The sequence below is a fragment of the Brassica napus genome, chromosome C1 (assembly GCF_020379485.1).
Source record: "Brassica napus cultivar Da-Ae chromosome C1, Da-Ae, whole genome shotgun sequence".
NCBI classification, from domain to species: domain Eukaryota; kingdom Viridiplantae; phylum Streptophyta; class Magnoliopsida; order Brassicales; family Brassicaceae; genus Brassica; species Brassica napus.
The window spans coordinates 35,687,444-35,759,532 of record NC_063444.1 but is presented as its reverse complement, the minus strand read 5'-3'; the positions used below and the strand labels follow the sequence as shown (position 1 = coordinate 35,759,532).

General features: G+C 38.4%; 2 protein-coding genes and 2 non-coding genes across 4 annotated transcripts; 3 read left to right on the top strand and 1 right to left on the bottom strand.

Moving 5' to 3' along the window:
- The first annotated feature begins 15,983 nt into the window (after nt 1–15,983).
- LOC125581130 lies at nt 15,984–16,090 on the top strand. Its single transcript, XR_007318841.1, has one exon. It is a non-coding gene; the product is annotated as a small nucleolar RNA R71 (small nucleolar RNA).
- A 14,101-nt stretch (nt 16,091–30,191) lies between these two features.
- LOC125579965 lies at nt 30,192–32,795 on the top strand. The gene is made up of 3 exons (XM_048743887.1): nt 30,192–31,160; nt 31,278–31,709; nt 31,794–32,795. Exons 1-3 carry the CDS (start codon nt 30,192–30,194, stop codon nt 32,793–32,795), a joined length of 2,403 nt encoding a protein of 800 aa, XP_048599844.1.
- LOC125581115 lies at nt 30,723–30,829 on the bottom strand. The gene has a single exon (XR_007318826.1). It is a non-coding gene; the product is annotated as a small nucleolar RNA R71 (small nucleolar RNA).
- Nucleotides 32,796–63,021: 30,226 nt separating the features above from the next.
- LOC106374850 (adenylate isopentenyltransferase 7, mitochondrial-like) lies at nt 63,022–64,020 on the top strand. The gene is given in 1 exon segment (NM_001316154.1): nt 63,022–64,020. A coding segment is annotated over 1 exon segment (999 nt).
- The last annotated feature ends 8,069 nt before the right edge of the window (nt 64,021–72,089 follow it).

Genomic DNA, 72,089 nt, shown 5'->3' with positions numbered 1-72,089 from the left:
CTTATCGTTGTTATTCTCGTGTTCTGATTGCTTGACGTGTGGTAATTAGCAGATATCCGGGTCCTCTGGGAAATTAGGGTTTTTCTAGTTTCCTTATTTAAACGGAAATCGACAGTCCGAATTTCGTTTCCCACAAAACTCATTCAACATATGTCAATTTATCTCCTAAGCGGTTAGCTAGGTGATTAAACTAGAGATCGAACATTAAGTGATCAATTCAATGCAAGCAGTAAGAACAATATGAATGAAGAACAGTTAAAATCACTTATTTGCGTTTAGCTCATGCGATTGACACCCTAAAACCCTAAGCAAGCTTAGCCGACTACTCAATCATAAAGCAAGATGACACATACATGATTTTTGAATAATACTGCATATGAAATAAAGTAGAAAGACAAGGGTTCAGGATGATCTTCTCGTGAAATTAAGAGATGTCGCCTTCTCCCTTACAAGTTGCTAAATCCAAAATAGTTCTCGGTCACTTCTAAAAACTAGCGTATCCTTCGAAATGATAGCATAGGCTTTTTATATGGAGGCGCCAGTGGTAAAGAGAAAGGAGAGAAAATCTAGGGAAAACCCCTGAAATCTTGGAGGTTTCCTTAATAGTCGGGAACAGTCAGTCGCTTGTTCTCTTTGGGAACAACCTTCGGATTGATCCGACTAGCTGTTCTGCGTTAAATATTCCAAAATGACTTCTTCCTTCATGGCACTCTCTTCTTTACTCTTTCACCTGCTCCAAACCTGGAATGATATCAAATAAGCACGAATTAGGACTGAGAATTAACTAAAAGAACACATGTAATGGTATTAAAAACACCATATATCAATTCCCCCAGACTTAGATCCTTGTTTGTCCTCGAACAAGGCCAAGCCTCAAGAACAAGGAGAAAGGTTTGAAAGAGTGGAAACTCGCTTGACATCAATAACCATACTCTTACCACACATCTCTGAACCATACAAGCTGTAGACTCAGACCACACACCCTTACCAGAACACCCACGATCGCTGTTCAAAATTCAGCTCCATACTCTGTATCTCATACCTGAAAAAAGGTACACTATCGAGACAGAACTCCTTAAATTCAATGAAGAACAGTGTGAGCTTCTCATCACAGGCACTATTCATGGTAGACAGGCTAGGTAAGGAACATGCTATTTCATGGTGGAGCTAAAAGTGTTTAGGGGCCACCAAATTTAAGTGGATGCAGGATATCGCGTGTGGGAACCGAAATTCGCACTGTCGATTTCCGTTTAAATAAGCAAACTAGGAAAACCCTAACTTCCCAGAGGTCCCGGATATCTGCTAATACCACACGCCAAGCAATCAGAACAAAATAATGACAACGATAAAGTATAAGAAATCGAAAAGAGAGCAAAGTAGATCTTATTCCGAATTCGCGTTTGAGCGTTACAACAAAGTAAGAGCCTGGGCTACGAGAGCTGTCGGCGAGATTCCTAGTTCTAAAACCCTAAGACGACAATAACCTAGTTGAGTCGCAGCTCGGATAACAAAAATGGAAATATGCCTAATTGCTCTAAGTGCTAAGTTTGCTCTGAAAAATTTCCCCCCATTCCTCTCGCCTAGGACCCCTTATATACTGGCTCCAAGGTCGGTTTACGCCTTTCCTCTTCTGCCCTTAAGACGCCATAGCATAAAAATGGGGATATTCCATTTTTTCCGATCTTCGTAATTATCTTCAAAGTTTCGTATTTATCCGCGAAAACTTGACATTTATCTTCCCTTGCGGACCAAGCGTAAACCGACATGCGGTTTACAGGCTGTTGGTTAAGAAATCGTAAGTTGGGCCTCGAGTCGTGTCTTAGGTCCCTTTGGGCCGTCTTTTGACTCGAAGCGTTTATTACGGCTTCTTTCGATAAAGAATGAACTTTCCGCGGTTTTTACGGTAAAGTTTGATTGATAACTTAGAAATGGCGGGGAACGTGAGATGGGTTCGCTACGGTATTCAGGAGATAGCATCGAAGGGTAGACGAGAATGCATGGACTGGTGTCGTACCGAGCTCCGGCTCGAGCTCGGTCGCTACGTAGCGACCGAGCTTCTGCTCGAGCTCGGTCGCTACGTAGCGTCCGAGCGGAATGGGCGTTTGGTCGCTATGTAGCGACTGAGCTTTGGCTCGAACTCGGTCGCTACGTAGCGACCGAGCGGAGCACGCGTTTGGTCGCTGCGTAACGTTCCTTCTCGAGCTCTTGTCCGATGATTCGCGTTTCTTCCGCAAAGGTTTTTTGTAAAGAATCTATTTCGAAAATTTATTTGTCGAAGAATTTTTCTACGTTTTTTCTTCTTCGGGGATTTGGACGTTAACTTCGCCGTAACCGTTTTTGACCCCAACAGTTAGCCCCCCAGCACATTGGGAACGTGGATTTCTAGCGAGGTCCCAATGTGTGGTATGGCGAGTTTGGACGAGATTGGTGTATTTGGGCGAAGTTCGTGTCCAAAAATCCGCAAGTAAATAGTAATTTCTCATGCCTATAATAAGGGAGGTAACTTCTTCATAACCTTCACACTTACTCATTCTCATACTCATTCTCATAGAGAGGTAACTTTTTCTCAGTCATATCCTCCTTGATTTAAAAAAAAAAAGAAAAACACGAGATGTCGAGTAAGAAGAGAAGTTCGAAGAAAGGGTCTTTGCCCGCGAACGTTTCTGAAGAGCTTCGAGTGCCGAAGATGGAATTCGTTCCTCATTCGGTAGACCCCGCCGAGAACGAGGCATGGTGGGTGGCGTGTTACGGTTCGATCACGCCTCCCATAGAAAAATCGTTCCCTGTCATGAACCATCGTCCGGTGGAGGCAGGTGCGCCGAGTAGGAGCACTAGCGGATTTCTCGAGGTCATGTGGTCGTTCTACCATATTTCGGACGCGGTGGAATTCAGGATTCCTTGTCAAGGAGAGTGCGCTAGTAGTCCCCCGGAGGACTTTTTTACTTGTTACGAGGCATTTGTAGTGCGTTGCCGTTTATGGTTTCCGATCTCCGAGATCATCGTCCGTGTGCTGGGTCGCTTCGGGGTGGCGATAAGCCAACTGAATCCTCTTGGCATCCAGCACCTCATACAGATCCTGGTCCTGAGGTACGAGCATGGTCTTTCTCTCACCGTTGATCACTTCGAAGAGCTTCTTCGATTACAGATCATTAGGGAAACGAACACGTACAGGCTGGTTCCTCGGAACTTCATGTCTGTGGTAAAGGGGTTCACTTCTAACTTCAACTCGTGGAGGAAGTTTTTCTTCTTCGTTCGTGTAGACGCAGCGTCCGTTGAGGAGAGTTGTATCCCACTGTTTCGGAGGTTGCCGAACGATCGTCCCTCTATCAACCCTCTTGCTCCGTTTCCTGAGGACATTATTGCGATGAGGGATCTGCTCAGGAATGGTCCTTTTTTTCTGGACTTCTTTTACGCCGAAGGGAGTTCGTAAGGCGTTGAGGTTTGTGCATCCTGGTCCTGCTTCGGGCGGAGAAACAAGGAGTGATTCTGAACCTGAAGACCAAAGTCCCAACGCCGGTCCCAACGCTGCTCCCACTATTGTGACGGGGCCGAATTCTTTGAGGGGGAAAGATATTGATCTCGGCGACCTGGAGTTTTCGGTGGACGATTGCATGCTTCCAGGATGGGATCCGAACCTTGCTTTCGGCGATGGAAGTGGTACGAGCGAGGTCCCTATTCCGGACTTCGACGATTTCTTTGCTGGTCTTCCATCGGGGTTTGACGCTCCTCAGGCCACGAGCGAGTCAGGGAGGCCGAGAGTCGTTGCGGAAGGATCTCGCATCATTAACGGGGTATAATTTTTAAGAATTCCGACGATCGTTATTATTATTTTTTGCTTATAACGTGTCAGTCGGTTTTACAGGGTTTGAATTTGCTTGGATCGGCCATTGAGGCGAGCCATAGAGAGGCCATGATCTATCGCTTTAAAGCAGAGAAGGCGGAAAAGGATCTTGCTCGCATGCGAGACGAGATATTGGCGCGAGACGAGATGTTGGCACGAGACGCTCAACTCGCTCGTGATCATGCCAGGGCTGTTCGCAGGGCGGAACGGAAGGGCAAGAGGGAAATTGTCGAGGTGATGAAGACTCACCCTTCCCAATTTCAGGTTGAGTACGAGAATCTTAAGGGTGCTTTCAACTCGCTGGGCGACTTCCGTGAGTCGCGGCTCCGTCGGGAGCCTTTGGAAGACGCAGGAAGATGACTACATTTTTGAGAGGGAGATGGAGTTAATGAAGGGTGGCATGAAGGATCATGCTCACACTGAGGCGACCATTCCTCCGATCGACGGGAAGATCCAGGGATTCTGGGATCCCATCCTGGTTTCCCCTGATACCGTAGAGACTACGGCTGATTTTGCTGGTGATGATGAGGAAGTGAACTTTCCCGCGGATGCATTCGGGGCTTCCTTGTCCGGGAGTTTTAACTTTGACCTGTGAGTGTTTTGGCGGGAAAGAGTTTTTCCCTTTATCTAGTATTTAGCGGCCGAGTGTGGCCTTTGTTCATATATGTCTGGCCGAGTGTGGCCTTGAACCCCTACCGCTATGCGGTTTATATAATGGATATCTATTTGGGTTTACTTTGTTTAGAGTGGGTTTGAAGTGAACATGAGTTGTCGTCTCATATTTATCTTCGTTGAGGCGTTCAATCTGTTAGTTCGTTCGAGAGGTGAGTTTTCGTAGAAATCATTTACGATTTTTCGGGAACGTTGAGTTATGAACGAAGAGACATGTTTTAGGAATCTTGTATCGTTTAGATATCATGTCTTTGAGATGTTTGAGACCAATGCGATGGGTTTTGGGCAAGACCTAGGTTTACTCTCGGTTTTAAGGTTTGTGTGGTGACTAGCCGGCTATCGGTTTTCCTGTTACAATTTTTACCTGATTCGTACCGATTTAAAGTCCGCAATAGGTTCTCGGCTTATACGACTTGTATGGTACGAATCGAGCATCTTTCCAGAGACAATTTTTAAGCCAACTGAAAGTGCTAGACCAAAATTTCGGATTTTTTTGTAGCGCGCTTTTGTCCTTGTGTTGGACGTTTGAAGATCAAAAGAGTGATCAGGTTGCGTTTGTTTAAGACGGCTGATGTGTTCGTCGGGGCCAATCGACGAACGGAGTGTAAGATTTGTAGTGGTCGCGTTCGGACAATTTGTTCGTATCATCTCGATTTTTAACTTGGAGACGTCTTAAAAAGAGCGACGAATACTTCGTAAAATTTTTTGAAATCTTGATAGAATTCGATTACAATAACGCATCTTTTCCTATGTGGGAGTATACGAGTATACGCACCCACTCCCCCCCCCCTTTTTGGAGAGGGGGATAGCTGAACTCGTCCTTCGACGAGCTGCCTACGTACCCCTTTCGAGGATCAAGCCATCTCGTAGTTCTGTTTTATGCCGTGAGCGTTTTTACTCGGCGGTTGTCGCCGTGCTGACCGCCTTGATCGAGATGATCGTGGCAGTGTCAGTGTTCTCTTCCGGATGTTCCGGTTGAATTGTAGTGTCAGCTCCGGCCTCATGTTGAGTTTCGACGCCCGAAGCGTCTGCGTCGGCAGACGATGTGAAATCGTCTTTTCTTGAAACGTTGTTGGTTGAAGATTTATCAATATTCGTGCGTTTGCGATTTGCCGTTGTAGAGGTTGTCATCTGTCTTAACTTGTGTTCTGCGAGGAAGCACAGTCGCGACTGTTTCTGACATCCCCAGATAGCTGCGACTCCGTTTGGGGTCGGGAATTTGACGCCCAGTTGGTATGTCGACGGAACGGCTTGCATAGCGTTGAGCCACGGGGTTCCCATGATCACATTGTAGATGGTAGGATGATCGACTACCGCGAACTCTACGATTTTTGTGACCTCCTAGGCTATGACAGGTAGTTGAATTGATCTGAGGGTCATCGATACTTCGCCAGAAAAGCCTGTGAGCGGTTTCGGAGTTGGAGTTCGGAGTTGGAGTTACTTCTCCGAGTTCAATGCTCATCCGATTGGGAGTGTCACGGAAGATTACATTTACCGTGCTCCCCGTGTCAATGAGTACTCTTCCGACTTCCAGATCTCATATGACGAGGTCTATGACGAGCGGATCGCAGTGAGGCTGATCAATCCCGCTGGCTTCCTCCTTTGTGAAGGTGATTGAGCAGTTCTGATCATCTTTGGTAGGAGACCATGTAAGCCAGTTTGCGCTCGACTCCGCCTTCCGCTGGTAAGCCTTGATGGCGGAGACCGTATCGTTGCAGAACTGCGATCCTCCGATGATCATGTTGACTCTACGACGATTGTTATTGTTCCCCTTGTCGTCTGGCCTCATGCCACGTTTATCCCCGGATTGGTTTCTATGGGGAGATCTCTCCGCGGGGGGGATTTATGTCCAGCTTCGGGGGACGATCGGTCTTGAGGATGAGATCTTTCACGCTGGTTACTTCCGAGAGTTCTCCGGCTAGTAGCTTCGCGGCCAGCCCCGCTCCCAAGACCTTGCAGTTAGTCGTGGAGTGTCCTCGGGATTGGTGGAACTCGCAGAAGGTGTTTTTGTCATATCCTTGGTTGCGAGTCCACGTATTACCCGTGGTTCGGCCCTGGTGTGAGCCGATCGCGTAATTATGTGCTCCTTGGAGTTCTTCCCCCTCGTGATGGACATACTTGTCGTTACGAGGGTTCTTCTTCCTTGTTTTCGGGTCTACATCTTTCGAGGACGATCTTGCCGACATATGCTTCTGCGATAAGATTTTCGTTTCTTCCTCGATCATGATGTAGTCTGTCGCCTTGTGGAGGGCGTCTTGGATCGTCCGCGATTTTTCGAGGGATATCCATTTTTTGAATTTCGACTTGTACCAGAGCGCCTTCCTGAGCGCGTCGATGGCCACCTTGCTAAGGTCACTGGATAAGAAAGTTAGAGCACGAGGTGGTTAAAAGATTATCACAACAAAAGGTCCTAATTCCCACAAGAGTTTTAGCTGACTCGATCCTAAACTGACTCAATAAAACATCCAAATGACATAGGGACTGACTTAGAAATAAAGACATAGAGTATCAGCACACAACAAGTGCTTCCCACAGACTTAATTTACACCATCCCTGGTGTGAAACCAAATCGAGGTCAGCCAAATAATAACATAAAGCATAAAAATAAAGAATTCAGATGGATAGAACAATGGATAGAGAATAGTCCTTTCGGACTCAGTCGGACTCGCCGCTCTCGGCCGGATCAAACGAACGTCTGTTGTGCGAGCGATGAACCTCCTCAGTTGAAGTGCCTGTTCCCATAGGCGCCTTTCCTGGACGGTGCAATCGTGGAGTCTGCTCTGCTGGTGACTATCGCTGGTTACTTCCGCCAATGCAGCCGCCGGTAACGAGATGGAGGATCCGCCGCATGAGACTGTTGTTCTTCCGCTGCGAGTCAACCATCCACCGTCGGTAAGCCTGATCATCTGTCACATCCGCCAGCTCTCCGAGGTCGTATGATGGGTCTGCTTCTAGGGTAATGTCCTCGAGATCCTCCATATCCGCGTCAGGTGCAGCAGCATGAGGATCAGTGCATAAGAGCTCAGGTGGTGGGAGGAAGCTTATGTTGTCGAACATGCTGAGCCTGGTGATCTCGGGGTGAGGCAGCTTGGTGAAGAGCTGGGTACCCTCCTTGTCGAAGAAGCTGTAGGTATCCTCATCTCACATGATGTGGTACATCATAAGATACTTGATGTCGAGGTACTGGATCTCTCTGTTCACCTTGTATTTGCTGAGATCAATGCCGAAATGCTTGAAGAGAGGCGTGAGCAAGCTACCGCTTATGTCCTTCTTGTTCGTGCCGTGCATCAGACAGAGCCTCCTCTCGCAAAGCATGGTGATGAAATGAAAGCTTGGGTTCGTCTTGAGCTTATGAATTGGAATGCCAGACCCTGAAGCGCGAATCTCATCCTCAATACCTGCATACAGGGTTTGCAGCTCCCCGTTTGTCACTTTGGAAGTCTGATCCTTGGCGAACAGGAGGTTTGAAATGATCTTTGCAATGACTCTAAATGCCGGGTTCCTGATCTGCGACTGGTAGGCTTTGCCAGGTGTGAAGTTCTCATTCGCGATGAAGTCCCAAAAGGTGTTTGATGGGGCGAAATTTTTCGCCACTGCTACCCCTCTCGGCTCATTCGCAATTTCATAGATTTCGTTGAGTTTGTCGAGAGACAGTGAGCAATACTCTCCATCAGCCATGAATGAGAAGGAGCGGTTGGCGTAGGAAGGAGCAGAGAAGTCCTCATAGCTGATGGTGGCAGTGGCGAGCACTTGGCGGACAAGGTCAGGGTAGAGCTCGTGCGTAGCGTAACAAAGGGGAGCGATCCCCATCGCTTGCAGCGTCTGGAACACATCCTCGTCGATACCGAGCTCAACGAGAGTCTCGGCGTGGCAAAAACGGGTAGGTAGTATCTCGGCCTTGAGGAGAGTGTTGTACCGACTAGCTGTCTCCTTGTCCCATCCTTCGCAATTGAAATCAAAAAGCATAGGGTCATCGAGATTGATTGGCTCGTCCTCCTGTTCTCGCGGCCATGGGTAAGAGGCGGAGTTTGGTTGTTGTGCTCGCTGTGGGGGCGTGTTGTTCGTCTTCCTTGTTTTATTGGCCGATTGCTTGGTGTGTGGAGTCATCTCCAAGGCAAACAAAAGTTTTTCATTAGGTCCATCCTCGGTTGCATAGAAGAAAAGGAATCAAACTAATCCTCTTTTAGGAACTATTCCTTTTTTCCTTCTAAGCAACCCGCCTTCAACAAACCTGAACATCAACTCGCCAAATCAGACCATTTCAAGTTTTCACAATCACAATTCATATGAGCAATGTATATCAAGATGCAACATTTTGTCTAAATCGAAACTTGCTCAAACAAAGGGGAAATGAAACCGAGATTCTCTAGGGCTAAGAGACAAAAGTTCAACTTCTAAAATCAACCCTAACAGCAAAAGGAAATTTCGGATCAGGCTATTTCTAACAAGAATCGAACTATCAAAGCGGTTTAGAAGGGTGAGCTTTTCAAACCGAAATCGCGATTGTGTTTTGATTGCCGAGCCTCTTACTATGATAATCGGAGCAAATGGACTGCAAAAACAGAGAGAACTCAAAAATCCAATTGGATTAGAAGCAAGATCACCTAAAAAGAGTGAGAATTTAAGTTTTGGTGATGGCTTCAAAATCGCAAGAGAGGGAGGAGGGTACAGATGAGTTAAAAGGGAAAGTGGAAGGGTGGGGCCTTAAATAGGCGAAACCCTAACCACTCTCCATTATCTCTCTCTCTTTTTTTTTGTGTCCGGAATACTTACCTGGAACAGGCGATGGGTTGTTCCACCATAAGAACAGTCATTCGGTTGTTATGACTGAAGTGTTCGGTTTTTTTTTTCTTGTTTTTGACCTGCAAACTAAATCTGAAAAGAGAAAAAAAAATAGACTATAGAAAACAATATATACACTCACCAGTGGGTTGCCTCCCCCCCATGCGCTTAGTTAAAGTCATTAGCTTGACTTGGCTCAGCCGATCAGGCTGATGGGGGATCGCTTAGGGGAATTTCTCCACCCTCTGCGATTGTGAAGTCAGCATGGTAATGCTTGATGCACTGACCATTGACGACGAACTCGTCTCCCTTTTCTGTCCAGCAACACAACAGCTCCGTAAGGGCGGACTTCCTTAACGGTGAAGGGTCCGGACCATCTAGATTTCAGCTTGCCTGGGAACAACCTAAGTCTGGAGTTGAAGAGCAAGACCTTATTGTTTGGTTCGAAACGTCTGGCAATGATTCGCTTGTCATGGTAGGCTTTGGTCTTCTCCTTATAAATTTTGGAACTCTTATAGGCGAGGTGCCTTATGTCTTCCAGCTCATGGACTTGGATCATGCGCCTCTCAGTTGCTGGCTTGATGTCAAAATTTAGTAACTTGACCGCCCATGAAGATGACAAGCCTTAACATAGACAAGGTGATAGGGGGTGGTTCCTAGCGGTGTTTTGTAGGCTGTTCTGTAGGCCCCGAGAGCATCGACCAGCTTAAGCGACCAGTCCTTGCACGAGGTATTGACAGTTTTCTGTAGAATGTTCTTGACTTCCCTGTTGGAAACTTCAACATGTCCACTCGTCTGGGGGTGATAAGCGGTAGCCACTTTGTGTTTCACCCCATTCTTCTTCAACTGGCCCTGAAATGTCTTGTTGATGAAGTGTGTTCCTCCATCGCTAATGACCACTCTAGGCACCCCAAATCTCGGAAAGATGATGGAGCTGAACATCTTAGTCACCACTTTTGCATCATTAGTGGGACTCGCCACTGCTTCTACCCACTTGGAGACATAGTCAACGGCGACCAGGATGTACTCGTTCTTGAAGGACGGAGGGAATGGTCCCATGAAGTCGACTCCCCAACAGTCGAACACCTCAACTTCTAAAATGTAATTTTGAAGCATTTCATTCCTTTTGCCGATGTTCCCAAGTCGCTGGCATGCATCGCATTGAGCTATGTAGGCGTGAGCATCTCTGAACATAGTTGGCCACTAGAAACCTGCTTGGAGGATTTTGGAAACCGTTTTGAATGTGGCGAAGTGCCCTGCATAAGAGGAACCATGGCAATGATGTAGAATCCCTGGAATTTCTGCCTCTGGAACACACCTTCTGAATATGCCATCCTTGAAATGTTTGTACAAGTACGGTTCATCCCAAACATACTGCCTCGCCTCTCTTAAGAATTTCCTCTTCTCGTTTCCAGTGAACTTAAGTGGTTCCTTTTCAGCAGCTAGGAAGTTCGCAATCTCAACAAACCAGGGGAGGTGAGAGTACTGCTTTTGGATCGCTGCTACTGGTTGTTCCGGTACGCGAGAACAATCGGATGTTATGCTCAGGGGTTGTTCCGCGAAGCGTAGACCAATCGTGTTAACGTGTTCCACTATGTGTTCTTCATCAAGAGCTGTGTCGTCCTCAATCTTCATTCTGGACAAGTGGTCTGCAACCCCATTCTCGACTCCCTTTTTTTCTTTTATCTCGGGATCAAATTCTTGGAGAAGAAGAATCCACCTCAACAACCTCGATTTTGCATCCTTCTTTGTGAGCAAGTACTTAGGAGCAGCATGGTCTGTGTGCACAATCACCTTTTATCCCACCAGGTAGGATCTGAACTTCTTGAATGCAAAAAGAATAGCCAGGAGTTCCTTCTCAGTCGTAGCGTATCTGCATTGAGCTTCATCCATGGTTTTGCTTGCGTAATAGATCACATGAAGTTTCTTGTCCTTGCGCTGCCCAAGGACTGCTCCAACTGCAAAATCGCTAGCATCAGTCATGATCTCAAAAGGGAGATCCCAGTCTAGCGGTTGTACATAAGGTGCGCTGACTAGAGCTCCTTTGATCGTATGGAACGCAGCTAAGCACTCACTGTCGAAATCAAACTTGATCTCCTTGCAGAGCAGTCTGGTGAGTGGTCTCGCTATTTTTGAGAAGTCCTGGATGAACCTCCTGTAAAACCCTGCGTGACCAAGGAAGCTTCTGATAGCTTTCATAGTTGTTGGTGGCTGCAAGCTCATCATCACCTCGACCTTTGCCTTATCTACCTCAATGCCTTTCTCGGAGATCTTATGCCCTAGAACAATCTCATCTCTGACCATGAAGTGACACTTCTCCCAATTTAGCACCAGATGTTTCTCCTCACATCTTTTGAGTACCCTGCACAAGTTTGATAAACATACAATAAAGGAGCTTCCATAGACACTGAAATCGTCCATGAAAACCTCCATAATGTCTTTAATCAGGTCAGTAAAGATCGACATCATGCAGCGGTGAAATGTTGCTGGCGCATTGCACAGGCCGAATGGCATTCTCCTGTATGCGTATGTTCCGTATGGGCATGTGAACGTCGTCTTCTCCTAATCGTCCGGATGGATAGGGATCTGAAAGAAACCTGAATAACCATCTAAAAACAAGTAATATGGGTGGTTAGCCAATCTCTCAAGCATTTGATCAATGAAGGGAAGTGGAAAGTGATCCTTTCTAGTGGTTGCATTTAATTTTCTGAAATCAATGCACATGCGATGTCCTGTCACTGTTCTAGTAGGGATCAATTCATTCTTTTCATTTGTGATAATAGTGATCCCACCTTTCTTAGGTACTACATAAACAGGGCTAACCCACTTACTATCAGATATGGCATAGATCACACCCTTCAGAAGTTTCATTATCTCTTTCTTAACAACATCTTTTAGATTCGGGTTAACCTCCTCTGATCAATGAAGTCATTGATTCATCTTCTAGGTGTTTCTATGCATGCATAAATCAGGTGAGATGCCAGGTATGTCAGCTAGTGAATATCCTAATGCCTTACGATACTTCATAAGCTCACACAAAGCAGTGCAGTTCCACATTTTTTTAGTTCAGTGTTCACAATGACAGGTAAGTGGAATTCAGACCTAAGAAAGCGTACCTGAGCCCCTGGGAAGGGTTTTAGCTCAATGGGAGCCTTCAATGCTCCAGGACATCAGGTAGGTTGGCGAGTTCGGTTAAAGGGGTCTCCAGTGGAGTGTTTCGTCCTTGTTGCTTTCTCCCCATCTTGATTGCCACCATTCTTCCCATACTCCTTGTGGAGTACAAGATCTTAGATACCCTTCTGCGCCATGTGTCTGACAGTCGTTTCAAGTTTTTTGCTAATGATACGTCCTTGCGGTTCGCTTTGTTTCCGAATGCATGGCTTGGCGATGATCTATCACCTCAGAATCATCACCACTGGAGTGGGAGAACTATTAGTTCTTGATTTTGGATTGGGATATTTGATATTCGTTGCTTCTTTTCAGTGCGGTATCACCAGTATGAGCCAGGACCTGAATATGTCGACGGAATTTGCATGGACATTGTTACATAATAGGCTGACCTGGATCCCAGCACCATGGAATGGATGTCCCATAGTGGATCAATATACCTCTTGCCGTTTCGATCACATCATGTTCTGAGATGTGGCAGGCAGCAGTCCTGCATTTGTAGTCCACTCAGGACTCATTAGGCACATAATGTTCAAGGCGTGTCCAACTAAGGGAGGTCTCTTGTGACCTTCTGAGTCCATGATGTATAAGAACTACAAGTTCCTTGGAACGGAGTTCCCGCTTTTTACTTGGGTCAGAATTCCAACGAGGACTCTCTTCTAACCTCAGTAACGCACAGAAGTCATCAGCACCTATCGGTCCACACTGCCAGCGACATCTCACGGTCAGTTGGCTGTGGATTCCCCACCTTGATAGCTTCTACTGGGTTACATGGCCATCGTCGTTTGACTCTCAGCCACATTCGCAGTGTGGCGCGAAATCTCGACTGTATTATCTGTGGTCTTGTCCGGCATGGATTCAGAAGCAGCCAAGATCAAGAGCCAGAGCTCCTTGTCGAGAGAATGCAGAAAATCTTGTCTCTCAGGATGCTACAGGTAGATCTCGCTGCAACTGAGGGGGATCCCGCAATCAGCTTTCGCCTTACGGGTTTGCTCCTTTAGCAACATTCGGACTCCTTGGCTCCGATTTCAGGACTGGTGAATGCGAAGCCTGAGCACCAGAGCCCAACTTTTGATGGAGTGCAGCTGCAGACCACGATTGGCGCAACTCTCGAACAGCTTCTAGGTCCTCAATCCTCGGTCCACGGCTCGGATGAAGTCGAAGTCAAGCGGACCATTTCTCCGTTCATGACCTTCTTCCCTCCCCTTCAAGACTCTTGCTTTTCAAAAGTCCTCATCTTTGCACCTCCACTGTTTGCTATCGGTCGCCATTTATCTTAGCATACCCACATGCTGCATTCCAATGCTACCCCGACTCGTAGGATTACGCTCATTGGTCCGAACGGTATCCGAGAAGGGCAAGAAGCAAGGCCTATCTTCCTGTGAACCAGCCCTTTCAGGGGAATGGCCAGGTTCCTCGCGGATGTTCCCTCTAAACCAGTCGAACACAGAGAGTCTGATTTCCCAGCTGGTCTTCTCGATCCGTTTACAGGGAACTTGGTTAGTTTCATCCTGAGTTCTGATACGTAAAACTCGCAGGTGATCTCAGACTCCTGGGTTCACTAGGAGATGATAGTTTCAAAGAGCTTTGGACAGGTAATGCGTGTCTGACTAACTATGAGACTGCGAGCATGACTTCACCAAGTATGGTCAAAGCACGTCCTGGCGTCCTTAGAGGATGATTTTGGCCAACTAGGGCCAGTACCTGAGCGGGAAGGGTTGGGATACCTTCAACGGGGAGTCAGCTTCTGTTCGCATATCTCAGAATGTGGTCAGACGATTTGTGACCACCATGAGTCGTCCCTCGCTGCAAGACGGTTGTGGGTCGCAACTTGACTTGAGTAGTTCACGTTCTGCACTCTCCGAGATCTCATTCGCTACGTTTCTTCTAATCATCGTTCTCCTTTCCCGAAAGTGCCTGTAGAGAGATATCACAAGTATCAAAGAGTCATATGCGCATGAGCTCAGGGATGAACTGCAAGAATCTCCCGATGAATCCCGACTTTTACTTGGAGATCCTCTAGAATACCAACCGAGGACTTAACTTATCTATCCGCGAACACCAAGGACATCCTAGTTGGCTTGAAATGCGTGTATCTCAGACATCGTGCTACAAAGTAGGGCATGAGGTTTACGCTGGATCCCAGATCAACCAGGGAGAATGAGAAATCTGTCTTCCCAATCTGGATAGAGAGGACGAACTTGCCAGGGTCTTCTTGCTTCTTTATCTGCCTGTTCTGAAGCACTGCGCTGCACTCCTTAGAGACAGTCTTGAATTCACTCTCCTCTGATATTTTTCCTGAGATCAATCCCTTCATAAAGCTGTGCATGGAGGGCATCATTTGGATCACATCATCAAGGGGAGTCGGATGGTTAGGTCCTCCAGCATCATTCTGCACTTCATCTCCTCTCGGTCCTTACGAGTAGCCTTTGCTGGAACAGGGTAAGGGACTTTAGGAGTGTATTCGCGAGCAGGAACAAGTTCTGGGATCGGGCGGACAGCCTCAGCTGGTTGTTCTGGTCCTGGCAAATTGGTTCCAACAGTTGGTTCCCTCTCCTTCTCAGCTGCCGGGGTATTGGCTGGTGGTAGTTCCGACTCTTTCTGCTTCCCCTTCTCAGCCGCAGTGAATCTCTTCTTTACCGGTTCCGACAGTTGCCTTCCACTTCTCAACTTAACCGCATTGCACTACTTAGGGTTTTTGTCGGTTTTTCCAGGTAGAGTACCTTGTTGCCTCTTGACGCTCTCAGCAATCTGAGCAATCTGAATGTCCAACTGTCTCATATGGCTCGCGACATTGTCGTACATGGTGCTCTAATCGCTGAACATATGGTTCATTCTGGTATTGATCTCGGTAGTAACCTGGTTTAGAGCCTTCCCTTGGAGTTGTTGTCCTTGGAGCAGTTCTTGCAACATAGCTTTTGTCTCATCTTGCGGAACAGCGACAGGAGCGGAGGTAGCTGGCTGAGTGTTCTGGTGTTTCTGCATCTGAGGTGGATTGTTCTGCGGTTGGCTTAGAACATAGGTCCGAGGTTGGTAGTTCTTTTGATACCCGGCATACTGACCTTGGTTACTTTGTGCAGGATCATCTAGTTTTTCTTGCTTAGGCCAGAAAAGCTGTGGGTTGTTCCTCACGTTAGGGTTTGGATGGTAGTTTTTGAGCTGCCACCCTTGCCCATCCACGTAGCTCACCTCTTGCTTATCGTCGCCTGATATTTCAGCATCAAACGCCAGGTCACCGGCACTCTTCTCAAGAGCTTCTTCTTTCATTATGAACACTTGGCTTTGGTTTCCCTTAAGCAGTTGGTCCACCTTTGTAGCAAGATCATCTATGCTGTTTACACTCTTCGAGCGGTCATGCTCCTTGTTCTTGTTTAGTGAACTTGAAGCCATGTTCTCAATCAGCTCGAACGCACCAGGTGTGGTTTGAGTCATGAAATCTCCATTACTCGAAGAATCAAGGGTGTTTCGAAACTCATAGCTCACTCCATCATAGAACACTTCCAATATATAGTCATCGTCAAACCCATGGTGCGGGCACTCTCTCTGGTACTCCTTGTACCTCTCCCAAGCTACATGAAAAGGTTCATCAGACTTCTGCTTGAAATTGGAGATCATGTGCCGTAGAGCCGCGGTTTTAGACTTCGTGTAGAAGTGGCTCAGGAACGCTGATCGAACCTTGTCCCATGAGGTAAGAGAGCTGGTTGGCAGAGATTGGAGCCAGCGAGAAGCTTTCCCTTCAAGAGATAATGGGAACATCGTGCACTTGCCATAGTCTGGTGGCACTCCGTTAGAGCGAGAGAAATTGCAGATTCTCTCAAAGGCTTCGATGTGGTCCATCAGGATGTCAGTAGTGAGACTGCTGAACGTGCTCTTCTGTACCAGACTTATCAGTGCAGGTTTGATCTCATAGTCTTGCCGAGTGCAAGGAGGATGGTTGATAGGGGAGCGGTTAGTAGCGAAGTTCTGAGGAAGGTTCCGCTCCCCAATAGGAGCACCACGCTCTTCTCGCGAGGCGTTCTCAGCTGCTTCTTGAGCAGCTTGTTGCTGATTTTGGATATTGGTCTGCTGCATCTGCAACATCTGTTGTTGCTGAGTCTGCATTTGTTGTTGAATGATTGCAATTGCAGCAGTGAGGTCATCCTGATTGTCGTGATCACCCATGTTGGTGTCAGTTGTTCTCGACTGTTGACGGTTCTGTTTTTCTAATCTTGCGAGTTCGTCGTTGGTCAGTTGATGTAGTGGTCCTTGTGCGTTGCTCCGAGTATGTCAACTGGTCATGCACTTGGATCATCTGTTCCAACAAAGAATTAAAAGCAAGTTAGATATCTCAGACTAAATATTAAACCGAAAAATAATGGTAAACGCATGTTCCCCGTCGCCACGGCGCCAAAATTTGATACACTAAAAATGAATCCTTGCTACTGTCAAGTTAACAGTGGTAATTGTAATATTCAGATTCAATCCAGAGGACCAGTTTACTCTTTACTCTTATGAGTTCAATATTTAGCTGGTAAACAAGTGGGGTTTTAAATTCAATGGTGATGAAAGTAACTAAAATACCTAGAGATTCAAATTCGATTTAAATGAAAGCCGGCTTAGGGTTGTTCACCGGGTGTCAATGCGGAACCAAACAACTTTTCAAGTGCAATGAGGTGCAGTCTAGAACTCGGATCACTCGGCTAGAACAATTCACTATCGTGGACTTATTCCCTTTGCTAATCGGTCTTGAGTCCTAAGCTTTCACTTGGAACAAGACGCAATAGCAAGCCTTAGAGATCAGGTCCGATTAGTTCACTTAATACCCTAATATCTACTCTCGCTGATTAGGGATATGAAGCTCATTCAACATATGTCAATTTATCTCCTAAGCGGTTAGATAGGTGATTAAACTAGAGATCGAACATTAAGTGATCAATTCAATGCAAGCAGTAAGAAAAATATGAATGAAGAACAGTTAAAATCACTTATTTGCGTTTAGCTCATGCGATTGACACCCTAAAACCCTAAGCAAGCTTAGCCGACTACTCAATCATAAAGTAAGATGACACAGACATGATTTCTGAATAATACTGCATATAAAATAAAGTAGAAAGACAAGGGTTCAGGATGATCTTCTCGTGAAATTGAATGATAATATATTTTACCATAGTATTTCATTTAATGATGTAGTTAAATTATTATTATTCACTAATTTAAATTTGTAATTAAAAATAAATATATAAATTAGTTACAAAATAACAAATATATAAATTAGTTAAAAATAAATATTTATATAAAAAACTAAATACACATTAAAGCATAAATTTTAAATATTTTAAAATAAACATAAAATTTCAACTTAATAAAATAATAATTAAAACATAATAAAATAATATGACCAAAACATAATAAAATAATAATTAGCCATTAAAAATAATTAAAGTACTAGAATTATAAAATTTTAAAAGATAATATATAATAATCCTTATGTTCAAAAATGTAGATATTTTAGACATATGCACAACTATTAAGAAAATTAGTTTTGTCTAAAAGTATCATTAAAATATAAACTAAAAACTATTCAATCAATTACAAATATAAAACAAAATATTATTGGTTACACAGTTTTAATAAAGTCAAAAATTACCAGAAAAATAAAAACATCTTAGGTATTAAAACATCAAACTTCCTAAAATATAGTACATTGCAAAAGAAGAGGGAATATTGTTTTTGGTATTGTGGCTTGTGATGAAAGCTAAAGTAGAACAAAAAAAAAGAGATTTCCAAACACCAAATTTGGGGCGATTTCATTTCTGTTGGGATTCCAAAAATTAGATTATTTCATCACATTTGTTGTTTTGTAAATAGTGTTACTCATCGTAAGAAGGTCACATTTAACAAATCGAGAGATCTAGAGAGTGAAAAATTCATAGTCCCCCCCCCCCCCCCCCCCCCCCCCCCCCCCCCCACACATACACACACACCCCCACATATATATTAAATATCGATACTATCACCATCACTAAATCCTGATCTCTTAAGTTTTTTCCACAATTTAACAAATTGGAACTTTAGACTCGACAATGATAACATAACAGCACGCTCAGAGCAACAATGATCAAAGACTTATTGTGCAATCATTAGTTTTTTATTATCATGTGATCACCAACAATTCACACCACATTTGTTTTTGGCTTTCAAGCTATATTTATTTCGAAATTCAGGTTCTTCTGTGAGCGTGCAATGCCATGATTTTTTGAGAAACTACTGTAAGATATGCTATTTTATAGTATAATGGATCTTCATCGTTCCAGCAGTTGTCATTAACATTGGCTAACACTACATTGTAGCACTATTATTTCCACTAAGTTTCTTTTCATAACGAGATAAAAAAAATAGTTCAAAATATATTAATATAAACTATTTACGAAGAGGGGTGATACAAAGCTTAAACATCAGGTGTAATGCTGAGATTAAGCCTTATTATTAGATCATACCTCAAGTAAGCTTAAAACTTAATTTAAAAAAAACGAGATGTAAAAGCCAATACACTGGATCTTTTGTATAGATAATAAATGATGGTGAAAAAGTATAGTGTATAGATAATATTTATAATTGTGGACAAATAATTTTTTGGCCAAATATGTGGACAAGTTGTTTGTATAGATAATATTGATGATGTTGAAAAAATAATTATGCTCATAATTATTCTGCCATTATAAATGTAAGACGAATACTTTGGGCACATAAACAAATACTTATATATTGCTTAGATTGTGTGGTTCCACGTATGATGTGATCATTTGTGCTCTTTTCCAGCGCTTCTTTTTTTTTTTGTGCATTCAATTAATTAATATAATTATTATAACAAATTTCTTTGTCAAAAAGTATTATAACCAAATTTGGTACCTTAGTCGTATAACTAATACATTTCTTCTCGATCCTTTTAGGTACACTATTAGCAATATAACTAACGGTGGCTGGAGAAAAATATGACGCAAAAAGATTTGTATGTTTATTAACACTGATTTATACAAATTACGAAAAATATTAAAAGTTAAATCTACAACCGACAATTCCACATAAGATGATTCATATCTTAGGGTTCTCTTTGCACTGCACTGAGACGTACTTATATCATACTGAGCCATTTTATGAAAATCCACATTTGATGGTTTTGCTTGTACTAACATGAAGATTCATGTAAGTTTTTTCTTTTAATCTTCACAATTGATGATAAATTATATTCTATGTGATTCGAAAACCAGATTTCATGGTTTATATATAAGACTAAAAATATTTCTACAAATATTGTTCATTATGTGATGGAAAATTAAGGATTTAGGTCCCAAATTCTTTTAAAAAGTAAGAAAAAAAGTAATACAAAGAAAATGTGTATTTTTAACTAAAAGAATTATATATTGTTGGATCTCTTAATTAGGAAAATTTTAATTTTAATTGGTAGTTAGTTTAGAGGAATCCCTTAACATTATTTATATAATTTACTGAGTATTGCGGTATGCAAAGCTCAAATCTATAAAATTTGAGTAAAGCTAAGAGAAAACAAAAGGATTTTGAGTTTTTGATGCAGAAAAGTAAACAAAAGAGTAAAAATTGGTTTCAAAGCAATAAACCAATGAAGTTAAGCCATTTTGGAAAATTTGCAAATATACATAAGAATGCAAACTCAGCAAATAGGGTTCACTGAATGAGTTTTTAAACTTAAAACACTAAGGTATATTCATCGAATAAGTTATAAATCTAAAAACCTGATAGACTCAACTTTTGTTAGTTATTTTAAGTTTAAGATTAGCATTAAACCGAGAAATTTAAGATTAATCAATGTACTCTGCAAATTATTTTTTCCTTTACTCACCAAGTAGTAGTTGATGAAAAGGATTCATCACTTCGTCGGTTCACAATTCACTATAGATCAGATAACTAGTTAACTACTCGAAGAATTATGCACTGAACATAAATAAATTAAAGGTTAAGAACTTAGAAATGAAACCATATTAAAATCGATATCAACATACTATATACTAACTAAAATACTCAGTTTAACAATTGGTCTACTCAAACATAACGAAAGTAAGAGAATCATAAAAAAAAATTATAAATTTATCCAAAAGAGAAAGGTTAAACTAGATATACTTTCATCACTTGGCTTGCCGTCAAGGACATATTCTCTACCGGCGTCAGAATGCGAGCATGGGGGGTGGTTCAAGGTTGTCCGTTCTGTGGAGAAAGAGAGGAAACAAGAGACCATCTGTTTTTTGATTGCCCTTACACATACACTCTTTGGTACAAGTGATAGGAACTCTACTGCAGCCTCATCCCTCTCTGGATTGGGCAAAAATGTGGTTCGGGTTGCTGCAACTTCTCATGACAGGCTGAGATCGATTCTGTTAAGGTTATCTTTTCAGGTGGCGATCTATCATATTTGGAGTGAAAGGAATGAGCGTCGGCATACTCAGGTAGCTCGCCTAGTGAAGCATCTTTCGAGACTTATTGACAAAAAAAATCAGGCAAAGGATATTGTCTACAAGATATTATGAGAAGCTGAAACTAGCATGCAGGTCTACTTCAGCTTTGGTTTAGTGCTCACATGGGGTAGTGTCAAGAGTTCAATCTGTCTTTCTTCTATTCTTTTAGATGTACATAAATATTATTTTTTTATGATCAATAAATTAAAAATTTTATTAAAAAAACCATACCTAGCTATATTCTTGAACAAAACATGAGAAATTTTTCTTGAATTTCCCAAATGGTATCAAGAAATTTACCAAAAATTTAAGTGTATATAACGTTATTTTTGCGTTAACTGAAAGATAAAAATCATCCTTAATAATAATAGTTTATACATTATTATGAATACTACCAAAAAGTTACAGTTGAGTTAGTTTAGTGGGGTTTACTAGTGATTTATTAAAAATAAATAATAAACTCAGCTAGAAAATTTGTCACATATTATACTAGTTAAGAGTATTATTGGTTAATATTAAACTGAACAAATAAAAGTTGAAATTTGTGATGAAATAGGTATTGGCTAAAAGAATGGAGTTTCGATGTTTTTATATGTTTGAAATGGACAATCAGATTTTTGTTGCCATTCAAATTTGAACCATAACTTGAGTTCATCATTAACGAATCCTGATTTGTGTTTCCATTTCCTTTATTGTATAAAGAATAATAACCAAAACAAATTTACAACAATTTATTTTCGAATTATAAAGAAAATTGGGATTCAAAGAAGCGGCTAATCGAACGAGAGGGAATAATAATCACTCTCGAGGTGGAATACAAACCATGAGTTATAAGATAAGCTTAATTAAAGCAAGTAACCTAAGTAACTAGTACCACTCCTTTGACGGTTCATAAGATAATTATTATGCTCCTTTATGTGTTTTATACGATACTAGGATAAGATCCGCGCCTTGCGCGGAATTAAGTTATTATTTTTATTATATTTTGGAGAATGAAACAATAGTTTGGCTTCATTTGGATTAGGGGTGTTCAATTCATATATCGGGTTGGTTTCGATTCGGTTCGGTTTTTTTCGGTATTTTGGTTAGTAAAATATAACTAATATTCTAAATCCATATTTACTTTGACTTTAGTCTTTCACATACTTTTGAAAGATTTCAACTGGACAACTAAATTGATTAGTCAATCTTGTTGCTTTAAATCATTAGTATATATATATATATATATATATATATATATATATATATATATATATATATATATATATATATTATTTAGTTTGAATATTTATTAAATAAAAATTCATATGCGTTATATTTTATGATCATTTGTAACTTATTATAACAAAAATAATAATCTATTGATCACAAAATTTTCAGAGTGAGAATCTTCAAATTTCTAATAATATATAGACGTTTTGAAAAATTCAAAATATAACATATAAGAAAAAATAGAAATGTTTTTATTATATATTTAATGTGATTTTTTTTAATATCTTTTAATAATATAAAATTAAAAAAAGAACTAAGATACCAAAATTGTTATCAAATATTTATTATTCATAATAATTAATTTTCATATATACGTTAATCATATTAGGTAATTTCGTAGCTTCTAATTAAGGAAAGTGCAAAAACAATATTTGGTAGATTATTTATCAATTTGAATATTCGATAGTTAGTTTAATAAAAAATATAATGTAAGTTAAGATGGACCAACCTATTTTTTTAAGAATAGTATATTTTATATAGTCATTTATTAAATGAGAATTTATAATCATACACTTCTATGATCATTCATATCGTTTTATAACTGAATATTTAAATCATCGATAACAAAATTTTCAATGTGAAATCTTTAATAAGTTTATAATTTATAAATGTTTTTGAAAATTCATTGAAAGTTTTAATATTAAAATATTTATGTAATCTTATGGTATATAGTTTAATCTATATATATATATATGTTTTATTATTAAATGATATTTTTTACTCATATGGTTTTAAAATCATGTGTATCTTCTTATAATATTAAATAAAAGTTCATATTAATACAATTTTATGATCATTTGTAACTTATTATGACAAAAAAAATAATCTATTGATCACAAAATTTTAAGAGTGGTGATCTTCAAATTTCTAATAATTTATAGACGTTTTGAAAAATTCAAAATATAACATATAAAAAAATATAAATGTTTTTTATTATATATTTAATGTGATTTTTAATATCTTTTAATAATATAAAATTTTTAAAAAGAACTAAGATACAAAAATTGTTATCAAATATTTATTATTCATAATAATTAATTTTCACATATATGTTAATCATATTAGGTAATTTCGTAGCTTTTATTTAAGGAAAGTGCAAAACATTTTTTGGTACGTTATTTATCAATTCGATAGTTAGTTTAATAAAAAGTGTAATATAAGTTAAGATGGACCAACCTATTTTTCTAAGAATAGTATATTTTATATAGTTATTTATTAAATAAGAATTTATAATCATACGGTTCTATGATCATTCATATCATTTTATAACAAAATATTTAAATCATCGATAACAAAATTTTCAATCTGAAATCTTTAATAAGTTTATAATTTATAAATGTTCTTGAAAATTGATTGAAACTTTTAATATTAAAATATTTATGTAATCCTATGGTATATAGTGTTTAATCTATATATATATATATATATTTATTTTATTATTAAATGATATTTTTTACTCATATGGTTTTAAAATCATGTGTATCTTCTTATAATAAAAATGTTAAACCATTGATCATTAATTTTTAACATAATAATTTTAATAGTTTTAGTCATTTATTGTCGTTTTTAAAAATTCAAAATATAACATATACGAAAAAATCTAAATTTTAATTTTATAACTAATTTGATTGTTTAATTTATTTTAATAATATAAAATTAAACAAAAAATGATGGAGGAGATATAAATTGTTATCAAATCTTTATTATTAAAATCATTAATTGTCATATATATATTAGTCATTTATGGTAATTCCGTAGGTTTGATTTAAGGAAAGAAAATAACATATCATATCATTATATCATATAGTTTTACCAACTTATGTATCTAACAACATATAAAAATCGAATGTGGACCTACTTATTTTTCAATTGAATGTAATTGACTACCTAATTGAGTGCCACCTATGCATTGAGGCCTATTTTAATTAATACAAAATTGAGGTTACATCTTTTCAAATGTTCCTCAATTAATATATAGGGGATTTGTTGAATATGTTAGAATATAAATATCAAAATTGAATGAATATCGAGCTTGGACACTTGTTTTTCCCCCTTGGTAAGTTTTTTCTTTTAATCTTCACAATTGATGATAAATTATATTCTATGTGATTCGAAAACCAGATTTCATGGTTTATATATAAGACTAAAAATATTTCTACAAATATTGTTCATTATGTGATGGAAAATTAAGGATTTAGGTCCCAAATTCTTTTAAAAAGTAAGAAAAAAAGTAATACAAAGAAAATGTGTATTTTTAACTAAAAGAATTATATATTGTTGGATCTCTTAATTAGGAAAATTTTAATTTTAATTGGTAGTTAGTTTAGAGGAATCCCTTAACATTATTTATATAATATACTGAGTATTGCGGTATGCAAAGCTCAAATCTATAAAATTTGAGTAAAGCTAAGAGAAAACAAAAGGATTTTGAGTTTTTGATGCAGAAAAGTAAACAAAAGAGTAAAAATTGGTTTCAAAGCAATAAACCAATGAAGTTAAGCCATTTTGGAAAATTTGCAAATATACATAAGAATGCAAACTCAGCAAATAGGGTTCACTGAATGAGTTTTTAAACTTAAAACACTAAGGTATATTCATCGAATAAGTTATAAATCTAAAAACCTGATAGACTCAACTTTTGTTAGTTATTTTAAGTTTAAGATTAGCATTAAACCGAGAAATTTGAGAAATTTAAGATTAATCACTGTACTCTGCAAATTATTTTTTCCTTTACTCACCAAGTAGTAGTTGATGAAAAGGATTCATCACTTCGTCGGTTCACAATTCACTATAGATCAGATAACTAGTTAACTACTCGAAGAATTATGCACTGAACATAAATAAAGGTTAAGAACTTAGAAATGAAACCATATTAAAATCGATATCAACATACTATATACTAACTAAAATACCCAGTTTAACAATTGGTCTACTTAAACATAACGAAAGTAAGAGAATCATAAAAAAAATTATAAATTTATCCAAAAGAGAAAGGTTAAACTAGATATACTTTCATCACTTGGCTTGCCGTCAAGGACAGATTCTCTACCGGCGTCAGAATGCGAGCATGGGGGGTGGTTCAAGGTTGTCTGTTCTGTGGAGAAAGAGAGGAAACAAGAGACCATCTGTTTTTTGATTGCCCTTACACATACACTCTTTGGTACAAGTGATAGGAACTCTACTGCAGCCTCATCCCTCTCTGGATTGGGCAAAAATGTGGTTCGGGTTGCTGCAACTTCTCATGACAGGCTGAGATCGATTCTGTTAAGGTTATCTTTTCAGGTGGCGATCTATTATATTTGGAGGGAAAGGAATGAGCGTCGGCATACTCAGGTAGCTCGCCTAGTGAAGCATCTTTCGAGACTTATTGACAAAAAAATCAGGCAAAGGATATTGTCTACAAGATATTATGAGAAGCTGAAACTAGCATGCAGGTCTACTTCAGCTTTGGTTTAGTGCTCACATGGGGTAGTGTGAAGAGTTTAATCTGTCTTTCTTCTATTCTTTTAGATGTACATAAATATTATTTTTTTATGATCAATAAATTAAAAATTTTATTAAAAAAACCATACCTAGCTATATTCTTGAACAAAACATGAGAAATTTTTCTTGAATTTCCCAAATGGTATCAAGAAATTTACCAAAAATTAAGTGTATATAACGTTATTTTTGCGTTAACTGAAAGATAAAAATCATCCTTAATAATAATAGTTTATACATTATTATGAATACTACCAAAAAGTTACAGTTGAGTTAGTTTAGTGGGGTTTACTAGTGATTTATTAAAAATAAATAATAAACTCAGCTAGAAAATTTGTCACATATTATACTAGTTAAGAGTATTATTGGTTAATATTAAACTGAACAAATAAAAGTTGAAATTTGTGATGAAATAGGTATTGGCTAAAAGAATGGAGTTTCGATGTTTTTATATGTTTGAAATGGACAATCAGATTTTTGTTGCCATTCAAATTTGAACCATAACTTGAGTTCATCATTAACGAATCCTGATTTGTGTTTCCATTTCCTTTATTGTATAAAGAATAATAACCAAAACAAATTTACAACAATTTATTTTCGAATTATAAAGAAAATTGGGATTCAAAGAAGCGGCTAATCGAACGAGAGGGAATAATAATCACGGCTAATCGAACGAGAGGGAATAATAATCACTCTCGAGGTGGAATACAAACCATGAGTTATAAGATAAGCTTAATTAAAGCAAGTAACCTAAGTAACTAGTACCACTCCTTTGACGGTTCATAAGATAATTATTATGCTCCTTTATGTGTTTTATACGATATTTGTTGAATATGTTAGAATATAAATATCAAAATTGAATGAATATCGAGCTTGGACACTTGTTTTTCCCCCTTGGTCAGCTTTGCATGATCACCACATTAACTGTTAGTCCAATGGTTTTGTCTTTTTTATGTGTTTAACCGACTTCTCCCATCTATATAAAGGGTTTCATGTTCACTTGGAATTATATATATGAACAACTTTGCGTATCTCTCTCTCATAATAAGAAACAAAAACATCACTTTCATCTCTCTCTCTCTCCCACTATCGTTCTCTTTCTTCTTCGTAATATACCAAACACATAAAAGAATAATATAATTAAATTCAGATATATAAATACTTCACATTTATTATACAACACTTTATTAGCACGAGCTCTCATATACCGGTGAAGTCTATCAATCTGGAAGTTCTAACAGCTTATCAATCCGAAAGTTCTTAAACCAGCCGAGATAATGTTTAAATTTATGTATTCCAATATACTTAATTATTTAAATTTTATTATTTTTCCGGAGTGAGAGGTTAGGCCTTTTCCGTTTATTTTTCGGGATGATAAACGCTGCCGTCCCCGACTGATCGTTATGGTAGGCTATGCCGTTACGATCAGAGAAACACGTGGTAGGTTTTGCTTCCGTGAATAAAAAGAAAAGGTCAAAAGTGGTAGACTAAGTCTCCTCGGACCTTGAAATAAGTAAAAGTCAAAATGGTAAACCATGTCTTCTCGGACTTTGAAAAATAATGATCAATATGGTAGTCTATGACTCCTCGGATCATGTGGTAGGCTAAGCCTCTCGATTTTATTTATGCTATTTAAATTTATACAATTTAAATTTATGCAATTTAAGTTTATGCTTTTATTTTATGCCTTTAATTTCTCCATTTAAATTATGCATTTAAATTCCCGTCTTTACTATATTTATATATTATTTTATGAATACAGTTATCAAGTCGAATTTGACAAAGCTCAAAATTAATGCCCTGGATATTACGGGAAATAATTATATGACCTAGGCAGTGGGTGCAAAGAAGCACCTGAGAGGAAACGGACTTTTGGAAACCATCGATAGTTCAAAAACGGTGTCGGATGAGAAAAAGGCAAAAGCCGTGATATTTCTACGATACCACATCCATGATGGTTTAAAGGATGAATATATTACGAAAGAGGATCTTTGTGACCTCTGGAAATCTTTAAAAGAGAGGTTCGATCACCAGAAATATGTGATCTTACAGAAAGCTAAACACGAGTGGATCCATCTCCGGTTCCAGGACTACAAAAGTGTTAGTGAGTTTAATTCCGCGATGTTAGGAATTACTTTAAGGATGATGTTATGTGGAGAGAAAATAAGTGATTATGATATGATCGAGAAAACTCTCTCCACGTTCCATCCTGAAAATGTAGTCATGCAGCAACAGTACCGGGTGAATGGATATACCCGTTACTCGGAGTTGATGCAAGTCCTCCTTGTAGCAGAGCAGAATTATCAACTCGTGACTTTAAACCATCAAGCTCGTCCCACTGGATCTGCTCCATTCCCAGAAGCGAATGTTGCATCATCCAGTTATGATAATAGGAGAGGACGAGGCCGTGGACGTGGTGGAAACCGTTATCATGGTCGTGGAAGAGGACGATGAAGAAGATTCCGTCCCTATGATGAAAGAAATAATAAAGACTTCCACGAAAATGAAAAGAATGAAAAGGGCCAGGATGATAAAAGGCAAACGGGAAAGGTTTGCTACAGATGCGGCATGAAAGGTCATTGGATACGTAACTGTTGTACGCCAAAACATTTAGCCGATCTGTATAGAGAATTCCAAAAGGGAAAAGAGAAAGGAAGAGGTGAAACTAACTTCATCTCTGATGAACATGGGCAATCCTTTCATGGTTAAAACGATGATACTCATCTCGACGTATCAGACTTTCTGGCTGAGCCAGAGAGTATCAATGAGTGATATAGAATCGATGTGATATAAATAGACTGTATTATAGTATCTATATCTTTTGTTGTAAGATATATGTTATGTTTGTTATGTTTCGTGTTTAATAATATTGTTTTATATTCAGAAAAATGTCAAACTTTGAGACTGGATGGAGATTTGTGTTTGGCAAATAGTGCGTCAACGCACACGATAATTAAAGATAAGAAATATTTCTCCTGTCTTAAAATAAGAGATTACGCTGGAAGCGTAAGTACAATATCTGGTAATGTAAAGATTATTATGGGCTCTGGAGAGCGAAATTTTCAATGCCAGGGGGAACGATATTTGAAATAAGTGATGCATTGTATTCCCCTGAGTCTCATAGAAACTTTTTAAGTTTTAAGGATATCTGATATATGGTGTTTTTAATACCATTCCATGTGTTCTTTGAGTTAATTCTCAGTTCTAATTCGTGCTTATTTGATATCATTCTAGGTTTGGAGCAGGTGAAAGAGTAAAGAAGAGAGTGCCATGAAGGAAGAAGTCATTTTGGAATATCTAACGCAGAACAGCCAGTCGGATCAATCCAAAGGTTGTTCCCAAAGAGAACAAGCGACTGACTGTTCCCGATTATTAAGGAAACCTTCAAGATTTCAAGGGTTTGCCCTAGATTTTCTCTCTTTTCTCTTTACCACTGGCGTCTCCATATAAAAAGGATATGCTATCATTTCTAAGAGGACGCTAGTTTTTAGAAGGGACAGAGAACTAATTTTGTATTTAGCAACTTGTAAGGGAGAAGGCTACATCTCTCAATTTCACGAGAAGATCATCCTGAACCCTTGTCTTTCTACTTTATTTTATATGCAGTATTATTCAGAAATCATGTCTGTGTCATCTTGCTTTATGATTGAGTAGTCGGCTAAGCTTGCTTAGGGTTTTAGGGTGTCAATCGCATGAGCTAAACGCAAATAAGTGATTTTAACTGTTCTTCATTCATATTGTTCTTACGGCTTGCATTGAATTGATTACTTAATGTTCGATCTCTAGTTTAATCACCTAGCTAACCGCTTAGGAGATAAATTGACATATATTGAATGAGCTTCATATCCCTAATCAGCGAGAGTAGATATTAGGGTATTAAGTGAACTAATCGGACCTGATCTCTAAGGCTTGCTATCGCGTCTTGTTCCAAGTGAGAGGTTAGGATTCAAGACATATCAGCAAAGGGAACAAGTCCACGATAGTGGATTGTTCTAGCCGAGTGATCCGAGTTCTAGACTGCACCTCATTGCACTTGAATAGTTGTTTGGTTCCGCATTGACACCCGATGAACAACCCTAAGCCGGCTTTCATTTAAATCGAATTTGAATCTCTAGGTATTTTAGTTACTTGCGTCACCATTGATTTTAATACCCCACTTGTTTCCCAGCTAAATATTGAACTCATAAGAGTAAAGAGTAAACTGGTCCTCTGGATTGAATCTCAATATTATAATTACCACTGTTAACTTGACAGTAGGAAGGATTCATTTTTAGTGTATCAAGTTTTGGCGCTGTTGCGACGGGGACCAGGCTTTTACCTTTATTTTTCGGTTTAATATTTAGTCTGAGATATCTAACTTGCTTTTAATTCTTTGTTGGAACAGATGATCCAAGTGCATGACCAGTAGACATACTCGGAGCAACGCACAAGGACCACTACATCAACTGACCAACGACGAACTCGCAAGATTAGAAAGACAGAACCGTCAGTCGAGAACAACTGACACCAACATGGGTGATCACGGCAATCAGGATGACCTCACTGCTGCAATTGCAATCATTCAACAACAAATGCAGACTCAGCAACAACAGATGTTGCAGATGCAGCAGACCATCCAAAATCAGCAACAAGCTGCTCAAGAAGCAGCTAAGAACGCCTCGCGAGAAGAGCGTGGTGCTCCTACTGGGGAGCGGAACCTTCCGCGGAACTTCGCTACTAACCGCTCCCCTATCAACCCTCCTCCTTGCACTCGGCAAGACTATGAGATCAAACCTTCACTGATAAGTCTGGTACAGAAGAGCACATTCATCAGTCTCACTACTGACATCCCGATGGACCACATCGAAGCCTTTGAGAGAATCTGCAATTTCTCTCGCTCTAACGGAGTGCCACCAGACTATGTCAAGTGCACGCTGTTCCCATTATCTCTTGAAGGGAAAGCTTCTCGCTGGCTCCAATCTCTGCCAACCGGCTCTCTTACCTCATGGGACCAGGTTCGATCAGCGTTCCTGAGCCACTTCTACACGAAGTCTAAAACCGCGGCTCTACGGCACAGGATCTCCAATTTCAAGCAGAAGTCTGATGAACCTTTTCATGAAGCTTGGGAGAGGTACAAGGAGTACCAGAGAGAGTGCCCGCACCATGGGTTTGACAATGACTATATATTGGAAGTGTTCTATGATGGAGTGAGCTATGAGTTTCAAAACACCCTTGATTCTTTGAGTAATGGAGATTTCATGACTCAAACCACACCTGGTGCGTTCGATCTCATTGAGAACATGGCTTCAAGTTCACTAAACAAGAACAAGGAGCATGACCGCTCAAAGAGTGTGAACAGCATAGATGATCTCGCTACAAAGGTGGACCAACTGCTTAAGGGAAACCAAAGCCAAGTGTTCATAATAAAAGAAGCAGCTCCTGAGAAGAGTGCCGGCGACCTGGCGTTTGATGCTGAAATATCAGGAGACGATAAGCAAGAGGTGAGCTACGTGAATGGGCAAGGATGACAGCTCAAAAACTACCATCCAAACCCTAATGCGAGGAACAACCCACAGCTTTTATGGCCTAAGCAAGACAAACTAGCTGATCCTGCACAGAGTAACCAAGGTCAGTATGCCGGGTATCAAAAGAACTACCAACCCCGGACTTATGTTCTAAGCCAACCGTATAGCAATCCACCTCAGATGCAGAAACACCATAACACTCAGCCAGCTACCTCCGCTCCTGTCGTTGTTCCGCAAGATGAGACAAAAGCTATGTTGCAGGAGCTGCTCCAAGGAAAACAACTCCAAGGGAAGGCTCTAAACCAGGTTACTACCGAGATCAATACCAGAATGAACCATATGTTCAGCGATTTGAGCACCAAGTACGACAATGTCGTGAGCCATATGAGACAGATGGACATTCAGATTGCTCAGACTGCTGAGAGCGTCAAGAGGCAACAAGGTACTCTACCTGGAAAAACTGACAAAAACCCTAAGGAGTGCATTACGGTTGAGTTGAGAAGTGGAAAGCAACTGTCGGAACCGGTAAAGAAGAGGTTCACTGGGGCTGAGAAGGGGAAGCATAAAGAGTCGAAACTACCACTAGCCAATACCCCGACAACTGAGTAGGAGAGGGAACCAACAGTTGGAACCAATTCGCCAGAACCAGAACAACCAGCTGAGGCTGTCCGCCCGATCCCAGAGCATGTTTCTGCTCGCGAATACACTCCTAAAGTCCCTTACCCTGTTCCAGCAAAGGCTACTCGTAAGGACCGAGAGGAGATGAAATGCAGAAAGATGCTGGAGGACCTAACCGTCCGACTCCCCTTGATGGATGCGATCCAAATGATACCCTCCATGCGCAGCTTTATGAAGGGATTAATCTCAGGAAAAATATCAGAGGAGAGCGAATTCATGACTATCTCTAAGGAGTGCAGCGAAGTGCTTCAGAACAGACAGATAAAGAAGCAAGGAGACCCTGGCAAGTTCGTCCTATCTATCCATATTGGGAAGACAGTTTTCTCATCTTCCCTGGTTGATCTGGGATCCAGCGTAAACCTCATGCCCTACTCTGTAGCACGACGTCTGGGATACACGCATTTCAAACCAACTTGGATGTCCTTGGTGTTCGCGTATAGATCAGTTAAGTCCCCGGTTGGTATTCTAGAGGATCTCCAAGTAAAATTCGGGAACACCTCTGTTCCAGCAGACTTCGTAGTTCTAGAGCTGGAAGAGGAATCCAAAGATCCTCTCATTTTAGGAAGACCATTCCTATGTACTGTTGGAGCCATCATTGATGTGCGGCAAGGGAAGATTGATCTCAATCTGGGAGACATAGTCATGCAGTTCAAGATGGATGAGCTGCTGAAGAAGCCGATGCTGGATGGACAGGCCTTCAAGGTGGATGAAGGGATTGATCTGCTGCAACCTCGCGACGGGATGATCGAGGAAATTCTTACAAAAGATCCACTTGAGCTTGCACTAGTAAGAGCTGAGGCCGAGCAGAGTGTCGAGAACATTGACGCAGACGGGTATGCTAAGATGCTTGACTCCGCAAGGAGTATGGGAAGAATGGTGGCGAGTCTAAGTCTGGGGGAAGAAAGCAACAAGGACGAGAACACTCCAACTTGAGCGTCCCCTTTACCGAACTCGCCAAACCAACCTGATGATCCCTGGAGCGAGTTGAAGGCTCCCAAGGTTGAGCTAAAACCCCTTCCCAAGGGGCTCAGGTACGCTTTCTTCGGTCCGAATTCCACTTACCCTGTCATTGTGAACGCTGAACTCAAAAATGTGGAAACTGTACTGCTTTTGTGTGAGCTTAGGAAGTATCGTAAGGCATAAGGATATTCACTAGCTAACATACCTGGCATCTCACCTGATTTATGCATGCATAGAATACACCTAGAAGATGAATCAATGACTTCTGTTGAACATCAGAGGAGGTTAAACCTGAATCTAAAAGATGTTAAGAAAGAGATAATGAAACTTCTTGAAGCGGGTGTGATCTATGCCATATATGATAGTAAGTGGGTTAGCCTTGTTCATGTAGTACCTAAGAAAGGTGGGATCACTGTTATCACAAATGAAAAGAATGAATTGATCCCTACTAGAACAGTGACAGGACATCGCATGTGCATTGATTTCAGAAAATTAAATGCAGCCACTAGAAAGGATCACTTTCCACTTTCCTTCATTGATCAAATGCTTGAGAGATTGGCTAACCACCCATATTACTGTTTTTTAGATGGTTATTCAGGTTTCTTTCAGATCCCTATCCATCCGGACGATCAGGAGAAGACGACGTTCACATGCCCATACGGAACATACGCATACAGGAGAATGCCATTCGACATGTGCAATGCGCCAGCAACATTTCAGCGCTGCATGATGTCTATCTTTACTGACCTGATTGAAGACATTATGGAGGTTTTCATGGACGATTTCAGTGTCTATGGAAGCTCCTTTAGTGCATGTTTGTCAAACTTGTGCAGGGTACTCAAAAGGTGTGAGGAGAAACATCTGGTGCTAAATTGGGAGAAGTGCGACTTCATGGTCAGAGATGGGATTGTTCTAGGGCATAGGATCTCCGAGAAATTCATTGAGGTAGATAAGGCAAAGGTCGAGGTGATGATGAGCTTGCAGCCACCAACAACTGTGAAAGCTATCAGAAGCTTCTTGGGTTTTACAGGAGGTTCATCCAGGACTTCTCAAAAATAGCGAGACCACTCACCAGACTGCTCTGCAAGGAGATCAAGTTTGATTTTAACAGCGAGTGCTTAGCTGCGTTCCATACGATCAAAGGAGCTCTAGTCAGCGCACCTATTGTACAACCGCCAGACTGGGATCTCCCTTTTGAGATCATGACTGATGCTAGCGATTTTGCAGTTGGAGCAGTCCTTGGGCAGCGCAAGGACAAGAAACTTCATGTGATCTATTACGCAAGCAAAACCATGGATGAAGCTCAATGCAGATACACTACGACTGAGAAGGAACTCCTAGCTATTGTTTTTGCATTTGAGAAGTTCAGATCCTACCGGGTGGGATCAAAGGTGGTTGTGCACACAGACCATGCTGCTCTTAAGTACTTGCTCACAAAGAAGGATGTAAAACCGAGGTTGTTGAGGTGGATTCTTCTTCTCCAAGAATTTGATCTCGAGATAAAAGACAAAAAGGGAGTCGAGAATGGGGTTGCAGGCCACTTGTCCAGAATGAAGATTGAGGACAACACAGCTCTTGATGAAGAATACACAGTGGAACACGTCAACACGATTGGTCTGCGCTTCGCGGAACAACCCCTGAGCATAACATCCGATTGTCCTCGCGTACCGGAACAACCAGTAGCCGCGATCCAAAAGAAGTACTCTCACCTCCCCTGGTTTGCTGAGATTGCGAACTTCCTAGCTGCTGAAAAAGAACCACTTAAGTTCACTGGAAACGAGAAGAGGAAATTCTTAAGAGAGGCGAGGCAGTATGTTTGGGATGAACCGTACTTGTACAAACATTGCAAGGATGGCATATTCAGAAAGTGTGTTCCAGAGGCAGAAATTCCAGGGATTCTACATCATTGCCATGGTTCATCTTACGCAGGGCACTTCGCCACATTCAAAACGGTTTCCAAAATCCTCCAAGCAGGTTTCTGGTGGCCAACTATGTTCAGAGATGCTCACGCCTACATAGCTCGATGAGATACATGCCAGCGACTTGGGAACATCAGCAAAAGGAATGAAATGCCTTAGAATTACATTTTAGAAGTTGAGGTATTCGACTGTTGGGGAGTCGACTTCATGGGACCATTCCCTTCGTCCTTCAAGAACGAGTACATCCTGGTCGCCGTTGACTATGTCTCCAAGTGGGTAGAAGCAGTGGCGAGTCCCACTAATGATGCAAAAGTGGTGACTAAGATGTTCAGCTCCATCATCTTTCCGAGATTTGGGGTGCCTAGAGTGGTCATTAGCGATGGCGGAACACACTTCATCAACAAGGCATTTCAGGGCCTGTTGAAGAAGAATGGGGTGAAACACAAGGTGGCTACCGCTTATCACCCCCAGACGAGTGGACAGGTTGAAGTTTCCAACAGGGAAGTCAAGAACTTTCTACAGAAAACTGTCAACACCTCGCGCAAGGACTGGTCGCTTAAGCTGGTCGATGCTCTCGGGGCCTACAGAACAGCCTACAAAACACCGCGAGGAACCACCCCCTATCACCTTGTCTATAGTAAGGCTTGTCATCTTCATGGGCGGTCAAGTTACTAAATTTTGACATCAAGCCAGCAACTGAGAGGCGCATGATCCAAGTCCATGAGCTGGAAGACATAAGGCACCTCGCCTATGAGAGTTCCAAAATTTATAAGGAGAAGACCAAAGCCTACCATGACAAGCGAATCATTGCCAGACGTTTCGAACCAAACAATAAGGTCTTGCTCTTCAACTCCAGACTTAGGTTGTTCCCAGGCAAGTTGAAATCTAGATGGTCCGGACCCTTCACCGTTAAGGAAGTCCGCCCTTACGGAGCTGTTGTGTTGCTGGACAGAAAGGGAGACGAGTTCGTCATCAATGGTCAGAGCATCAAGCATTACCTTGCTGACTCCACTATTGCAGAGGGTGAAGAAATTCCCCAAGCGATCCCCCATCAGCCTGATCGGTAGAGCCAAGTCAAACTAAAGACTTTAACTAAGCGCTTGGTGGGAGGCAACCCACTGGTGAGTGTATATATTGTTTTCTATATTCTATTTTATCTCTTTTCAAATTTGGTTTGCAGGTTAAAAAAAAAAAACCCCGAACACTTTAGTCAGAACAACCGAAGAACTGTTCTTCTGGTGGAACAACCCATCACCTGTTCCAGGTAAGTGTTCCGGAAAAAAAAAAAAAAAAAAAAAAAAAGAGAGAGATAATGGAGAGCGGTTAGGGTTTCGCCTATTTTAAGGCCCCACCCTTCCACTTTCCCTTTTAACTCAACCGTACCCTCCTTCCTCTCTTGCGATTTTGAAGTCATCACCAAAACTTAAATTCTCACTCTTTTTAAGTGATTCTTGCTTCTAATCCAATTGGATTTTCGAGTTCTCTCTGTTTTTGCAGTCCATGTGCTCTGATTATCACGGTAAGAGGCTCGACAATCAAAACACAATCGCGATTTCGGTTTGAAAAGCTCACCCTTCTAAACCGCTTCGATAGTTCGATTCTTGTTAGAAATAGCTTGATCTGAAATTCCCTTTTGCTGTTAGGGTTGATTTTAGAAGTTGAACTTTTGTCTCTTAGCCCTAGAGAATCGCGGTTTCATTTCCCCTTTGTTTGAGCAAGTTTCGATTTAGACAAAATGTTGAATCTTGATATACATTGCTCATAAGAATTGTGATTGTGAAAAGTTGAAATTGTCTGATTTGGCGAGTTGGTGTTAGGTTTGTTGAAGGCAGATTGCTTAGAAGGAAAAAGGAATAGTTCCTAAAAGAGGATTAGTTTGATTCCTTTTCTTCTAAGCAACCGAGGATGGAACTAATGAAAAACTTTTGTTTGCCTTGCAGATGCCTCCACGCACCAAGCAATCGGCCAATAAAACAAGGAAGACGAACAACACGCCCCCACAGCGAGCACAACAACCAACCTCCGCCTCCTACCCATGGCCGCCAGAACAGGAGGACGAGCCAATCAATCTCGATGACCCTATGCTTTTAGATTTCAAATGCGAAGGGTGGGACAAGGAGACAGCTAGTCGGTACAACACTCTCCACAAGGCCAAGATACTACCTACCCGTTTTTGCCACGCCGAGACTCTCGTTGAGCTCGGTATCGACGAGGATGTGTTCGAGATGCTGCAAGCGATGGGGATCGCTCCCCTTTGTTACGCTACGCACGAGCTCTACCCTGACCTTGTCCGCCAAGTGCTCGCCACTGCCACCATCAGCTATGAGGACTTCTCTGCTCCTTCCTATGCCAACTGCTCCTTCTCTTTCATGGCTGATGGAGAGTATTGCTCACTGTCCCTCGACAAACTCAATGAAATCTATGGAATCGCGAATGAGCCGAGAGGGGTAGCAGTGGTGAAAAAGTTCACCCCATCAAACACCTTCTGGGACTTCATCGCGAATGGGAACTTCACACCTGGCAAAGCCTACCAGTCACAGATCAGGAACCCGGCACTTAGAGTCATTGCAAAGATCATTTCAAACCTCATGTTTGCCAAGGATCAGACTTCCAAAGTGACAAACGGGGAGCTGCAAACCCTGTATGCAGGTATTGAGGATGAGATCTGCGGTTCAGGGTCTGGCATTCCAATCAGAAGGTCAAGACGAACCCAGGCTTTCATTTCATCACCATGCTTTGCGAGAGGAGGCTCTGTCTGATGAACGTCACGAACAAGAAGGACATAAGTGATAGCTTGCTCACGCCGCTCTACAAGCATTTCGGCATTGATCTCAGCAAATACATGGTGAACACGAAGATTCAGTACCTCGACATCAAGTACCTTATGGCATGCCACATCATGCGCGATGAGGATACCTACAGCTTCTTCGACAAGGAGGGTACCCAACTGTTCACCAAGTTGCCTCACCCCGAGATCACCAGGCTCAGCGTGGTCGACAACATACGCTTCCTCCCACCACCCGAGCTCATATGCATTGATCCCCGTGCTGCTGCACCTGACGCGGATATGGAGGATGTCGAGGACATTACCCCAGAAGCTGACCCATCCTACGACCTCGGAGAGCTGGCGGATGTGACAGATGATCAGGCTTACCGACGCTGGATGGTTGACTCGCAGCGGAAGAACAACTGTCTCATGCGGCTGATCCTCCATCTCGTTACCGGCGGCTGCATTGGCGGAAGTAAGCAGCGACAGTCACCAGCAGAGCAGAATCCACGATCGTACCGACCAGGAAAGCGCCTATGGGAACAGGCACTTCAACTGAGGGGATTCATCGCTCGTGCAACAGACGTTTGTTTGATCCGGCCGAGAGCGGCGAGTCCAATTGAGTCCGCAAGGACTATTCTCTATCCATTGTTCTATCCATCTGAACTCTTTATTTTTATGCTTTGTGTTGTTATTTGGCTGACCTCGATTTGGTTTTACATCAAGGATGGTGTAAATTAAGTCTGGGGGAAGCACTTGTTGTGTGCTGATACTCTATGTCTTTATTTCTGAGTCAGTCCCTATGTCATTTGGATGTTTTATTGAGTCAGTTTACGATCGAGTCAGCTAAAAGTCTAGTGGGAATTAGGACCTTTTGTTGTGATAATCTTTTAACCACCTCGTGCTCTAACTTTCTTATCCAGTGACCTTAGCAGTGATGAAAGACCCACACTTGGACCCGGAACACCCCTGACTTATCTCATTTGATTTTCCAGAAGCTCTCAACCGATCAGGTTACACTGGGTAGACTTAACTCCACCTAACCTGAACCTAATCTTGACTGAAATTCTTCTTGTTATGGACACTAGATCAGGGAAACGAGACTTACACTCAGGACTTCTTACTCCTTTTACCAATCTTGCTGATCCTGAGTGGCTAGCTCATCTTTAGCTAGTTCCCACCTTGCGCCTAAGCCTTTATTTTTACCCTCATGCACTCTGTTTTTCAGTGTCATATGTGCAGATATGTGCAAAAGGGTCGGAGAGGAAAGGATCGACGCAGCCTCTTACTCGTTAATGTCATACACTCAGAGAAGAGAGATCAAGCATGAAGAGAACAGTCGATGAGACCATGCTCTAACAAGAGAACAGTCTATGAGTGCATGTTCTAACCAGAGGCATGAAGAGAACAGTCGATGAGACCATGCTCTAACAAGAGAACAGTCTATGAGTGCATGTTCTAACCAGAGGAACAATGGTGACCAGTGAGAAACAAAAGAATAGACCACCAGTGGCTGCGAAACATTCATTTTGTGCCTCTCCCTCGCAACCCCATCACCTCAAAAAAAAAAAAATTATATATATAAACACACGCCACTGGAAAGGTTAAGCAAGGAGTTGGCACCAATTTTTGAAGAGTAGGCGAGGGAAGTCAAGAAATGGAGAACAGTCCCACGGTTGATCCGAAGGAGAGAACAACTGCACCCGTGAAGTAGAAACGAGTAAGGGATGTGGACATCAATGGATATGTCATCTCCTACTATTTTGCGTGATATCCTGCATCCACTTAAATTTGGTAGCTCCTAAACACTCTTAGCTCCACCATGAAATAGCCTGTTCCTTACCTAGCCTGTCTACCCTGAATAGTGCCTGTGATGAGAAGCTCACGCTGTTCTTAATTGAATTTAAGGAGTTCTGTCTCGATAGTGTACCCTTTTTCAGGTATGAGATACAGAGTATGGAGCCGAATTTTGAACAGCGATCGTGGGTGTTCTGGTAAGGGTGTGTGGTCTGAATCTACAGCTTGTATGGTTCAGAGATGTGTGGTAAGAGTATGGTTATTGAGGTCAAGCGAGTCTCCACTCTTTCAAACTTTTCTCCCTGTTCTTGAGGCTTGGCCTTGTTCGAGGACAAACAAGGATCTAAGTCTGGGAGAATTGATATATGGTGTTTTTAATACCATTACAGGTGTTCTTTGAGTTAATTCTCAGTCCTAATTTGTGCTTACTTGATATTTTCAAGGTTTGGAGCAGGTGAAAGAGTAAAGAAGAGAGTGCCATGAAGGAAGAAGTCATTTTGGAATATCTAACGCAGAACAGCCAGTCGGATCAATCCAAAGGTTGTTCCCAAAGAGAACAAGCGACTGACTGTTCCCGACTATTAAGGAAACCTCCAAGATTTCAGGGGTTTGCCCTAGACATTCTCTCCTTTCTCTTTACCACTAGCGCCTCCATATAAAAAGGCTATGTAATCATTTCTAAGAGGACGTTAGTTTTTAGAAGGGACAGAGAACTAATTTTGGATTTAGCAACTTGTAAGCGAGAAGGCGACATCTCTCAATTTCACGAGAAGATCATCCTGAACCCTTGTCTTTCTACTTTATTTTATATGCAGTATTATTCAGAAATCATGTCTGTGTCATCTTGCTTTATGATTGAGTAGTCGGCTAAGCTTGGTTACGGTTTTAGGGTGTCAATCGCATGAGCTAAACGCAAATAAGTGATTTTAACTGTTCTTCATTCATATTGTTCTTACGGCTTGCATTGAATTGATCACTTAATGTTCAATTTCTAGTTTAATCACCTAGCTAACCGCTTAGGAGATAAATTGACATATATTGAATGAGCTTCATATCCCTAATCAGCAAGAGTATATATTAGGGTATTAAGTGAACTAATCGGACTTGATCTCTAAGGCTTGCTATCGCGTCTTGTTCCAAGTGAGAGCTTAGGACTCAAGACCGATCAGCAAAGGGAACAAGTCCACGATAGTGGATTGTTCTAGCCGAGTGATCCGAGTTCTAGATTGCACCTCATTGCACTTGAATAGTTATTTGGTTCCGCATTGACACACGATGAACAACCCTAAGCCGGCTTTCATTTAAATCGAATTTAAATCTCTAGGTATTTTAGTTACTTGCGTCACCATTGATTTTGAAACCCCACTTGTTTCCCAGCTAAATATTGAACTCATAAGAGTAAAGAGTAAACTGGTCCTCTCGATTGAATCTCAATATTACAATTACCACTATTAACTTGACAGTAGCAAGGATTTATATTTAGTGTATCAATATCCGAAGAAATGGATATCACATTGAGACTATGAGTAAAGATAGCATTGAATTTCTTTGCATTAAGTCCGAGAGGAGACATATATTGGAAGAGTTAAGAATGTTATCCTCTGGACTATATTGTACGAAAATTACCATGACTGAGTCATATGCCTTGGTAAACATGAAGGTTACTGATACATTTAAAATATGACATGAGAGGCTAGGACATTCTATCAGTCATGATGAGAAAGATAGTGCAAAATTCGAATGGTCATCCGTTGAAAACGGAAATTTTTTGCAAACGGGCGAGTTTACATGTAATGCATGTTCTCAAGGAAAACTTATAACTCGGCCATCACCAGCAAAAGTAGGCAATGAATCACCAATGTTTTTAGAAAGAATACATGGTGATATATGTGGGCCGATCCACCCACCGTGTGGGCCGTTTAAGTATTTCATGGTATTGATTGACGCATCTAGTAGATGGTCAAGTATGTCTCTTTTGACGACACGAAATACGGCTTTCGCAAATTTTATTGCCCAGATAACAAAGCTGAGAACGTAGTTCTCAGAGTATGCCATTAAGAAAGTAAGGCTTGATAATGATTGTGAATTTACATCGCAAGCCTTTGATGATTATTGTATGTCAATGGGGATTGATGTGGAGCATCTAGTTCCCCATGTTCATACACAAAGTGGCATGGCCGAGTCATTGATAAAACGGTTGCAGTTGATTGCAAGACCATTAGTCTTGAGAACAAAGCTCCGAATTTCTGTATGGGGTCATGTTATATTGCATGCGGCTGCACTGGTTCGGTTAAGACCGAGTGCAGATCATAAATACTCCCCATTACAGTTGGCGTCTGGGCAAGAGCCAGATGTATCCCGTCTCCCTGTCTTTGGGTGTGCGATATATGTTCCGATAGCTCCGCCACAAAAAACAAAAATGAGGCCACAAAGGAGATTGGGAATATATGTGGGTTATACGTCACCAAGTATAATAAGATATCTGGAACCGGTAACTGGTGATATATTTACGGCATGGTTTTCCGATTGCCATTTTAATGAGGATGAATTTCCAGTGTTAGGGGGAGGAATTAATAGAATTCCTAAAGAGATTACATGATGTACACCGTCGATGTTACACCTTGATCCCCCTACGAATCAAAGAGAACTGGAAGTTCAGAAAATTGTGCATTTGCATAATTTGACAAACCAGTTACCAGATGCGTTCACAGATACGAGAAGGGTGACGATGTATACCCGCTGAAAATGTTCCATCAAGAGTTGATGTTCCTAAAGAACAAACTGATGGAAACAAAATGAATGAACCTCGGGTTCAGTTAAAGAGGGGGAGGCCAGCAGGTTCTAAAGATAAAAATCCCTGAAAGAAAAGGAAATTGGATGAACAAAGTAAGGTTTCAGAAGAACCTAATTTGAAAGATGTCTGAAAGAAGACATAAATGGAAAGGTTCTAGAAGAACCTTTTACTGAAAAATGTCTGAATGAAGACATAAATAAAGATGATCCAGATGACGAAAAGGGAACAGAAAAGTATGAGATTTCCATCAACTACGCCCGAGATGAAAAGTTATGGATCTGAAATAAGATAAAAGATGTTGATGGAATGTTCTCTTTTTCTGTGTCAAAAGAGATCGATCATGAAAATGATGATCCTGATCCAAGGTCCATTTTGGAATGCCAGAAAAGACATGATTGGGAGGAGTGGAAGAAGACCATTCAAATTGAATTACTCTCCCTGAATAAAAGAAATGTCTTTGGACCTATAGTCATAACGCCTGAGAATATAAATCATGTTGGGTATAAGTGGGTATTCGTGAGATAAGTAAATGAGAAAAATGAAATAACACGATATAAAGCCCGATTGGTTGCCCGGTAATTCTCAGAGACCGGGAATTGATTTTGAGGAAACATATTCCCCGGTAATGGATGCAATTACGTTTATATTTTTGATGAGCCTAACGGCATCTAAAAATTTTGAGATGCATCTCATGGACGTTGTGACTGCATATTTATATGGATCATTGGACAACGATATATATATGAAACTTCCTGAGGGATTGAAAATCCCAGGGGCATTGAAAGAAAAAATCCAGGGAGATTTGTTCGGTCAAGTTACAGCATCACTTTACGGATTAAAGCAATCCGGACGCATGTGGTACAATCGCTTAAGTGAATATCTTTTGAGTAAAGGATATGTGAATAATGCGATATATCCATGCGTTTTTATAAAGAAATTGTCATCTGGCTTTGTAATCATTGTTGTATATGTAGATGACCTGAACATAATTAGAACTCAAAAGGAGGTTGATGATACTCAAACTCATATGAAAGAGGAGTTCGAAATGAAAGATCTCGGCAAGACAAAGTTTTGTCTTGAGCTCCAGATTGAGCATCTCCGAGAAGAAATATTTGTGCATCAATCAAATTATACGAAAAGATTATTGAAACGCTTTTATATGGATAAAGCGACTCCTTTGAGTACTCCAATGATTGGTAGAACTCTCGATGTTGAGAGAGGTCCATTTAGGCCCTGCGAAGATAGCGAGAAGATATTAGGTCCTGAAGTACCTTATATTAGTGCTATCGGTATGCTTTTGTATCTTGCAAAATGTACTAGGCCTGATATTGCTTTTGCCACTAATCTACTAGCAAGATATAGCTCTACTCCTACTCGCAGGCATTGGGACGGAATAAAGCACATATTCCGTTACCTCCAAGGTACAGTTGATTTAGGGTTAATGTATTTTAGAAAACCCAAGTTTGGTATGGTTGGTTTTGCAGATGCAGGATACTTATCAGATCCTCATAAGGCTCGATCGCAAACCGGCTACGTTTTTACAATTGGTGGAACCGCGATCTCTTGGCGGTCTCAAAAACAAACTCTGGTTGCGACATCTTCGAATCATGCAGAAACTATTGCGCTTCACAAAGCATGTCGAGAATGTGTGTGGCTTCAGTCAATGAGTCACCACATACAAGAATCAAGCGGAATAGTTAACGAGAAAGAGCCGACGAAAATATTTGAAGACAATTCGGCTTGTGTCGCTCAACTCAAAGAAGGCTACATCAAAAGCGGCAGAACAAAGCATATCCCTCCAAGATTTTTCTCATACATAAGGGAACACGAGAAAAATAAAGAAGTGGACATTGAATATGTACGGTCATGCGACAATCCGGCTGACTTGTTCACAAAAGCTCTTCCGACTACAACATTCCGAAAACACGTCTATAGTATCGGAATGCAGCATTTACGTGACCTGTGAAGAAAAAGCTATGTCCATTATTTTCAGGGGGAGATTATGGCAGTGTACTCTTTTTCCCTTGTCATGGTTTTTGTCCCAACGGGTTTTTCCATGACTAAGTTTTTAACGAGGCACTACGTAATACAAGATGGATAATCAAAGGGGAGTGTTAGAAGATAATTATCAAAATTGGATGATTATCCAGCTTGAATACTTGTCCTTTCCCCTTGGTCAGCTTTGCACCATCACCACTGCACGTGTCAATCTAATGGTTTTGTCTTTTTGTGTGTTTAACCGACTTCTTCCCTCTGTATAAAGGGTTTCATGTTCACTTGAAATTATATATATGAACAACTTTTCACAACAAGAAACAAAAACATCACTTTTATCTCTCTCTCCCACTATTGTTTTCTTTCTTCTTCGTAATATACCAAACACATAAAAGAATAATATAATTAAATTCAGATATATAAATGGGAGAATTTGGTGTATATTCATAATTGGGAAACAATTAGACAATATAGCCATGCTACAATAACGGCTCAAGGAAGGGACAGGTTTGGGCCAAAAGTGACGGACTTGACCTTTCAAGCGCGTGTGCGTGTCCACGGAGAGGAAAGAAAAAATAGCATGTGCGTAAATGAGTTGTACCAAACCTATAATAGAATAGTCTGCCGCTTTTATATCCTAACCACACACTTAATTATTCAAAACATCACCAATGAGTTACAAGCCGGCAATTAACGATACTGCATTTTAAATACGCGACTAGTGCTCCCGATTTCACAACAAACTGCTTAGGTTCTGCTTATACATATAACATGGTAAAGCCTGTTCCTTGGAAGAGGGTGAGGTATTTGAGAAATACGGACACAAAATACGTTGTCTTACCGACCCAATTGTAGTTTACAATATGACTAGACCATACGATGGCAGAATAGTCTGGAACATTTTGGGAACATGCATACAAGGGAACACACCTGTATTTCGCCGGCTGAGGTTTGTAGGTGATAACATCGAAGAAGGATATATGGAAAAAAAAAAGAACAAATGATAAGAAGTGAAGTCTAACTATCACAAGGGAATGTGTCAGCGTATTGTTGCGGGATATAGAGTATGTAAAACATTTAACGTTTTCGGATTACAAGTTTACCAGACTATACGCTATATAGTATAGTCAGGGAAATTGTGATAACAGGTAGAAAGTGGAGACACCTCCACTTCCATTCTGAGGTTTCTAGGTAATGAAATGGATCGATGATATATGTATAAGCAGAACAACCACCACAGCTCATACAGCTTCCGGGTAACCAACTGACGGGGCAACATCTGGTATGCAAACATAACTGAAAATGTATGCGACCCCATTAGTATGAGTTGTCTAAACCGAGATTCCGCCAACATCTCCTGTTGAGAATCTGAAAGTGCTGCTTTTACGACCTCAATCCACCGCAAATTGAAATAGTTGTTAATTCTTTTTCGCCCTGTAGGTTCATATCCGGTCAGAAACAAGCGCTCTGGCAAACCTAACTCTTCCATTCTTTCCCTGCAAAGACACAACATCAGACCTACTATACGAACATAACAAAATATATTAATTATTCTGACGCCCTAAGACTATAACAAGCCCAACTTCGACATACATGCAGGTAGTTATAGTGTTGTTGCAAACCAAATAGACACATATTGAAGTCATTAGCACAGAAAACGCTTAACCAGCCATACATGACACTATACCACATCATATTATTCTTTATCTAACATAGTATAGTTATAGTAATTGTCTTTCAATACCACTACCAAACGCAGAAACGATTTGCAGACACCAACGACATAGCCCAACATGCGAACCTCGACATATAACAGATATCGTTTAAAAACATAATCACATGCAACAGAATCGCTAAACTAAATCGCATGCGACACAATCGCTTAACCATACATACATGTCACCTTACCACATCATACTATTCTTTGTCTAACATAGTATTGTTTTTTGTAATTGTCTTCCAACACCCCAACCAAACCCAGAAATGATTTGCAGACACTAAAACACATAAACAAACACGCGAAACGCGACATATAACAGATTGCTTTTAAAAACTTAATCGCATGCAACAATGCTATAAATTTACCTTTCTACTCAGACGCCTTTCAGAACTTCTTCACAGATCTGCAATATAGTGGAAATGGTCGATTTAAGTACCGTAAACACGATTGGTTTGGCGGAAAAATGATAGGCTAAATTAATGATTCTGATAGACTGCAAATCGCCGATTTAAGTTCGTACCTCGATTCCTTCCATTAACCCTCTTCAATCGCGCCTCCCAACGCCAATTACAAGCGCCTTGCAAACCCTAGCTTCTGATATCCCTTTACTTGCTCTATACCACACCGACTCACGATAGAGAATCCCTTTTCCTCCGAAAGCCACACAAACTTGGACACTCTCTAAAGATTTTGTCTTTGTCGGGGTGTTGTTTTTATAAAACTTCTAAACGTTTCAGTTTCCAGAGGTTAGGCAAAACGAAAGACCCGGTGGGGCCTACAGTTTTCCACGCGCATGGTGGGATATTTTGGCCATTATACACAAATATATACACTGTATCGTAGCCTAAGTGTTGCTGTGGGTAGAAGCTTAATATCATGGCCCGTTATAGTTTTTTTTTTTTTCCGGCAAACGGCTATTCTATTACTCAAACTTGAGGTGGTCTGGGAAGCCAGACCGGAATAGAACAACCAATAAAACATAAGGATCTATGAAACGAACGTGCATTCCTAGCTAACGAATCTGCAATCTCATTCTGCGTCCTTGGAAAGTAACTGATCTTGAAGTCCGAAAAACATAACCGAAGTTTCCCTATATAAATACTTCACCTTTATTATACAACAGAATTGTTGTAATTGGAAGTTTAGAGACTGAATATTTTTGTGTATTATTAATGAACAATAGAGGTTCCTTATATAAGGATTACAAAGTATAGGAAAAAGGAAATTATCCAAAACCTAATACAACATGAAATAGGAAAAGATCTAAAATAGAAAAGGAAAACGTCCTAAGATAAGACGGTCTAAACCGACCGCCTCTCTCTCCTCGGACGACCGCCTCTCTCTCTCCTTCCTTGGCCACGGTTTGGGCCTTGTCTTGGTCATTGGTTATGGGCCATCCACTTAATGATTTATAACACTCCCCCTTGGATGCCATAACCATACAGGATTCGTAGTACGCTTCATGTTGCCTCATTAAAACCTTATCAGGAAAACCCAGTGGGACAAAACCATGATGAAGGAAAAAGAGTACAACACGCACTACTCCCCCTGATGTGAACCTCACTGTAGGTTCTACATTCTACGCATCTTGGTGCGTGATATTTTCTGTATGTATAGGATGGGAGTAATCGGCCAGTTTCATTACTGAACCGTAATTAGACCATTTCGACTTCTTAGGTCGTTTCTCATGTCCTTTGACATTTAGTGTCCCGGTAAAGCATGTGTGCTAAACAATATGAACCATATTGTCCTCGGAGATCACTATTTGGTCTTTGCAAATCGTGTTTGCATATGTCCATAGTCTAGACGTGATCGTCTACTATCAACTGCTCTTTACTATGGCGATTTATGGTTACCATCGACCATGTATCAATCTGGCCGAATCATGACCGGGTCATAGACCTCGTCTATAAGTGTCCACTACTTGCCTTGTGGAGTTTATACGGCAGCAGACCGTTATGCTATGCCGGATCCTTACTTAAGGGATCTGATGTCGGATTGCAACCTGATGGTTGATCTTTTGTTTCTACTAGTCCGTGATCAAAGGATAAGAGCCGGACGCCTTTTAACAGAAGGGGCCGGATGCCTTTATCTGAAAGCCGGATGCCTTTTAGCTTAAGGGTTGGACGTCTTTAGTCGAAGGACCGGACGCCTACAGATACGTTCTGTATCAGTCTACTAACCTCTTTTAGGTTTAGTACAAACACAAGGGATTTCAAATGTATATGAAGTGTTATTGGATTGTCTTTTACACAACTCCAAGATCATGCGTGATCACTTTCTTTTACATACTATATGCAGCTGCTTTTCAGTCCATGAATCAGCTTAGGAACAAAGCTGTTCTTTCAATTTTATCCAGTGATCCATATGTTGCTTACTACATCATTTGTATCTAATATCTTTCTTACCAGACCATTTTCAATTTCGAAAATCTGCAGCAGCATCCACCACATAGGAGTTTATCTCCTTATAATATGTTCCTTTGATCTCTGTGAGTACCTTGTGTAACAAGCTATGATCTAATGCTGTTATTAGGAAACATGAACACTCTAGATCTCGTGATCATGTGCCTTTTCTCACGGTTTATTTACCTCACAAGATCCATCTATTTTACTGGTTGATCAGATGGCGTTTCTGTATATGTATATGGTCAATACGCTCATCTCTATTTTAGATACTTTGAACCTCCACGTTTTATCTTTTCTAATCTCTATGATTGTATGAGTACTCTTTCGTGGGTTCATGATCCTCGTTCATTTCTTTATGTTCAAGTGTTATAACTTTATGTATCTTTATACAAATGTGTGTGTGTGTGTGTCGACACTTTCATGTGGTTCCATTATGTTCCAGACATGATCTATAGATTTGAGATCTTATTATCCAGGACCTTTATTACCTAGTAGCTTGGCGTCCCAAGACTACATGGTTTGGTACCTTAGATGTGTAGCTGCGCAGCCTTTTCTCAATGTCTGGTATGGTTTCTCTTATAATCTCGGATCTGTATTCTATGCACCATTCTTTTCTATCCGAGATTCCTTTATCTTATGGAACACTTGGTCTATCTTGTATAGACTCTATAGCAACTTGATTATGTCTCTTTTAGGACATTCATTTGGTGCTAAGCTGGTTAGTCATTTATCGGGTCAGTGTCTGGCATTTCGATTAGCTTCTCAATTAGCTAGCTTTATATAATCTTTCTTTGGACGTCTTAAATTATAATCTCTAGTCCGAGGATCTTTGCCAAGACAATGATGGTTTAAAACCATTCTTATCATTCTTTATCCAGCTTATAATCTTTCTCCTTTATTGTTTGGATAGACGGATGCAATCCGTGTACTTGGCCACAATATGATCACCCATGTTTGGCTCAAGTTTTCTTTATAAATCGTGGGAGAAAGTAATACTCCTATCCAATATATATTCCCAATCCTCTTCTGAGGTTCCATCTTTAGACGGCACATATATTTATGTGGTGGTTTATTCAAAATCTCTTAAGATGTTGTATGTCTGGTTTTATGACCCGTATATAATCTGAGATGGGAATATCTATGCTCACTTTATATGGCCTGATGCATATGATCATATTATCATTCTATACATGTAAAATAATAATGTTCCAAGCTTGTAGACTTTAGAATCTTAGTCTTATAGATAATGGCTTACTTGGCCGAACCTTTTATAACATGGTCTTTAGACCATAGTGGTACACGAACTTGTAGTATTGATCCTGGGTTTATCCTCTCTCCCCCTCATGACCATACTATAAGGTCGTGGTGCTTGGGACAATTAAGCCTAATGAGTTTCCCTTTGTGTACATGTTTCACAACGTGAGATCTTTTACGGGATAACTCTGTGCCTTTTCAATCTTTGCATCGAGTTTATACTTTAGGATGGCTAATCCTATCATGCCATATAGTGTAAAATTTTGTGGTGTATCTCAATATGGTCACCACGGTTCTTGCCTCTCATCATACTGATCTTATAGCATAGTTTAAATCAGTAGAGATCATTAGGTATAGTCTCGACCACTTTCATATAAAGTTTTAGGCGATTTTTCTTTCAAAATCTGAAGGAACTTGTTTCCTTTTGTTTGCCCATTGTTTCTATTTAGAAACCATATTATCATAACTCAATGGGTCACATATTATTGGGTGTATCTAATGTCCTTTAGACAATGCCTTAGCCATAGTTTCTTTACTAGGCTCACTATACTACTTTCACGATTTCTTACTTGGATATTATGCCCTTTAGGCAATTCTTTATCAGTAAAAACATTCATATGTTCAAGTAAGATCAGGCAAGATATAATGAAATCAAAGCAAACTCTTTTATATATATAAAAAAATCGTGAATCATCAAGTAGGTCAAAAGCCAATCACAAAATCATAGACTTAAAATAAAAATTATCATGTCGAGATATTTCTTTAGTCAATGTAAGAGCCTGCCTCACAATCTATATTACTCCACACGGCTTTCTTGGGTTCATCCTGATCCAATGCCTCAGGATATCTCATCTCACTGTTTTGTTGCTCAATGAATCTTTTCTGAATTTTCTCAAATCTGTCAATGGTATCTTTAACTTTCTGCTTTCTTTGCTCAGTTACCAATAGGTATGACAATAGGTCATTATAGGTTGTGAAAACCTTAGCTGTATATGATAGCAACCGATCCTTTGGATGGAATGTGGAATATGTTTTATACAGTAGATCATCATCTGTAACCACTTCATCACATAGTTCAAGACTATGGGCGATTTTCATTAGAGCAGAATCGTATTCTTCCACGGATTTAAAATCCTGGAACCTGAGTATCTTCCAATCATTCATGGCTTTTCGCCACAATTCCATTGAGTATATGGATTTTAGTTTTATCCAAAGATCATAAGGATCCTCAATATCTTCATACTTATTTATCAGTTCCTCAGTGAGATGATAGCGCATAATTGTTATGGCTCTATGCTTTTCACTTTCAATTTCATTATTTCTTTCAATGATACATTTCCCGAGTCCTCTAGACTTCAGGGCAATTGAAATGTTCATTTCCCATTCTGGATAATTATCTCCAGAGATATCTAGGGCAGCATAATCCGAAGGCTCAAATCTCGACATCTGAAATCATCAATAAATTTATGATTTAGATTTCTTGCAACTAATTTAAATAATCAGTGCATATGATTTCATAAGTCTTTATCTATAATACTTTAGGCTACACGCTTTGCAATATGATGCTTAGGCCATATGGCTTTGCATTGTGATGTTTGTACCTCACGACTATTATGTGATACAACGATCTTAAGGATCGGATCATAATGCAATCCGGTTTATATAACCATTCGGCTACTAAACAACATGGTCACTTTGATATTCACTAAGCCACACGGCTTTTAATCAATCAAGGACACAAGGCCGCAAGTGTGAGCAATGCATTAGGCCACACGGCCATATACTAAACAGGATCTAGATTCAATTCTATTTCTTAGTTGTATATCTATTAAGTTTTAGAATTAAACGATCTAGCAACCTAACTCTCATTCAATATGTAAATTCTTTAAATCAATCTTTCAATCTTTAAGTAATGAGAGATTTAAGGTTTCAAGGCCTTTAGGAATATCAATCAAGATTAAAGGTTTCAAGGCCTTAAGGATTTCGAATTTTGAGATTAGATCTATTAATCAATCTATCAATCCTAACATCTCAGATCATCAATCATCAAACAAAGACATTTTAAAAACCGAATTTATACTTTTTAGGGTTTCAGTTTGAGTGATTTAGATTCGAATTAAAACAATCCTATCAATAGCTCTAGGTGATCAAACAATCAAAGTTCAAATCAAAAAATTTAAAACCGATTTTTCAAAATTAGGGTTTTTAGGGGATTTCGAAAAAAAACTTTGATCTTTGATCAAGGGGATTTGATTTGAGATTCAAAATCATGAAGACTTTGATTTTAATTGATCAATGGATCAATCTCGATTTATGGTTTAGGAGATCGGACTTATTCGAGCTCCGATTTACTCTTTAGGATTTGATCTATTTTTCCTATGGCTTTCATCTTTAGAGTTTTGATTTTAGGGTTTCAATCTTTACAAAACAACCATGTTCAATTCATGTTCTCAGAATTAGGATTACCTTTGTTTTGCAGATTGTAGAACCCGGACCACCAAGAGAACCTCGAACGGACACGAGATGGGACGAGCTGGAACGGTCGCGTGCTGAGGCGAGACGCGTCTGATCGGGATCGGATGGTTTGGTGTCTGGTCGCGGATGTGCGCCGAGGACGTCGGACGCGTCTTCTTCTTGAGTTCGCGAGCGGGTTGATTGGGAACTCAAGCTGGCTGTGATGTGAACTGGAAACTGAGGTCGTCTAGGATCAGGAACACCTTAGGGCTTGAGCTGATCGGGTGTTTGTAAGCCGGAACGCAAGCAAGAACAATTTGGGGTTTTTCCGGAATTAGGGTTTCCAAAAGACCAAGACGGCGCCGAGTATTGTTTCTGCGAGTGTGAGCGCGGCTGAGATCGGATCGACGAACGGTTTGCGCTGATGGATTCGTCTCGTCAAGAGCTTCAATTTGATATGTGGCTCGTCATCTGGTTCCTCGGGGTTTGAGAGATATATCGATTTTAAGTTGCGCCTGTTTTAGGGTTTATGTGTGACGGATTTTAGGTTAGGTTTTGTCTCAGGGTTTTGTAGTTTATCGTGCTGATAACGTGTTGTAATTGGAAGTTTAGAGACTGAATATTTCTGTGTATTATTAATGAACAATAGAGGTTCCTTATATAAGGATTACAAAGTATAAGAAAAATAAAATTATTCAAAACCTAATACAACATAAAGTAGGAAAAGATCTAAAACAGAAAAGGAAAACGTCCTAAGACTAAGATTGTCTAAACCGACCGCCTCTCTCTCCTCGGACGACCGCCTCTCTCTTTCCTTCCTTAGCCACGGTTTGGGTCTTGTCTTGGTCATTGGTTATGGTCCATCCAGTTAATGATTTATAAAAACAATATAATTTTAAACGAGAGCATTAATAAAGAAATGCGAGAAAGCACGGTATGTCGAGGGCATTAATCAAGTGTAATGAAACACCATGACTACTCGTACACGAGTTGACGTAGACCACCGATTTTAAAAAGATATAAAATAATACAATCTAGTAGAAGAAAAGATAATTAAACACAGTTATTTGTTGTAAAAAACATTAAATAATTAATCAGGTACCAAATAAAGTGAAATTTGCTTACAATAGTGTAGCCATGAGTAAATTCGACTCGGACAGGATGCTAATTAATGACTTTAAAACTCAGCAACACAAGTTTTTTCCTCTTAACCACCAGGATGAATTTTATTTTGGATGAATTAACAGGATATTCATTAGGAGATCAAAAATTAAAAATATAAACACGTACATTCATTTATAATTTTTTTTACAGAAAAAAATCATATATATATTCATTTTATATTTTCAAAATTCATTTCAGAGTTAAATACTCTTCAATTCTAATTTATTTTCATTTTCTATATTAAATTTTAAATAAAATTACTTCGAAAATATATCTATTAGTATTACATTATTTATTTTATTTTTTTTTTTTGATAACTCTGGTATCTGGGCAGCCACATTCCCAACTATCCCCCCGTAGGGGGTCCAGCGCCCCAACGGAAGGGATGTTAAATCCGCTGTAGTCGGGGCTCGAAGTCGTGATGGCGGGCACCTCAGCCGAGGTTCCTTTACCACCAGACCACGAGGCCCGGTTAAACTGTATAGGTTGAACTTTTTATAGTGATTGGGCTCACCCCGAAGGGTCACCTCGCCAGAAATCCCCGTAGGGATTTTTTAGCTAACCCAGTACCACCCCGCTTTCCCCGAGTATCGAACTGGCGACCTCGGGTAGTCGTGTGTGAGAAACGTTCAGTACTGCCGCTAGGCCACCTGACGTTCTCAAAACTGTTGTGGGTAAACTTTTTATAGTGACTGACCCCACCCCGAAAGGCCCCGCATCCAGGAAAACTCCGTAGGGTTTTTTTGGAGAGGTTTCAGTACCACCCCGCCGACAGAGTATCGAACCCGCGACCTCTGGCAGTCGTGTGTGAGAATCCCTTCAGTACTGCCGCTAGGCCACCTGAGGTATCTCAAAAACTGTTGTGGGTAAACTTTTTATAGTGACTGACCCCACCCCGAAAGGTCCCGCATCCAGGAAAACCCCGTAGGGTTTTTTTTGGAGAGGTTTCAGTACCACCCCGCCGACAGAGTATCGAACCCGCGACCTCTGGCAGTCGTGTGTGAGAATCTCTTCAGTACTGCCGCTAGGCCACCTGAGGTATCTCAAACTGTATAGGTTGAACTTTTTATAGTGACTGGGCTCACCCCGAAGGGCCACCTCGCAAGAAATCCCCGTAGGGATTTTTTAGCTAACCCAGTACCACCCCGCTTTCCCCGAGTATCGAACTGGCGACCTCGGGTAGTCGTGTGTGAGAAACATTCAGTACTGCCGCTAGGCCACCTGACGTTCTCAAAAACTGTATAGGTTGAACTTTTTATAGTGACTGGGCTCACCCCGAAGGGCCACCTCGCCAGAAATCCCCGTAGGGATTTTTTAGCTAACCCAGTACCACCCCGCTTTCCCCGAGTATCGAACTGGCGACCTCGGGTAGTCGTGTGTGAGAAACGTTCAGTACTGCCGCTAGGCCACCTGACGTTCTCAAAAACTGTATAGGTTGAACTTTTTATAGTGACTGGGCTCACCCCGAAGGGCCACCTCGCCAGAAATCCCCGTAGGGATTTTTTAGCTAACCCAGTACCACCCCGCTTTCCCCGAGTATCGAACTGGCGACCTCGGGTAGTCGTGTGTGAGAAACGTTCAGTACTGCCGCTAGGCCACCTGACGTTCTCAGTATTACATTATTCATTGTTCTGTTTGAAAGAAAAATAAAGTGTCTTGAAGTAAAACTCACTCACATATTAGATTTATTATATTTTTTTGTAATAGAAAACTAGTCATTTTAGCATTAGAAAACGTTGTTAATTCATCTACGCATGAGAAAATATTACTTCCGTCACAATATTTTAAAATTTATCAAATATTGATCTAAAAATCGCAAGAAGTTATTTGTATGTTTGGATTGGATCTAGCACCTAACAAAGATAAAAATTGGTTAAGAATAATCAAAAATAAATTTTGAATTAACTTTTACTTTTAATAAAGTTGTATGTAATATGTGATTTATGTGAACGCTAGTTACGCTACTTATAAAATCAACTTGGTCTAATGGTTATAATTGTCATATGTAAACGCTGACCATTGAATGAAACAAAGCCACTTTTGTTTTTAACTATAACCGGAGTGAAATGAGTTTTAGAGGCCTTAGCGCCTCTCTCACAACTTTCATTAATATGTAACCTCTCCGCTCATGCAAGGAAGATGTTTATTCTTCTTTCGTTTCTTTTTTTTGCTAAACAAGGAGGATGTTTATTCGTAACTGAGCTACTAGAGAGTTGTTCGCTCCGCGCCTAAAACGCTCTATGCTCAGTTTAATATAATGCGAGTTTTCGGTGCAGGTCATGTTGGAAGGAAGCAGACTAGCAGAGTACGTTTTGAATGTAAAGCGTTATAGTGACACCGCTGATGCCTATAGATCGTAGATTCCAGAAATAAATAAGACTACTAGTGAAATTTCTGATTTCTGAAACAATAGTAGTGCATGTGAGAAGGTTTAGGCGATCAAACTTATTTAGTGAATCTGTACAGCTTAAACAATGTTTTTAAACTATAATCAATAAAACATTTTGTATGTTAAGGTTTGTATTAATGATCAAAGTAGAGAGGTAGAGTGAGGCGGCGTGTAAACGCTAACAGAAACGGAGTTGAGAGTTGTGAGATAGAGACTTTTTTTTTTTTTGAACACCAATGTTCCAGTTTGTTAAAAACAACAGTTTCCAATTATCCGAGATGATGAGTTAGTGAATATTGCCAGTTTGCCACTTCAAAACGAGTATAATAATGTTATCAGGAGTCAAACAACAACGTTTATATGCATTAAAAATGGTAACTTCATTAATGCTGTCTTAAAACATCGCTTAAAGTGATTTGCTATATACAGTTGATGATATTAAATATAATTAAAAAACAAAACATGATTAATTGCAAAATTAGAGTCCGTTATCATTATTCTACAAAAACTTAATCATATTCAATTATTTTGTTAATAATTTTTTTTTCTTTTTGAAAAAGGGCTTATTTTGTCAATAATTAATCGAAGATCTGTTTTGCAACATATTTCGAAAAGATTCGAAGATGTAAAAAAGATTCAGTATTTTTGCGATTATACATATACGGCAGATAATATACAAGAATTTTTTTTTGTATACAGTGTTTAGAGATAACCGATTCAAGTCGTTTACATATACATGGAGATATAGAGTCTCTAATTTGGTTTACAAAATCCTAATAGATGAACAAAAAAAATCAAATATTCCAAATTGTTAATAGATGAACAAAAAAAAAACAATTATTCCGCTATTATAAATCCTAGTGATAGTTGACGTTAAATTCAGTTAACATCGTTAACGATAACTTATCTTTTAACTGGTGGTTCGACTAATTATCATCTTATCACTTTCTTTCCATTTAGGTGGTCACTACTCACTAACATCGTTATATGCTTTATTTCAGGCTAAGTTGTGGCTTCTCCAATGTAAAATACTGGTTATATTCAGGTTTTTCTTAAAATATCACTAATTGAAATTATGATGTGATTGTGATTTATTTATGCGATTGGGGTCTTGTTTATGTCTTTAACTAGAATGTATACTACTTCCATGTAAAAGCTTTCATTTAATTTGTTATGAATAAAAAAATCTTTTAGTTAGGTAGAAAAAGAACACACAAAATAACTTACTCCTTTCGTTCCAATTTAGTTGTCGTTGTAAAATAAAATTTTTCATATCAAAATAAATATTGTTTATAATTTTAATTCATAATTTATTAATTTTATATTTAATCTATTTTTCTATTGATTGAAATATAGTTAGGTATTGATAGTAATATTTTTATTTAATAAATCTATAAAATTAATTTTTTTTTAACTTGTATGCCTGAATCTAAAATGACAATTAAAATGAAACGGAGAGAATATAGTTAAGCATTAGAACCCACTAAATGGAAGATTAAATTCTCTTTTTCCACTAGATACAACTAATTTCCATAATCAATTTCAGCTAAATTGTAGGCAATGTTGTTTCTTTATAGGGATAGAACCAAATAACAAAATGAGAATAAATTAATAGTAAAGTATTAAGCTTAGGGATCATAATAGAAGTATTTAAACCACAAACTCTCCCTCTGATTTGACTAACCATGGATTAAAAAGAAGAGTAGGTTGTATTCCCTGCATCTCAAACCGGTAGATGTTTTAGAATTTAATTTTTTTTCTTGGTCATAAACAGTTTAAATGCCTCACAGAAACTGCTCATGGCAGAAAACAATAGAAAACCTATTCCCATGCACCAAATTTATTGGGATATTAGGAGGAATAACTAAAATTAAATCAAATTAACAAAGTAACCCTAATTTTTTGGCTATGATAATTTGTATATATTTATATTTTTTTCTTTTTCTATCCACAAATTAAAAAATGATTTTTTGTTTTTATTTTCAATATTTTTCGTTTTCAATCTACCAGAAACAATAATTTATTTCATAAAATAAAAAAAAATAGATAAATTTATGTAGCAATATTTTTTAAGTTTTTGAAATAGATATGCAATGTTAAAATTAAAAATTCCAAAGCGTTTAAACATGTTTACGTATAATTGTTTTCCAATTGTGATCTACGTCAACTCAAACTATTTAGGTTTTATCCTATATAATGTTTGAATAATTTTAAGTAAGAATTTTTTTTAGATTTTGAACTGAATTTCATTACAAATATTTACTAAAGTATCTTATAAAATATAATATTACTATTTTAATATAATTAAAAACATAATTAAATAAAAAAATTAACCTATAATAAATCTATAAGTTACAGGAAAGTATTTTGACAGGTTTAATATTTCTCAAATGAAAATAGTTGTCATAAATATTTTTTTCCAGTAATCAAATATTTCCTAAAAATGGATATGGACATAACTAGTTTTCACTTGTTATTCCGATTGGCCTCGTAACGGGATGAAACATAATTTTAATTTGCCAAAATTATAAAAGTTAATATACGTCAAAATTAATAAACACACCATATTATTAACATCTTCGAGAAAATGTCTATAAAGACCAACCTTTGAGTCCTCTAACCTAAAAAAATATAGAGGAAGCGTTATCTGAAGTATCCACGACGATTACAAAATCAATTAATGACAATCTTACTGTTCCAATCATTATGGAAAGTTAAATTAGCACTATTTGCTATATATCCAGAGAAGTTCTCCAGGTCTGGATGGGATGACAGCTCTTTTTATCAGAAATTATGGGATATTGTAAAGGAAAATTTAACTCACATAGTTAATCAATTTCTTTTTGAATGGACGATTGCCAGTGGGCTGAATGATACAAATATATGTCTCATCCCAAAGACAAATAAGCCTAATGAGATGTCTCAGTTCCGGCCCATTAACTTGTGCAATGTTAGCTATAAGATAATCTTTAAGGTCTTAGACTAGAGATTAAAGAAAGTTCTACTAGACAGAATTTCAGAAATCCAGTCAGCTTTTGTTGCTAGAAGATAGATTTCATACAATATTATGATTGTCCAAGAAATGTTTCATGCTCTGAGAACTAAACCAAGCAGACGCAATAAAAAGATGGCCATTAAGACATATATGAGTAAAGCGTATGACAGGATGGAATGGTCGTCCATTGAAGCAATTATGCGAAAGATGGTATTGTTCAGAAATTTGGATTACCTGGGCAACCAAGAGGAAATATTGTTTTGGAAAGAGGTCTACGTCAAGGAGATCCTTTGTCTCCTTTCATCTTTATTCTATGCACGGAAGCGCTCATTAGCTTTTTTAATCATGCAGAGAACTAAGGGAAGGTAACGGGGATGCGTGTTACACAGCGTGTCCCTCGGTATCTCACTTTCTCTTTGCTGATGATAGCCTTTTCTTCTGTAAGGCAGAGCTCTGTGAATGTGAAGAAGTGATGAAAGTAGTCAAGAAATATGGACAAGCATCAGGCCAATGTATTAACTTTGACAAATCCCCTCTACTCTTTGGTAAGAGGATCAACGCAAATGTCAGACACACTTGGAATCAAGAATGAAGGAGGAATAGGGACATACTTAGGAATTCCGAAAAATATTAGTGGATCCAAATGCAAACTCTTCTCATTTCTCAAGGACAAATTAATGCAGAGTGAATGAATGGACAGATAGATGTCTTTCAAAAGGAGGAAATAATGTTTTCCGCTGGAGATATGTTAGGACCTCGTAAGTGACATTGCACAATTCTGATGGAGCTCAAATCCCCCAAAGAGAGGAATTCATAGGGAAAAATGGGAGAAGCTCTGCTTACCAAGGAAGGAGGGAGGAATTTGTTTCTATATGATCCATGAGTTCAACTTGGCTTTACTAGCAAAACAATTATGGAGGCTAGTTCAATATCCTGATTCGTTAGTGGCTCGAGTTTTGAGGGGAAGATACTACAGATTGAGTTTGCCTTTACGAGTAAGCTCTGTAAGAAGCCCATCCTATGTGTGGAGCAGTATTACAGTGGCACGAAAGCTTCTGCTATTGGGAATCAGAAATAAGATACATTCGGGATATGAGGTCAAGGTGTGGGAGGATCCTTGGATCCCTACAACACCAACTAGGCCGGATCACCCTTCAGCCCCAGTTTTGCACCCGTACATGAGAGTCAACGACCTTATTAATCAGGAATCAAAGGAATAGAATGTTGGATTACTAGAGGATTATGTTAGCCATGCTGATATATCTTTCATAAGGAGTTTGGCCATAAGCTCAACTCATCGCCGTGATACATTTTGTTGAAAATACATTACGAATGGCCAATACACGGTTAAATCTGGATATTGGGTAGCTTGAAACTTGTTAAAAGCTGAGGAAGAAAAAGAGGTGTTGGAGCCAAGTATAACTAAGCTCCAAGCCTTTGCTTGGATGATAAAAGCGTCTCAGAAAATATGTCATCTTATACGGCAATTGATAACAAGTCATGTGGCAGTAACGAGAAATTTAATACGGCGTAATATGAAATGCGATATTACTGTCCACAGTGTAGAGAACTAGAATAATCTGTCACTCATGCCATATTCGAGTGCCCACCAGCTTTACAAGCTTGGTCCCTATCAGCGACACCAACAATTCCAGATATCTTTCGGCTACCGAGTATTTACGCTAATATGGATTATCTCTTCTAGAGAGAGAACATCATTGTCAAGCTAGATTTAATTTAGACATGGATCCTTATCCTTGTATCATCTGGTATATTTGGAAGGCCCAAAATGAAAAATTCTTTAGGGGGATAGAAAAGGATCCATTAGAGTTAGTTCACTATGCAGAGAGTGAGTGTCAAGCCTGGTTCAATGCAAATGAGATGGTTCCAACAGTTCTACAAGATCACAGTATTGAGGAACCACAAGTCTTAAGCTTGGGTAATATTTTCATGTTAGATGGGTATAGGCTGGGCATTTTACCTGATACTCGAACCCGTATTTGAACCCGATCCAAAAAAATGAACCGAAATCCGAACCGAAGTAGCTAAATACCCGAACAGGTATTGAATTAGGAGATTGGATATCCCAATCCGAACGGGTAATATCCAAACCCGAATGGATATCTGAAGATAACCGAATATACGTATTACTAACATTATATTTCTAGTTTATATCTCTCATTTTATTTAAAATATTTATATTGATACTACACATACTTTAAGTTCATTTAATATACATATAATTATGGAGGAAATAATTTATACTCACTTAAAATGCATGTCAAGTTTTTTGTTTCACGAATTAACAAAAATGACATCTGAAATTTAAAAACAATAACCAAATTAGTGTCTTTTTAGTTTTAAAATGTTATGTCCAAATTTATTAATCATTCAATCTGTTAAAAATAAAAAATCAGTTAAGTGAAAGTTATATTTTTAAATACAAGAAACTTGAAAAATGAAATTTTAATTTTAATTTTTTTTTTATTCAAAATCTAAATATCTGAACCTGATCCGAAATAACCAAATCCGAACTAAAAATACCCGAATCAGACCCGAAGTACAGAAATGCTCGAATGGGTTCTACACCTCTATACCGAAATACCTGAAAATCTGAAATATCCGACCCGAACCCGAATGGCCACCCCTAGTCATGGACATCCACATCACAATTTAGTGGGTGTGGATGTGTTTGGATGGACACTTTTAGAAAGGTTCAATTTATAGGGATACGAAATTACATTCGATGAGAGTTTGCATTGCATTCAGAAGTAGAAGCACTGCGATGGATGATGGAGAACATGCTTCAACATTCGACATGCCAGAGCTTTGGAACGGATTGTATGGGTCTGATTGCCATGATTAAGGAACCCCATGTTTAGCCAAAGCTTTGCAACTGAATAGGAGAGGATAAAGATCTTGCATATATGTTTTCCGAATTTCAAGATTACTCATATTCGACGAGCTCAAAATCATATTTCTGACTCTTTAGCTAGGACTATGAGGTCTTTCCAAAAAGAGTTATTTTATTGGTTGTTCTATTCCGGTCTAGTTATTTAGACCACCTCAAAAGTTTGAGTAATAGAATATCGTTCGTCGTAAAAAAAAAAAAGACCAACCTTGTACATACAGGCCACAAAAGTGAGGTGGACAGTGTTATTTAATTTCCCCGCTCGTGTGTATAATTGATAATAGAATATGTAGGGGACTATACTATAATTAAAGAATGATTGGTTGAATTTCTGTGGTGTCCCACTGTAGCTTGGAAACAGCTTTGCGTCCGATATGACGTAAGCCTCCAAATTATGGCGGAAGATAAATAACACCGTCTTTCTTGTGTGTTTATAATAATAACAAAAACAAATTTAATTTTTTCTCTAATATCTCTCATTTAAGTTTATATATGCCCCCAGTCCCCAGAAAGAAAAAAAAAAGAGAAGAGAAAGAAACATGGTGACATACATTCGCCTGAATATGTGTACTAATGGATATATCAATATATATTTCAATCTTACTTCTAGTTCTATGTGTGGTCTGTGTATTGGATCTGAATAGAACACAAACCGCATTCATAGAGGGAACATATGCAAAATGTTCAAGACTAGACCGGACGAAAAAAAGAAACAAAATGTACATTAATTATTTTCTTATTCAAGTTAATGTGTAATGATTTGTGTACAAGAATAATTAGTATTTTCTGTAATGATTATGTAACCATGTTTTGATATTTTATAAGTTCTTGATATGATTAAAAAAATTATTACATTTGAAAATATAAATTTCATTTTAAAAAAATTAGATACTAGCACTAACTTACATGAGAATGGGATTAATGGTATATATCCAAACCTATATTTTGTAAATATAGTAGAAACTCAATAAATGAATACACTTTAAATAAATATAAATGATAAATTAATAAATTTCTTAGGTCATGAGTTAGGCCACTGTAAAATATGACACAATCTCTATGAGATAATAAGATAAAAATTTATGCAATAATATGTTTTTAATATCAATTAATGATTAATTTATATAAATTGTATATAAATAAAAATAATTTATTTATAGTTTATTTTTATTTACAGTGAAATCTATCTTTATTTTTTAAGATTTCTAAATATATTGATGTTATTTTTAATCTTATACTTAAAATGCATTTATTTAATGGTAAATAGTTTCTATACACGAAATAATCGATGTTTTGTTTGGCCTTCTGGTATTTTTGTTTAGTTTTTTGTGAAATTACCATCAGATTTCTATAAAAAAATAAAAATTATTAGGCCGATTTTTTTATAGATGGGGCCTTTAAATCTATTTTTAAAAGGTCGTAAGGGTATATATAAGTCTCCTTGTACCTCAAAACTTAAAAACATGTAAATCATTTTCTACACTTCACAATTTTCTCTCACACATTCTCTCAAGGCTCTGATCTTTCGAATCATAAATTTTAGGAATTCTAGATTTTAAGTTGAGGCGGTCTTACAAAAGGACAAACCAACAAAAAATATATTTTTTTCGCCCAGCAAAAAGTCAATTCATCATGAAATTCTCAATCTCAGCACCGAAGCAGGTACAACCAATCTTGAGCTTCAAAAACAAACCATCCATTGTCAACGTCAACTCTTTCCTCCATCCTCACGAAAAAGTCGTCTTCGTAATGGGAGCCACTGGATCCGGCAAGTCTCGTCTCGCCATCGACCTAGCAACACGGTTTCAAACAGATATCATAAACTCCGACAAGATCCAAGTTTACAAGGGCCTCGACGTCCTTACAAATAAAGTGACACCTCAAGAATGTCGAGGCGTGCCTCACCACTTGCTCGGGGTATTTGACTCGGAAGATGGAAACCTAACGGCCACCGACTTCGCTCTCCTTGCGTCACAAGAGATCTCAACACTCTCAGCTAACAACAAGCTTCCTATAGTAGCCGGTGGATCAAACTCATACATCGAAGCACTTGCGAACCATTCGTCTGGACCATTGTTAAACAACTACGAATGTTGTTTCATTTGGGTCGACGTTTCCTTACCAGTTCTTAACTCTTTCGTCTCAAAACGTGTCGATCGTATGATGGAAGCAGGATTACTAGATGAAGTAAGACAAGTATATGATCCCAAAGCGGATTATTCTGTCGGGATACGACGAGCTATCGGAGTCCCCGAGCTCCACGAGTACTTACGGTACGAATCTCTAGTGGACCGTGCCACACAAAGAAAGATGCTTGACGTAGCGGTTAAAAAGATCAAACAGAACACAGAGATATTAGCTTGTCGACAGTTACAAAAGATTCAACGCCTGAGCAAGAAGTGGAAGTCGTGTATGCACCATGTGGACGCCACGGAAGTGTTCTTGAAACATAATGAAGAAGAAGCAGACGAGGCTTGGGAGAATCTTGTAGCGAGACCAACAAAGAGAATCGTCGACAAGTTTTCTAATAGACATGTGATGAAAAATGATTCTGTTGAGCATTGTTTGACCACCATTGGAGCGGCGTCATAGGACGGAGGAAGTGGAAGTAGGGCTCACAATATGATATGAAATTTTGTTTTCCTATTGCGAAAGTGAAGCTTTTTGGAGTGCGAGTTAAAACACGTATGTGTGTGTGGTGGTTATTCGTCGGAGGTTTTTTGCAACATACAGGTGTGTGCCATAGTACCTCGGGGGAAAGACGAAAAAGGTTTTTTTTTTTGTTTTAACGTTTGTATAGTTGAGATTCCCTTATATTAAATGTTTGATACCTATTTGAGTATTTGACTACGAGCTCACGATAACCAAAAGTTATCATTCCTTGTGCCACGATATCACAATTATGTGTATCTTTTGATATAGAAACATTATTTTGTCTTGCTTTTTGCTGTATTTGGTATCTCATAGCCTTACATTTACGCATTCATGTTATTGGTTGAAGCTAATGAACTAACTATGTAACAATTAAACTACATCTTGACCAGATGTTAATTTTTAGTCTTTTTAATAAATTGTTTAATGATATTTATAACCATACAAGTTATTTGGATATTTTTTTAGGTTCAAAAATTTACAATATTTAGACAGAGTTTAATTTAAAACTAAAAAAAGAGATACTTAAAAAACTTGATCCGTACCCGAGCGGATACATGGGTGCCCTCGTCTAATGATTATGTAAACAAAATAAAAATTATTTGCTAACCGGCTTGAGTTCTTGTCACGAATAAAGCAATTTGATTCAAATTTGTGAACTTATTATGGGTAACAACAAATAAATGATGTTGGATCATTATCATAAGTGCAACTAATGAAATAGTTAGAAAAAGTGAAAAAGAATGTAAAAGCTGTAATAAAACATTTAGAATAGATAAGTTCTGTTTTGTATTTTTGTAATAAATGATGTCGAATTATTTTGAAAATCCAATAAATGAAGTGGTTAAAATTAGTTAAAAAATCAATAAAAATGTAAGAAATCATTTAAAAAATAGGTAAGTATTGTTTTATACTTCAGTTATAATAGAATAAACTAGATTTTGACATGCGCTTTAAAAGCGCGAGATGACTTATGTTATGAAAATGCAATATAAACGTATCAAATGCTTGGTTAGAGATGCTAAAATAAGTAAATTCGCTCTGTTTAAACATGTTCCATTTAAATCTTGAACCGCTAAGAGCTATAAAATTTTAAGATCTAATAAGGTTGTCTATTTAGACCACGATAATTATATTAATCTTTTTTAGATCCGCTTAATCCTAGTTGATATTTTTGGTTAGATATGCTAAAATAAGTAAATCCTCTATGTTTAAACATGTCCCATTTAAAATTTTAACCGCAAAGAACTATTAAATTTTAAGATCTAATAAGGTTGTCTATTTAGACCACGATAATTATACTGGCCTTTTTAGATCCGCTTAGACCTATTTTAATATTTTTTTCAAAATTCCGAAACTATTTTTTTTATTGAAAATACATTAAACAGTTTTTTGTTTAATTGTTTACAATTATATCGGAAAAATTAAAAATATTTTTGACAAAAAGTTGGGAAAAAAAATCATGGTAGGGTGCCATCATGATTTCGGGATTTCTTTTCGACATAATGATCTCGATATTAGAGCATGTTCATTGGTGAAACCATACTTTGGTTCTTAGTGAATTTTAAAGTAATTAATTTAAGTTGGAGTTAATGCAAAAAGAACCAAAACTATGAGGAAAAAGAGAAAATACCTATAATATTGTGACACGTACTGGTAAGGAACGTCCCTTCCATCTCCTAATTAAGTCACGCATCTTAGTTTAATGCCATTTTTTTCTTTAATTTTAATTGTAAATAATCTAAGGAACGCATTTAAGATCCGCGATAAACGTGCTCTTAAGACCTGGGTAGATATGGATTTTATTGTAATTATAGAATAAGGAGTTGATGGCTTTATTATAAGAAAAATAACTTGTAGAAAATGTTTGGATATTTACAAAATCATAAAGAAACTTAAAATTATGGGAACAAAACTCTCCATAAATGTTTAGTTAAAAAAATATTAAAATAAATGCTGAAGAAATTTCTATAACTGATTATGGTATTAGGCATGAAATCTTGATTTTATTGTTAAAATATTTGAATTCATGAAGAAAAACATAAATGTAGATCGATTAAAATTATTTGGTTGAATATATCAGTGAAATTGTTCTTTAGCATATTTAGGAGACGTAACCTATCTATATATCCATCTAATAATAATCTATCATCCCTTATATAATAAAGCGCAAGTCGCTTGAAGAATCAAATACTGACATGTGAAAAATGTTTTAAAAAAAACAAAATTAATTAACTGTTGACATAATGGTTAAAAGTCTGAGCCAATTACAAAGTTAATCAATTGTAAAAAAATAACTGCCTCTTACCACAAAGAACTCCACGATTTTTACTTTTATGGCACAAATTCAAACTGTCTCTTCAATATAATTTTTAGATAAATATTTCTTCTTTATTTGCTCTCTTTTTCTCAATCGTTTTGTTTCTTTTTATCATTTCTTTGAGATTTATTTGCTCTCTCTTTCTCAATCGTTTCATCTTTTTTATCATTTTTGAGTTTTGAGTGTAATTGATATTGCTTTATAGTTATAATTTTTTTTTCAAACCTATTTTTCTCTGCTTCTCAAAGTAATACTCTCTTATTCATTTTTTTGTATTGTTCAACTTGAAGTTTTTTTTTTTTGCAGATTATTTATAGGAGGAGGAAGCTAGATCGAGGCAGCGGTTGCACATATAAATTTTAAACTCAGATTATGAAAATACTAAAGCAAATATTTTGCCACTTTTCTCTAAGTTAAATGGAAAGTTTTAAAGTTTTTTTTCTGAAGAAATGTTTTCTTTTGTGATTTTTTTGTTTGTTATGGATATAGGGCGAAATAATGACTAGCTTATCTTGCCATAAGAAAGGTGAATATGGCTTGATTTGTTTTGGATATAGGGAGAAACAATGACTAGCTCAGCCTGCCATAAGAAAGGTGAATATGGCATATCGATGGTGTTGTATGGACAAGATTAAAGTTATATTGTAAACATAGAGATTTTAGCTTATTATGGCTAGAAGGTGTTATAAAATTTTAGCTATATTATGGCAATAACGAATTCAAATTTTTTTTTGCCTGTATGTAGTACAGACCCAAACACTAGTTTATATACTAAAGCGCAAGTCACTATACCAATAATATTTTGACATGTGGCATGTTTAAAAATTATTAAAAAATAAAAATAACTAAAGCAAAACAGTTTATTTCTTCTCTGCAAAATGAAAAAAAGAAAGAGAAAAATTGTTTTAACCGCCTCGACCGTAACATCCATGATCTCCACCTCTTCCTACATCATCTCAAATAAATGAACGTTAGAATCACTTCTACAACAGATACATTTATAAAATTATTTAAACAGTTAAAGTTCTTGCACATAGTAATTGATGATTTTGTCTCTTCTACAAACTGATTTTAGTATCGATAACATCATATCTTTTCTTTCTCTTTGGGTGTAAATCTTCTTTTTTTTTCTTATCTCAAGTCTTATTTTCTCTTACAAAAGACAAATCTTCGATCTATGGTGGTTGTAAGCTTTTAGAAGTTGAAGTAAGATCGATATTGTGTGCAAAATGATTTTGGAAAAGACTAAGGGACTTATAGATGATTTTGGAAAAGACTAAGGGAGTTATAGATGGCTTTCAAAAATTCCAAGACATTGGTTGGTGGTGCAAGCGGCTTCATATTATGATAGTTTAGCAAATGAATAAGTGATAAAGTTTAATTATAAACATTTAATTATTTTTCAGTTGTGCAGTTTTGAATTCCTTTTAGTTTTTATTTTCTTTGCATAGGAATCACTGTTACAACATCTTCACGGGACGAGCTTCTTCCTCGAACCAAAGCTGCTCACGACTGAAATCATGGTCAAGAAGTTGGGAACACCAATTCAGCTCCTCCAGATTGAAACCGAAGAAGAACGAGATGAAAAGGTATGGCCATCACAGAAAAATTAAAAGAGGTTGAACAAAAAATATATTTGAAGAGAAGAAGAGACTTCAAACTTTTTTTTTGGCTTAAAGAATAGACTTCAAACTTACAAAAATATACTATGCGTAAATAGGGAAAAACAAGTTATGTTCTCAACGATGGTTGAAGAGTATACGCAGACTCTCGATTCATGTGATGCTCAGTTTTGTTAACTAGGTAAGATACAACTTTTTAACCATTCAAGGGAGTATAACATAACTGTAACTAATAAATTTTTCTCTTTAAATTTGAATTAATGTTGAAAACATTTTATGCTCAACAAATTCTTAAACAATTTGTACAACCCTAAATGACTAAATTTGGAACGGTATCATGGGCTTACGTTGAATATATATAATATATATATATATATATATGTATATATCATGGGCTTACATTTATAAGCATGACTGGAAATGCTTGAGGCCATTATGAATTTGGTAAATCAAAATTAAAGTAAAATAAAATATTTATTTATTTATTTAAATATATTTACATCTGTAAAAGTATTAGTATACTACTCATATTTTGGTCAACCAAATATATTCTATAAATTATGAAATATATATGTTACTAATAAATATACTAATATTAGTTCTGTTATGTAAATAAATATTAATTTTGGGGCCACAACACCATTAAGTTAAACTTGAAAAAAAGTTTTGAAGGGTAAAGAACAAATAACAGTTTTACTTAAAAAAACAATAAATATTCTCGTGCGTAGAGCACAGGGAAACATACTAGTATATATATCTTTATATATATAATAGGTTCTGCTTCTCTCCCACCTATGCCAACAAGGACGCCATGTCATAAATTGAGCTCTCATGTGCGCAACAGGTGTCCTCTGCGCTGCGTTTCATTAGAGTGTTTTCATATTGTTTTGGGCTTGGTGTTGGACTTGGTGGTGCGCTTCATCTGTGGCTCATCGACCACAAGCTTTAATTATGTCTTCCATTGTTCTCCTTCTCAGCCGTAGGAGCGTTTTGTGTTTCCATGGAAACTGATCCTTCTTCCTCCTGATCCATCAATCAACAGGAGCAAATCTAGAGTTTCCAGCAAACTATTCATCTTCTTCCTACTGATCAAGTAATCAATCTGTTACGAAATCATTGCTATTAAATTCTCTCTTTAAATCAATCTACAGGATCTCTCTTCAATGCTACTTTAGCTCTTCAAAGGCAGTGGTGGTTCGACTATAAAAAAGGTTAGCATCCCTACAATCTGTAGCATCCTATCAATCTATTATAACCAAAGCATTCTCCTTATTTTCTGAAAAAAAAAGGCTAATGCTCGATTGGGTCTTTTCGTATGTGATTTCTAAGGTTCAACCCACCCTTTCTTCTCCGCCATTCAGCTACTGCTTACTGAGCACAGAAAAATTGATGACTTCCCAGATCCAGAAGCAATACACTAGACGTCATGTTTCAATATGAGGTTAATTTACTTCTGGGATTTTAGAAGTTTGAGTGAATCAATCATCTTTTTGAGCGATCTCCAACAGAAGATTTTGTTGGTATTTTTTTAATGAAAAATTCCGATGGTACATTAGTAACAATTAATGCTGGGAGAGACATTGCATTCCGTCGGAAGAGGAGAAAACTAACAAGTATTGGCGACGTCGACACCAGATATTAAGGCAACAACCATCAGATTCAACCTTTGATTTACAGCAAAAACAGTGTTCGGGTGGCTTCACCTCTTTACCTTCTCTTATTGCTACCATCGTGTTTGCTTTCCTTGACATTACCTCTTTAGCTGGACTACCTGGTAAGGTACATCAATGTCTTTTCTTGATGACTTACTCGATTTTCAGATCAAACTTTGCTAATAATCTTCATTTTTCCTTCAGCAATTCAGGCCAACAAAAACAACTGCTTAAGTTTTACGCTCAACTTGAGCTTCACATTTCATCGGACAACGTGTGCTTCTGTTTACTATTTTTATATTGCCATTAACTGTTGACCCAAAAAACAAATCTAAAAGCCTACATGATTTTATGTATGTAGATAATTAGAAGAGCTTTTAGTGCTGCAAGTGGTCAAATTATTATGTTATCATTGTATTTTAAGATAACAAGATTTTGTAGCTAACTTGCCACTTCAACTATACAAGGTAACATAAATTCTTTGAACCTCATAGTAAAAGCTACATCTATGGTCACTTTAATGGGTATGCCTTTTCTGCATATCAGTGGTCCATTTTGAAGTGCAAAAAGAGGTACTTGGAAAACAAGTAAGTTAAAAAATTTCTTTAATTCTGGATCTTTTCCTCTTCAAGAAAAGATGTAAGATGGCTTTTCTTATTTCCAGATAGACTACTCTTCGTAGCCCTGTTTGTAACCTCAGTACATGTGATGGTGAGATATGCTTATTCAAATTTTAGAATTGATGTTAGTCTTTTAGTCCCTCCAATAAAAAGATCGCAGATTAAAATATTTGTTTCTTTTGTAGGAATAATTCATACACTGATGTTAGGAACATTTGGTATTTTAAATGAAAGCTGTAAAATGGAAGATGAGATTCTATCTTACTGGATTTCATAAGTTTCACAGAGACGAGAGTATAGCTTCTTTCTTTTGTCAAACACAAGTTATTTGTTTTTTCATTATTTTAGTTACATATGTGTTTCTATGTGCTCTTTTGATTTGTTGAAAAAGAGGTAGTAGGGAAGACGAATTACACAAACACATAACATGGATATGTTGATGAATGTTTACGAAAAATATAACGTACATGATGAGTGACTGGCTAAATCAATAATAGATAGATTAAAAGTTGTATAGGAACAAAAGCATTTTAGGTGACGTTGAAAAATATGCATAAAAAGAAGGAAATCTGCTACCATCTATTTGTATTCACACCTGGTCAATTATATTTTGCATTATCAAGAGTAGTGATTACGCAAAAACAAACCAAATGTGCGACTATCTTTGAATAAACCAGCTAGGTAACAAATTCTTTTCCTTATGTTTGTGTTCCATTTATGATTTATTGCAGATATAGGATTTAGTTTACAAGTCTGAAGCCCATAAGAAAACACATCTAAGTTAATTATAAAATGTAACTATGTAAGGTCATATTTTTCCCTCGCAGACGATGCTTCTCGAAGCTCTAATGAATTAATCTGATGCTTCAAAAACTATAACAATAATGCTTCTTTGATGGTCTGTTTCTCTGTCTCGGTAGGCTTCTTCACCCATTTTCTCTACAATATTTAATTAGTATCTTTACCACTCAAACGACTCATATCTGGTGGGTAAATACTATGAAAGCTTCGATTGGAATTTTGAGGATATTAGCATTGGCACATATTGATAAGAACTCGCTACAACCGAGTAAACTAACTATGGCGGGTATTTGTTTCTTAACTACCAAAATTTATGTCTTTAAATACTAGACTTTGCGGATGTAGATTTGAGTAGGCTTATTTTGGAGATAAATAGTGTGGAAAATTATTGTAGTTCAAGAGTTTCTGAAGTATTTTGGTGGAAAACATTTGCTACGAACCAGCTGGGAGACCAACTCCTCCCTATTGCTCTTAGTCAGACCCTCAAACCAGCTCTTATGCGGTTTGGTTCCAGTTCCAAGTTGATAAGAAAGCGAAAAGACTTTTACTTTCTCTTCCAATGAATTTTATTTGCAGAAACTAAGAGTTTAGTCCGAGAACTCACTTTTTTTTCTAATTATAGCTGTCACACAAAAAAGTGGTTACATTTAGTCAAACAATAACAAACTACTTTATTATACCATTTCCAAATATTGAGTTTTATAATAAAATAGTGTTTAAAGCATGTGTTATATTTCAAATCATTAGGAAAGACCAATGTATTATCTTCACATAAGAAACGAAAATGGAGATTATTGCAAATCAAGCCCATCCTTTAGAGCTTGGACATGAACTACCAACTTCAGCCATTTAAGATTATAATATCAGGGAAATACAACTGAATAATGCAACCATCCTTCAGCTAATAAGACGCCTAGCATATATCAAATAGAACTTGCCCGAGCTCCAACAACGCACTTTTTGCAAGCATAGCCGTATCATGGCTCCTGTATAGGGTTTATGGTGAATATAACATTAACAGATTTCTGAAATT

Bases quoted from the DNA above. Each gene is read 5' to 3' on its own strand.
- LOC125579965 (XM_048743887.1), top strand. From the start codon at position 30,192: ATGGGTGATCACGGCAATCAGGATGACCTCACTGCTGCAATTGCAATC. The intron at 31,161-31,277 runs GTGAGCTACGTG...GATCCTGCACAG, and splicing joins CAGGAGACGATAAGCAAGAG to AGTAACCAAGGTCAGTATGC. The intron at 31,710-31,793 runs GTAAAGAAGAGG...ACAACTGAGTAG, and splicing joins GAAAGCAACTGTCGGAACCG to GAGAGGGAACCAACAGTTGG.